The sequence below is a fragment of the Triticum dicoccoides genome, chromosome 1A, assembly GCF_002162155.2.
Source record: "Triticum dicoccoides isolate Atlit2015 ecotype Zavitan chromosome 1A, WEW_v2.0, whole genome shotgun sequence".
Lineage (NCBI taxonomy): Eukaryota > Viridiplantae > Streptophyta > Magnoliopsida > Poales > Poaceae > Triticum > Triticum dicoccoides.
Genome location: NC_041380.1, coordinates 320,640,588 through 320,712,676, shown reverse-complemented (window position 1 = coordinate 320,712,676; position 72,089 = coordinate 320,640,588).

The window sequence follows — 72,089 nt, the reverse complement described above, 5'->3', positions numbered from 1 at the left end:
GAGGATTGCTCACCACTCGGTAGGGTTTTCTTTCGAACTTAGGCAAAACGGATTCGCGACTAAGCCCACCCACTGGGGGATTTCATAGGTAAATAAGAACAACAACAATAGTACGAGAGGACTGTAAAGCTCTTTTCTTTGGTAAACAAATTACAAAGGTGTTTCTTATTACAGTTTATCCGAACGAGTGCTTAAGTATAAAAGGGGCGGAGCAGCTCCGCATTCCAAGCCTGTGGCTCGTCTTTCTGATGCTCAACACTGTAAAGATGGTATGCTCCATTGTGGAAAAAATTGGTGATGATGAAGGGGCCTTCCCAATCCGGGGCGAGCTTGTGTGGTTTCTGTTGATCCACTCGAAGAACTAGGTCCCCTTCTTGAAAGGTTCGGCCCCTCATGTTCTTGGCATGGAATCGAAGCAAGTCTTGCTGATAAATGGTCGACCGAATCAAGGCCATATCTCTTTCCTCCTTTAAGAGATCGACTGAATCCTGTCGGGCCTGCTCTGCTTCTTCTTCGGAGAAGAGCTCGACTTGGGGCGCATTGTGGAGCAGGTCACTCGGCAGAACAACTTCGGCTCCATAGACCAAGAAGAAAGGAGTTCGTCCAGTCGACCGATTGGGAGTTGTCCTCAAACCCCACAAAACTGACGGAAGCTCATTGACCCAAGTGCCCGCTACGTGTTTGAGATCACGCATCAGTCGGGGTTTTAATCCTTTGAGAATCAGACCATTAGCTCTTTCTGCTTGTCCGTTCGACTACGGGTGAGCGACTGAAGCATAGTCGACTCGCGTGCCTTGAGAAGCGCAGAAAGCTCTAAACTCATTAGAATCAAAGTTCGACCCGTTGTCTGTGATGATGCTGTGTGGAACTCCATATCTGAATGTCAATTCTCTGATAAAACTGACAGCGGTGCTGGCCTCGAGACTCTTGACAGGTTTAGCTTCGATCCATTTGGTAAACTTGTCGACTACCACAAGCACATGAGTGAAGCCACTCTTACCAGTTCTCGGTGGTCCAACCATATCCAAACCCCAAACAGCAAAGGGCCAGACGAGAGGAATGGTCTTCAGGGCTGACGCTGGCTTGTGAGACATGTCCGAGTAAAATTGGCAGCCTTCACATCTGTCGACTATATCTTTCGCCATTTCATTTGCTCGTGGCCAATAGAACCCGGCTCGGTATGCTTTAGCCACGATGGCCCAAGAGGACGCATGGTGGCCACAGGTCCCCGAGTGGATGTCCTTGAGGATCATTCGACCTTCTTCTGGTGTTATGCATCTCTGACCGACTCCAGTGATGCTTTCCCTGAACCATTGTCCTCTTATCACAGTAAAGGCCTTGGATCAACGGACGATCTGCCGAGCCTCTTCTTCGTCTTCTGGGAGTTCTTTTCTGAGTATGAACGCAATGTACGGCACTGTCCAGTCGGGTGTGATGACCAGAATCTCCATGATTAGGTCGACCACTGCCGGAACCTCGACTTCAAACGGATCTGTGGCGCTCTTAGGCTGTGGGGGCTCTTCAGAAAAAGGATCTTCCTGAATTGTCGGCGTGTGAATATGTTCCAAAAACACATTGCTGGGAATGGCTTCTCTCTTGGATCCTATCTTTGCCAGGTCATCGGCTGCTTATTTTTCAGTCGGGGTATGTGATGAAGCTCTGATCCCTCAAACTTCTTTTCCAACTTCCTCACCGCGTTGCAGTAGCCAGTCATGGCTGGGCTTCTGACGTCCCACTCCTTCATCACTTGATTGACTACCAAATCTGAGTTGCCATAGACCATGAGGCGACGGACACCGAGTGAGATGGCCATGCGTGACCCATACAGGAGTGCTTCATATTCTGCTTCATTGTTTGAGGAATCAAAGTGAATCTAGAGGACATATCTGAGCTTGTCTCCTCGGGGGGGATACCAATACTACCCCAGCACCAGAACCATTCAGCATTTTTGATCCATCAAAGAACATGGTCTAGTGCTCCGAGTGAACTTGAGTCGGCAATTGCTGTTCGATCCACTCGGCAAGGAAATCTGCTATTGCTTGGGACTTGATAGCTTTCTTTGCCTCAAACTTGATATCCAAGGGAAGGAGTTCAATCGCCCATTTTGCCACTCGACCAGTTGCATCTCTGTTGTGCAGAATCTCTGACAATGGAGCATCGCTGACGACTGTAACAGAGTGATCAGAGAAATAGTGTGCAACCTTCTTCGTTGTCATGTAAATCCCATAGACGAGCTTCTGATAGTGCGGATATCTCTGCTTTGACGGAGTCAGGACTTCAAAAATATAATAAACTGGGTGCTGAACTTTATAGGCGTTTCCCCCTTCTTCTCGCTCGACCGTAAGTACTGTACTGACGACTTGTCCAGTGGCTTCTATATAAAGCAGCAAAGGCTCTTTGCTGATTGGAGCAGCAAGCACCCGCTGGGTGGAAAGCAGGGATTTTAGCTTTGCAAATGCTGCATCAGCTTCAGGAGTCCACTCAAACTTATCTGATTTCTTCATCAGTCGGTAAAGAGGCAGCGCCTTTTCACCGAGGCGAGAAATGAATCGACTTAGGGCGGCCAAGCAACCAGTAAGCTTCTGGACATCATGCACACGCACAGGGCGTTTCATTCGGAGTATAGCACCCACTTTCTTTGGGTTAGCATCGATCCCTCGTTCGAAAAACGAGGAAACCGAGTAATTTTCTGCCTGGAACTCCAAACGTGCACTTTGATGGATTGAGCTTGATATCATACCTTCTAAGGTTGGCAAAGGTTTCAGCAAGGTCAGTTAGTAGGTCAGAACCTTTACGAGACTTGACCACAATGTCATCCATGTATGCTTCCACATTCCGACTGATCTGAGTGAGCAGGCACTTCTGAATCATCTGCATGAATGTGGCTCCAGCGTTTTTCAAACCGAATGGCATAGTGACATAACAGAAGCACCCAAATGGGGTGATGAAAGCTGTTTTTATCTCGTCGGGTCCGTACAGACGGATCTGGTGGTACCCGGAGTAGGCGTCCAAAAAGGACAAATGCTCGCACCCCGCAGTCGAGTCGACTATCTGGTCGATGCGAGGGAGAGGAAAGTGATCTTTCGGGTAGGCTCGATTGATATGCTTGAAGTCAATGCACATGCGAAGTGAGTTGTCCTTCTTTGGGACCATGACAACATTGGCTAACCACTCGGAGTGGTAAATCTCTCAGATAAACTCAGCTGCCAAAAGCCGGGCCACCTCTTCACCGATTTCCTTTCTCTTTTGTACGACGGACCGTTGAAGATGTTCTTTAACTGGTTTCACTTTTGGGTTGACTCGCAAACGATGCTCAGCCAGTCCCCTAGGAACACCCGGCATGTCGGAAGGCTTCCATGCAAAGATGTCCCAGTTCTCACGGAGGAACTGGATGAGCACTTCTTCCTATTTGGAGTCAAGTGTGGTTGAAATGTGAGTCGGAGCAGCATTGGGGTCTGTCGGGTGAATGTGAATCGACTTCGTTTCACCAGACGACTAGAATGCTGAATCTGTGGCTGGCTTCTTGGCTCGCAACAAATCAATCGGATCTGCGTTTTCCTGATATTCTTGCAATTCTGCCACAGCCATCTGTGCATCGGCGATCTTTGAACCCTTATGGAAGCACTCTTCTGCCTTCTTCCGATTACCAGTGATAGTGATCACCCCTTCGGGACCAGGCATCTTCAATTTGAGGTACACGTAACATGGTCGAGCCATAAAACATGCATAAGCCGGCCTGCCCAGAATGGCATGATAGGCACTCTGGAAATCCACAACTTCAAATGTCAACTTTTCTTTGCTGTAATTCTTGGAATCACCGAAAACCACGTCGAGAGCAATCTGGCCGAGTGAGGCAGCCTTCTTGCCTGGAATGCCTCCATGGAAACTCATATTACTTTCACTGAGTCTGGACATCGGAATGCCCATTCCCTTCAACGTCTCTGCATACAGTATGTTCAAGCCACTGCCACCATCCATCAGACCTTTGTCAGTCGAGTGCCTTCGACCACCGGGTCAACCACCAGCGCTTGCCTCCCAGGGGTGGCTATGTGCGCTGGATGATCGGACTGGTCGAATGTAAAGGTAGTATGTGACCACTTCAAATAACTGGGTGTCACCGGAGCGACCATGTTCACTTCTCTGTTGATGACTTTCAATCGACTTTTGCTCTCAACGTCAGCAAAAATCATCAAAGTGGAATTCACGTGGGGATAATCATCATCATCCTCTTCCTCGTCCTCAGCCTTGTCTGCTTCCTTCTCCTTTTCCTTAGGCTGTTTCTCTCGGAATTGCTGGATTAGGAGTCGACACTGCTGAGTGGTGTGCTTCGGGTAAATGAAATTGCCCTCTTCATCTTTTTTGATGTGGATGTGGCACGACAGATCCAACACGTCATTTCCATCTTGATCTTTTACTTTCTTGGGGTTCCACGGCCCTTTGGGCTTCCCCTTGAACTTTCCTTGAACCACAGCTAAGGCTTCACCAGGAGCAGCAGGCTCGGCCTTGCGCTTCTGTTTCCGACTGGAGTTTCCTCCTCCGGCTTCGTGGGCGACTGCTTTGTGCTTGCCACTCCGGAGTCGTTCTTCTTCTTCACCATTGGCATACTTGGTGGCAATCTCCATCATCCGAGTCAGAGTCATATTTCCTGTCCGACCGAATTTCAGATTCAACTCCCGATACCTGACACCTTCCTTAAAGGCACAAATTGCCTGATGATCAGACACATCCTCCACTGTGTGGTGCAGGGTGATCCATCTCTGGATATAATCCCTCAAAGTTTCATTCGGTTTCTGAACACAACACTGTAATTCTGTCAAACCTGCCGGCCGTTTGCAAGTGCCCTCGAATGTTCTGACAAACACTCGAGCGAGATCTTCCCAAGTATAAATACTGCTAGGTGCCAACTAATTCAACCATGCTCTAGCCGAGCCCTCCAACATCAGAGGAAGGTGTTTCATGGCCACTTCATCATTGGCGCAACCAATCTGGATAGCCACTCGATAGTCTTCAAGCCAAGTGTTAGGCTTGGACTCACCAGTGAACTTACTGACTCCAGTCGCCAACCTAAAGTTGGGGGGAATCACTACAACCCTGATAGCTCTGTTGAAGCATTCTGGACCTAAGACATGCACACTGCGGCTGGTTTGCGGATCCCTGTCATGTCCCTCTTGGTGAGCTCTGTTTCTGTCGACCAAGCCCTGAACGAGAATAGATCTCACATCAAAGCCTGGCTCCCTGGGGTCGACTGGAACCCCTCGCCCAACACTGTGAGGGTGTCTGTCTTCATGTTGCTGAGGCACGTACGACCCACTCCTTGGGGGAGGCGTGGGCACTCGACGATGATCATCGCGATCGACTCAGTGATCATACTACTCACGGTTTCTATACTGATCTCGCCGATCTCCACGTCCCTCACGCCTCGGGGGTGATCTTGGGCTATGGGCCGACTGAACTGTGTCTGCAACCACGGATCTTCTATGGATCCTATTCCGTGACTAAGATACGACCGTATTTTGTTCTCCTGCCGCCCGGAGCATAGCTCGGATCTGCACCAGACCTCGGCCAGCTTATAACTAGGAAGGTTTCGACTCCGCTATCCAGGCAGTAGCTGCTAGATTCTAGATTGGGGTTCGGTATACCTGAGTCGGAGGTGGAAAAAGTTGGCATCGACTGGATTCGGGAGAACGCTGCCGAGCACGATCGTCGAGTGCACGCTGGAGGTTCTCCATTTGAGTGCGCTCAGCCAAGTTGGCCAAGCGCGCCTGCTCCAAGGCCTGGGCCTTTGGGGTTTCTCCAACTATAGGAGTATGTAGTGCATCCATGTTCCGGCAGCGAAGTTCCTCCCTCTACTACGAAGAGAGGGGTTCGGGGCGGTACTCTTCATGAACGCGCGATGGATCGCTGTTCCCGTCGCCTCCGTCTTCATGGGCGAAGCCAGGAGGACTGCGTGGTCCATTGACCATCAGAACTTCAGCCGCTGGGTCACTGCTGTCGCACCCGGATGCGGTCTCTACGGAGCCAGTCGACAGATCAAACAGGCTGTAGAGAGTTTCGTCGGGCTCGATTGCCGCGACTTGAGGGGTGGCCGACTGGCGAGCCACCTCATGCCTCATCCACCGCTGAATCCTCGGCCGACCAGAACGTTTGCTCCGGCAGGCCGCAGGGAGGTGGAAAGCTGCTGGAGCCGACTGATACTGGGTCAACGGCTGCCACAGGAGGACACCGCGGACGCACGCGCGAAAGTGCGTCACCCCGCGGGCGGGGAGTGCGCTGACGTCGAGTGGAGCCTCCTGAAGCCAAGCGGATTCGTCGGCGACAAACACGAGCGCGCCGAGACGGATCTCGCGGCCCTCAGCCAAACCTCCGCCTGGAACCATGATGAAGGGGATCGGAAAAATTGCAACTTCTCCAACAATTCACTAAGACACCTGCCCCAAGGTGGGCGCCAACTGTCGTGGTTCTAAGCCTGACAGTAGAATAGGGGGGTAGTGATGTAGAGGCAAGATCCTAGCTATGGAGGAGTTGTACACGCGAGGTTTACGAGTTCAGGCCCTTTTCGGAGGAAGTAACGGCCCTACGTCTCGGAGCCCTGAGGCGGTCGACTAGATATATGCGTGTGAATTACAAAAGGTGTGAACCCTTGTCCCAGAGGAGGGGGTGGCTTATATAGAGTGCGCCAGGACCCCAGCTCCCCTCCGTTACACAAGGTTCAATGTTCATAAAGGAAGAGCGTTACTGGTAACGTCCGGAGTAAAGTGCTATAAGTGATTATTAAAGCTATGACTTAAATCCCGAACGTTGCGGAATGAGTGGCCTCACATCTTGTGGTGGTCGAGTGGTTGCTCGCATGGTCGAGTGTCTTCAAAGCTGTCGAGTGGAACATAGCTTCATGGTCGAGTGGATGCTGACTTCTCTTCGACTGCTTCTGGCTCTTTTAGAGATGTCCTTAGGGAGGGTATCTTTGGACAGATCCATGACCCTACCCTAGGTACATAGCTTCGTCAGCTAGCAATGGTGGAAGGGTGAGAGTGCGTATAATCCATGGATTCAACATTAGTCATAAAGAACTCACATACTTATTGCAAAAATCTATTAGTTATCGAAACAAAGTATTACGCCCATGCTCCTAGGGGGATAGATTGGTAGGAAAAGACCAACGCTCATCCCCGACCGCCACTCATAAGGAAGACAATCAATAAATAAATCATGCTCCAACTTCATCACATAGCGGTTCACCATACGTGCATGCTACGGGAATTACAAACTTCAACACAAGTATTTCTCAAATTCACAACTACTCAACTAGCATGACTCTAATATCACCATCTCCATATCTCAAAACAATTATCAAGTATCAAATTTCTCATAGTATTCAATGCACTTCTATGAAAGTTTTCATATTATAGCAAATTTCCATTTTGTTCTAAAGGACTCTCAAAATAATATAAGTGAAGCATGAGAGAACAATAGTTTCTATAAAACAAATCCACCACCGTGCTCTAAAAGTAGAAGTGAAGCATTAGAGCAAAAACTATATAGCTCAAAAGATATAAGTGAAGCACATAGAGTATTCTAATAAATTTCAAATCATGCGAGTCTCTCTCAAAAGGTGTGTACAGCAAGGATGATTGTGGTAAAGTAAAAATCAAATACTCAAATCATACAATACACTCCAAGCAAAACACATATCATGTGCTGAATAAAAATATAGCTCCAAGTAAAGTTACCGATAGACGAAGACGAAAGAGGAGATGCCTTCCGGGGCATCCCCAAGCTTAAGATTTTTGGTGTCCTTGAATTTTACCTTGGGGTGCCATGGGCATCCCCAAGCTTAGGCTATTGCCACTCTTTGTTCCATAATCCATCAAATCTTTACCCAAAACTTGAAAACTTCACAACACAAAACTCAAGATAGAAAATCTCGTGAGCTCCTTTAGCGAAAGAAAACAAAACACCACTTCCAGGTACTGTAATGAACTCATTCTTTATTTATATTGGTGTTAAACATACTGTATTTCAAATTCTCTATGGTTTATAAACTCTTTTACTAGCCATAGATTCATCAAAATAAGCAAACAACACAAGAAAAACAGAATCTGTCAAAAACAGAACAGTCTGTAGTAATATGTAGCTAACACAACTTCTGGAACCCCAAAAATTATAAAATAAATTGCTTGACGTGAGGAATTTATCTATTAATCATATGAAAACATAATTAACTAAATAGCACCTTCCAAATAAAAATGGCAGCGGTTCTCGTGAGTGCTAAAGTTTCTGTTTTTTACAGCAAGATCAAAAAGACTTTTCCCAAGTCTTCCCAACGGTTCTGCTTGGCACAAACACTAATTAAGCATAAAAAAACAATCAAAACAGAGGCTAGATAAATTATTTATTACTAAACAGGAGCAAAAAGCAAGGAATAAAAATAAAATTGGATTGCCTCCCAACAAGCGCTATCGTTTAACGCCCCTAGCTAGGCATAAAAGCAAGGATAGATCTAGGTATTGCCATCTTTGGTAGGCAATCCATAAGTGGCTCTCATAATAGATTCATATGGTAATTTAGTTTTATTTCTATGAAAGTTTTCCATGCCCTTCCTTAATGGAAATTTTAATTTAATATTCCCTTCCTTCATATCAATAATTGCACCAAACGTTCTAAGGAAAGATCTACCAAGAATAATAGGACATGTAGGATTGCAATCTATATCAAGAACAATGAAATATACGGGCACATAGTTCCTATTTGCAACAATAAGAACATCATTAATTATTCCCATAGGTTTCTTTATAGTGGAATCCGCAAGGTGCACGTTTAAAGAACAATCATCAAAATCATGGAAACCTAGCAAATCACACAAAGTTTTTGGAATCATGAAAACACTAGCACCCAAATCACACAAAGCATAGCACTCATGATCTTTAATTTTAATTTTTATTGTAGGTTCCCACTAATCATAAAGTTTTCTAGGGATAGAAACTTCCAACTCAAGTTTTTCTTCATAAGATTTCATCAAAGCATCAACGATATGTTTAGTAAAAGCTTTATTTTGACTATAAGCATGAGGAGAATTTAGCACGGATTGCAACAAGGAAATACAATCTATAAAAGAGCAATTATCATAATTAAATTCCTTGAAATCAAAAATAGTGGGTTCATTGCTATTTAAAGTTTTAACCTCTTCAATCCCACTTTTAACAATTTTTGCATCAAGATCTAAAAACTCCGAATGTTTGGAATGCCTTCTAGGTAAAGGTGGCTCATCTTCAGTCCCATAATTATCAAGATTCATATTGCAAAACAAAGATTTAATAGGATACATATCATAACTTTTAGATCTTCATCTTTATTATCATAAAAACTAGAAGAACATGCTTTCACAAAGCAATCTTTCTTAGCACGCATCCTAGCGGTTCTTTTTTTGCACTCATCAATGGAAATTCTCATGGCTTTGAGAGACTCATTGATATCATGCTTAGGTGGAATAGATCTAAGTTTCAAAGTATCAACATCAAGAGAAATTCTATCAACATTCCTAGCCAATTCATCAATCTTAAGCATTATTTCTTCAAGCAAAGCATTGAAATTCTTTTGCGATCGAATTCATAAACTCCTTAACACTAGTATCAAATTTAGAGGGCATCTTATTAAAATTTCCATAAGAATTGTTGTAGGAATTACCATGATTATTAGAGGAATTACTAGGAATGGCCTAGAATTAAAATTACCTCTATAGGCGTTGTTACCAAAATTGTTCCTACCAACAAAATTCACATCCATAGATTCATTATTATTCTCAATCAAAGTAGACAAAGGCACATCATTAGGATAAGAGGAAACACTCTTATTAGCAAACAATTTCATAAGTTCATCCATCTTTCCACTCAAAACATTAATCTCTTCAATTGCATGCACTTTTTTATTAGTAGATCTTTTGGTGTGCCATTGAGAATAATTAACCATAATATTATCTAGGAGTTTAGTAGCTTCTCCTAAAGTGATTTGCATAAAAGTGACTCCCGCGGCCAAATCTAAAAGGTTTCTAGAAGCAAAAATCAATCCGGCATAATTTTTTTTATAATCATCCAAAGATTCAAACCATGTGTAGGGCAATTACGTATCATTAATTTCATCCTCTCCCAAGATTGTGCAACATGTTCATGATCAATTTGCATAAAATTCATCATATCGTTTCTAAGAGAGATGATCTTAGCGGGAGGAAAATACTTAGAGATAAAAGCATCTTTGCACTTATTCCATGAATCAATACTATTTTTAGGCAAAGACGAAAACCAAGCTTTAGCATGATCTCTAACCGAAAACGGAAATAGCTTAAGTTTAACAATATCATTATCCACATCTTTCTTCTTTCGCATATCACAAAAATCAACAAAGTTGTTTAGATGGGTAGCGACATCTTCACTAGGAAGGCCGGCAAATTGATCTTTCATGACAAGATTCAACAAAGCAGCATTAATTTCACAAGATTCAGCATCGGTAAGAGGAGCAATCGGAGTGCTAAGAAAATCATTGTTGTTGGTATTGGCAAATTCACACAATTTAGTATTATATTGAGCCATCATGACAAGCAAGCAATCCAACACACAAGCAAACAAGAAACAGGCAAAAGGGGAAAATAGGGAAAGAGAAGGGGAACGGAGGGAGAGGGCGAATAAAATGGCAAGGGTGAAGTGGGGGAGAGGAAAACGAGAGGCAAATGGCAAATAATGTAATGCAAGGGATAAGAGTTTGTGATGGGTACTTGGTATGTCTTGACTTGGCAACGACACTAGAAATGACTCGTTGACGGGAGTCAGATCTTGACTTGACTTGGCATGAATTTCCCCGGCAATGGCGCCAGAAATCCTTCTTGCTACCTCTTGAGCACTGCGTTGGTTTTCCCTTGAAGAGGAAAGGGTGATGCAGCAAAGTAGCATAAGTATTTCCCTTAGTTTTTGAGAACCAAGGTATCAATCTAGTAGGAGATCACGCTCAAGTCCCACGCACCTACACAAACAAATAAGAACCTCACAACCAACGTGATAAAGGGGTTGTCAAGCCCTTCACGGTCACTTACGAGAGTGAGATTTGATAGATATGATAAGATAATTATTTTGGTATTTTTATGATAAAGAGAAATAAAGATGCAAAGTAAAATAAACAGCAAAGGAAATAACTAAGTGTTGGAAGATTAATATGACGGAAGATAGACCCGGGGCCATAGGTTTCACTTATGGCTTCTCTCAAGAGCATAAGTATTACGGTGGGTAAACGAATTACTGTCAAGCAATTGATAGAATTGAGCATAGTTATGAGAATATCTAGGTATGATCATGTATATAGGCATCACGTTTGCGACAAGTAGACCGAAACGATTCCGCGTCTACTACTATTACTCCACACATCGACCGCTATTCAGCATGCATCTAGAGTATTAAGTTCATAAGAATAGAGTAATGCTTTAAGGAAGATGACATGATGTAGAGGGATAAAATCATGCAATATGATATAAACCCCATCTTTTTATCCTCGATGGCAACAATACAATACAATACAATACGTGTCATTTCCCTTTCTGTCAGTGGGATCGAGCACCGCAAGATTGAACCCAAAGCTAAGCAGTTCTCCCATTACAAGTAAGATCAATCTAGTAGGCCAAACCAAACTAATAATTTGAAGAGACTTGCAAAGATAAACCAATCATACATAAAATAATTCAGAGGAGATTCAAATATTGTTCATAGATAAACTTGATCATAAACCACAATTCATCGGATCTCGACATACACACCACAAAAGAAGATTACATCGAATAGATCTCCAAGAAGATCGAGGAGAACTTTGTATTGAGATCCAAAGAGAGACAAGAAGCCATCTAGCTAATAACTATGGATCCGTAGGTCTGAAGCAAACTACTCACACATCACCGGAGATGCCATGGAGTTGATGTAGAGGCCCTCCGTGATCAATTCCCCCTCCGGCGGAGCTCCGGAAAAGGCCCCGAGATGGGATCTCTCGGGGACAGAAGGTTGCGGCGGTGGAATTAGGTTTTCGTGGTGCTCCTGGATGTTTGGGGGGTACGTGGATATATATAGGAGGAAGAAGTACGTCGGTGGAGCAACGAGGGGCCCACGAGGGTGGAGGGCACGCCCTGGGGGGGTAAGTGCGCCCCCCTGCCTCGTGGCTTCCTCGTTTGTTTCTTGACGCCCACTCCAAGTCTCCTGGATCGCGTTTGTTGAGAAAATCATGTTCCCAAAGGTTTCATTCCGTTTGGACTCCGTTTGATATTCCTTTTCGACGAAACCCTAAAATAGGCAAAAAATAGCAATTTGGGTTGGGCCTCTGGTTAGTAGGTTAGTCCCAAAAACGATATAAAAGTGTAAAATAAAGCCCATTGACATCCAAAATAGATAATATAATAGCATGGAGCAATCAAAAATTATAGATACGTTGGAGACGTATCAGAAGCATTTGAACTTTCAGGTGAGGAATTAGCAAATTCACGTTCAATGCACTTCAAACATGGAGGAATAAATTGTTCCTGAGTAGCGCTAATTTGTTGAGCAAGTAATGAATCACGCTCCTTCTGAAGATCTTCATAACTCACTCTTAACTTCTCAAGATCTTGCTTTCTTTGAAGAAATTCATAAGAAAGCTTCTCATGATCAGATAAGAGAGTGTTATGATGACTCTAATGATTATCAGACTTAGTCTGAAGTCCCTGAAGACTTTCAGCCAAAGCTTTCGACTGATTCATTTCTTCACCCAACATATCATCACTCTCATCCAACATGTTTTGAACTTTTTCCAAAACTCTTTGTTGTTTAGTGGCAAGGGAAGCAAGTTTGGTATAGCTGGGTCCAAATTCATCACCAGATTCATCATCACTAGACTTAGATAGATAGCATTCAGTTACCTTGGCACCTTTTGCCATAAGGCATGGTGAAGAGGATGATGATTCTGGATTGAAAGTCATAGCCTTGTGCGATTCCATGAATTCCCCAAACCAGGGATCATGATGATTTCGATGGCCTTCATAGACCTCAGATAGACAGTCCCAGATGAGCTTCGCATGGCAGAGATGCATAACGTTCCTGAACTGATTTTGCGACAAGCCAGAGCAGATGATGTCTTTCGCCGTGAGGTTAAGTAGAGTGTACTTGCGAATATCATCAGCCTCCGCCATCTTGCATAGGTCAGTAAGACCAATCTTAGTGACGGTTCAAAGTTCGTTGTTCATCGCCATGAGGCGCTTCTTCATCATGGCCTTCCACTTGGGATAATCATGACCGTCAAAGATGGGGCTTGTCACTGTCTTCATTCTTGCGGTTGACATAACTAAAACTCCAGGCGTTTAAACCAAAATCACACAGAACAAGGGAGTACCTTGCTCTGATACAAATTGGAAGTGCGTTAAGTCGACTAGAGGGGGTGAATAGGCGATTTTTAAGAATTCTTCACTGAGGAATTTCAGGGTGAGGAAATCCCTACGCGAAGAACTACTTGCAGCAGAAAAAGTACTCAGATGCATACATGACATAACATAGGCATGGACATCATGATGAATAGGAAACAAACACAGAGTACATAAAGCGTAAGCACAGGATAAAATAGAATGAAGACAAACGGACTGAAGAAATTGAACTGAGGAAATTGAGAATGTCTTCAGTCAAAGTCTTCGAACAGATATGAACAGGTACACAACACAGTAATGAAGAAATAAAACGGTTGAGGAAATAGGACCAGTTAGCTCGGTGAAGACAATGATTTGGTAGATGAGTTCCAACTGCTGTGACAGTTGTACGTCTGGTTAGAGCGGCTAGGCATTTAAACCTGAGGACACACAGTCCCGGACACACAGTCCTCACCCTATTCTCCTTGAACTACGGTCACACAGACCTCGTCCAATCACTCGTGGTAAGTCTTTAGGTGACTTCCAAACCTTCACAGACTCGGTCACTCAGCGATCCACAATTTCCTCTTGGATGCTCTAGACCATGACACCTAACCGTATGGAGGATGCACAGTCCTCAAAGGTAACAAGCCTCGGTTCCACACAGGAACAATCTCTTTAGTGATGCTCATTCACTTTGGGTTTGTAGGTGTTTAGTTTGGGGTTTTGGGTTTTTCCTCACTTGATGATTTCACTCAAAGTCCTCGAAGGATGGGATGCTCTCAATGACAAGTGTCAGTTTCTCACGAAGCAGCCAACCAGCTAGTGGTTGTAGGGGGCGGCTATTTATAGCCTAGGGAGCAGCTTGACATGATAAGACATAAATGCCCTTAAATGATATGACTGTTAGGTGAGTAGACATTTTGGGACAGCTGGCACATAGCACAGCAACGGTCGAAAATTTGAGGTTCAAATTCCTCAGGGCTATCATGTTCCTCACTTGTAGGCAATCCGCACTGGTGAATTCCTAACTCCTCAGTCAGGACAAATTCCTCAGAGGCCAGAAGAACTTTGTCTCTGTCACTGAAGAAATTGACTGAACTGTATGAGATTTCCAATGGCTTCACTCGAAGGTATTGGTAGGTGTAGGATTTTGAGTTGAGCATCACCTGGAAACTTTTCCTTAGTTTTACCTCGACCCCCTTTAACAGTACGGTGTTTCCTATGACTCAAGAAAGAGAAAGTGAAACTATGAAAACAAAAGTCAGCACACTTCATGTTCCTCGCATGAATATCAAGTCTTCATGGTCACACCAATTTCTTCACTTTCAAAGTCTTTGGAAAGTCTTCGGAGATCCAAAGTCTTCAATGAAGACATTCATTTTTAGGGGTCGACTTTCTCTGTAAGTATCAAACTCCTCATGGACTTATAGACCCATGTATACTCACAAACGCATTAGCCCCTTAACCTATAAGTCTTCAATACACCAAAATCACTATGGGACACTAGATGCACTTACACTAATAGCTTGGCCAACCAAGATCCTGGACTGAGGCATTGTTATGATCTTGTAAGTGTCTCTCTCTCTTGTATTGTTGTGTGCCTGCCAGCGTGCTTTGCTAGGATTTTCGACCAGTAATCCCTTTGTGCAGACAATGATTTCTACTATTGGCTGCTAAATTAGATATGTAGAGGTCATACATGATACTACCTCGTACCTCTGTTGCTAAATATAAGTCTTTCTGGAGATTCCACTATAGGCTACATACGGAGCAAAATGAGTGAATGCACACTCGGAAATGCATCTATATACATCTGTATGTGGTCCATATTGGAATATCTACAAAGACATATATTTAGGAACAGAGGTAGTACATTACACAAAATCGTAGGTGGCATGTAGGAATTCCAGTGCACTACATTAGGCTCCGTTAGAGTGCCTGCTAGTCCAGCACACAGAGTCATGGCTAGTTTATGCTGCGCACACAATCGTTAATTGGTGGTTTAAATATATGCAAGGGATATGCAATGTATTATCATGTAGAGATGCCTGAAATTAGCCGTGTCAACTTGCAGATAGGGTTACACAATGAAAAAGTACAAGATGTATGTGGCAATTTCACGGAACATCGCAAAAAAAGGAGAGGTGGCGGTGAGCCTATACAGTGTGCTATGGTAGGTCACTCCTCCATTGCAATCATCATGACATCTTATTTGTATGTTAGTTCTATTGGCCAAGTTTCTTAGGGACAGTTATTACGAGTTATCCTAAGAAAATAACCACATGCGAATATAAGCTCCAGTCATATACCAGCAGCAGCTCATAGCAATTCATCATATAGCAGCAGCAGGAGCAGCTCATAGCAATTCATCATATAGCAGCAGTAGAAGCAGCTCATAGCAATTCATCGTATAGCAGCGGCAGGAGCAGCTTATAGCAACTCATCATATAGCAGCATCAGCAGCTCATCACAATTCATCATATAGAAGCAACAACTCATAGCAATTCATCATTTAGCAGCAGCAGGAGCAGCTCATAGCAATGCATCATATAGCAGCAACAGCAGAAGCAGCTCATAACAATTCATCGTATAGTGGATCAGAATGAAAAATTGGCAAAAAAATCAGAGGAGATCCTCACCTTGTTGGATGAGCTCATCCTTCAATAGCACCTCAAGGCCATGGCCTGGGAGGAGGGGAGGGGGAATAAGGTGCCAGTGGCGACGGCTAGTTGGAGGAACCCTATCGCTGCAGGCAGGGGATCGAGGTAGAGGGAAAGGGGAGAGGAGATGCAAGCGGGTAGGGCAATTTCATTTTGAGTGTAATATAGGCAGACAATAGGGTCATTTCACTATTCCCCTTCCCTTCAATTTTTAGTGAGCTTCTACCCGAAACACCCCCCTCCAAAGCGAAATAAGTTAAGCCCAAGCCCATAACTCAAAAAATGACTTCTTTACATATTTTATGGCTTATTTTGACAATAAGCTCTGAAAAGGCGGAATAGAACTGGCCCTTAACCTGCAATTCAATTGTGCGTGCAATAATGAATCACTCATGCCTGCTATAGTGTACATTTAGGCATCATCATACATGGCATAACCTAATACATGTGCATTCCATTGTAGAATCTGAAATATGCAATGTTTATGTTAGTTCATACGTTGCACATGATGTTTAAATGCCCCTTAAATATCGTCAGTCAAGTGATGGTCTTTAAGCCTCCTTCTTTGCTTATTTTCTTGATACATCTATTCAATTGCTTGTTTGCATCAGCCAGCCATACCAGAATTGTTTGCTTTGATTACTTGATGCTCTTTACCTAACACTCTAACATAGCTTGTCAACGATTTAAACACTAAGGGCTGCTGTAGTGGGGGCTTGTCTAACTCACAGGTGACATAAAGGTTTGGCTGTACACTAAAGTAGGCTCTCCAAGAGTACATGGAGATCCAGCTCGAAGGTATGCCTAGTTTTTACATAGTGCCCACATAGTAAATGCTCATTTCATTGTGTCACTACAAAAAAAGACACATCCATGACATTTTGGGCCGAACGAATTTTTTTGTCATAGTTATGACACTTCTATGACGATAATTGTGACAAAACCGGGTATCATCATAGATCTGGTGGGCTCCTACTTCTATGACAAAAAATCATGACAGAAAATGGTCTTTTCGTCCTAGGCGGGCCGAAGACGCAGCTGCATGACATTCTTTGGGCCGTCCATGACGGAAAAAACCATCGTAGAAGCGAGGGCGAGGAAAATATCGGGATGTTCCCGGTTACGGTGGGTGGTCAGGGCCGAGCATTGCACGGAGGTTTACGCGTTTCTCTCATACACGCACATGCGTGGGTGCGAGGCGTTGGGCTCTGACTGAACCTGAGCGAGGCATTCTCCTATTGAACCCGAGCGATTGCACTGTAGGCTACGCGTTACTGAACCCGAGCGATCGATCGATGGCTGTTAACTGAACCCGATCGAGCGATTCCTTCGCTACTGCTGCTAACTAAAGCCGATCGATGCTGCCTCTGGATGAACAATGAGCATTGCTGGGGGGTTTGGATGAACAGTTCCCGGTGGGGGTGGATGAGCAGGACCCCGTGGTGTTGCCTCTGGATGAACAGGACCCCGATTGATCGAGCCGGTTGGGGCTGGATGAACAGTACCCCGTGGAGGGCTGGATGAACAATAGACGATGGAGGGCTAGATGACCAGTAGAACATGGAGGGATGGTTGAACAGGAGCCCGTGGAGAGGGCTGGTTGAACAGTAGCTGATGGAGTAGCGCGTGGTGGAGGCTGGATGAATAGGAGCCCGTGGATGAACAGTCGCAGGTGGAGGCTAGAGGAGGTCGACGGTGGATGAACAGTAGCCCGTGGAGGCTGGAGGGGTCAACGGTGGAGATGAACAGTATCCCGTGGAGTCCCGTTTTGCGGTATGCCACACCCCTCCCAATGAACAGGACCCCTGTTTCGACCGTAGCGCTCCAACACAAGTCCGTTTCCTCCGTTTTGCGGTACGCCACACCCGTCCCGATCAACAGGACCCCGTTTCAACCGTAGGAGGTCTGTTTCCTCCGTGCGGTACGCCAACCCCTCCCGATGAACATGATCCCGTTTCGAACATGGCCGATCGAACACAAGGCCGTTTCCTCCGTTGTGCGGTACACCAGGCCTCGTTTCCATCGGCTGTTCCATCCAAACCGGCAGGCTCCCACACGTTCCGTTGCCTCCTAATGAACACGACACATTTCGTTGCCTCCCCATGAACACGATGACGATGTAGTTTCTCTGTTCCGACCCAACCATGTACACGAGCCCTGGCCATACGTATGCGCGAGTAGGCGTTCCAGACCCCGCCCGTATGTACGTACGTGGCCGTATTTTCTTTCTTGCACACTGGCCGCTGTACGTACGTGTACATGCTGCGTGTGTGCCTCTACTACGACAGGTGCGTGCCTCTACATCGACCAGTATGTACGTACACGTTCGCGACCAGAATGACAATGCTACATACGCTTCGACCAGGTGGGTCCCGACTGTCAGGAACTTCCTTGCACATGAAGATGTAGCTGGTGGGTCCCAGCAGTTAGGGGGCGAATCATTTTTTTTGCCCGAACACACTTCTTTGCGTGGGAAAATGTAGCTGGTGGGTCACAACAGTCAGGGGGAAACATTTTTTTCGCGAAATACGGTGGCCCTTCCGGTGGGTCCCCAGTGTCAGGTGGAGGAATAATTATTTTGCGCGTATAAGGATGCACTTCCTTGCTGCGGCCGTGGACCCAGTTGTCAGCCTCTCCATGTACAGTCCACGTCCGATGGAAGCCATTCCTTGACCATGTTGACCACGCCGCGCCGAGAGCACCAGGGGACGACGCGGAGCCGGGGAAGACATGACAGTGGATGCCCACGTGTAGAGGAGTATGAGGGTTCACTGGTTCGCTGCGGTGTGAGGTTGCCGTCACCGCAGAATAACAGGTGGTGTGGGTGAGTAGAGGGATGGCCTGGCCAGCGGTGGGAGTAGTAGGGGGGCGGTGAGGCCTCCGCCGCATCGCAGCCGGCCACGGGAGGCAGGAGCACGAGGCACGACTGGCGCTGGTTTGGGCGGCTGGAGCAAGAAGACCAGAGGTTGAAGAAGCACTATGGCCGTTGGATGGACATCGCACGGTCACTGGAGCTAGAATCGTGCATATTGACTAAGTTGGCAAAGCCCTCTGTCCCCGTCAACTTAGTAGGCCCACAAGTCATCCTGCCACTATACTGGGTCCCAGCTAGTAGGGGGAGTATTCATTTTTTTGTGCGTAATAAGGAGGCACTTCCTTGCGTGCGAAGATGTAGTTGGTGGGTCCCAACAGTCAGGGGGAAATGTTTTTTCGCTAAATATGGTGGCCCGTCCGGTGCGTGTCCGTGTCAAAACCGGGGGATCTCGGGTAGGGGGTCCTGAACTGTGCGTCTAAGGTCGATGGTAACAGGAGACAAGGGACACGATGTTTACCCATGTTCGGGCCCTCTCTAAGGAGGTAATACCCTACGTCATGCTTGATTGATATTGATGAATATGAGTATTACAAGAGTTGATCTACCTCGAGATCGTAATGGCTAAACCCTAGAGGTCTAGCTTGGATGGCTATGATAATGAATCTCCTATCTGAACTAAGTCCTCCGGTTTATATAGACACCAGGAGGATCTAGGATTACACAAGGTCGGTTGAAAGAAGGGAATCTACATATTCGGTCGCCAAGCTTGTCTTCCACGCCAAGGAGAGTCCTAACCGGATGCGGGTACAGTCTTCGGTCTTTGTATCTTCACAACACATCAGTCTGGCCCATGGCCAACAGGTCGGATGCCCGAGGACCCCTTAGTCTAGGACTCCCTCAGTAGCCCCTGAATGTGGCTTCAATGATAAGGTATCCGGCGCGTAGTGCTGTCTTCGGCATTGCAAGGCGGTTTCCTCCTTCCGAACTCCAAAATAGTCTTTGGACAAATTGATCATGTCCGGACCTGTAACACACACCACACACAATTGTGGAGAGAATATAATACTACATGAGTCCAATCCGCTGACAACTTTTACAACATGACATCATGTCCATCCGGTCATAATTCCGAACCATTTTTTACCTGCCGCTCCATGTTTCGAGACGCGGTTGCCATTGGCACATCTTGTCAAAGCAGAGATTGTGTCCCCTTATAATGGGATTCTCATCAATATGGGCGTGGGTAACCCAACCGTGCCGTTTACACAGCCCTTGGGAATAGGCGAGTTTTAGGGAGGTGTTTGATATTCGCAGCCTTTATAAGGGGATAAGGATTCGTCCTCACTAACCCATGCCTTCTCCTTCCTCTGCCGATCCATTCTAGAGCTTCAGCGCCCAAGCCCTAGCTTCCCTCGCTGGAGAAAACACTCCAACCATGTCCGGATCCGGAGCAGGTGGCAAGTGGATGGCTTCTTCTGTTAAGAAGAAAGACACCAAGGAGCTTCAAGAGGCCGGATACCTGGCCAAGGAGATCGTTCACCGTCTCCCGGCCGAAGGATAGATCGTCCCTACCCCAGAGCCCCATGAGAGGGTTGTGTTTCTCGCACGTTTTGTCCATGGGCTGGGATTCCCTCTCCACTTGTTTGTCCGTGGGATGATGTTTTACTACGGGATAGACTTACATGATCTAGCCCCCAACTTTGTCCTCAACATTCGTCATTTATAGTCGTTTGCGAGGCCTTCCTCCATATCCCGCCTCACTTCAGCCTATGGTTGATGACTTTCAATGTAAATCCAAAGGTGGTGAGAGGCCAACAGGCAGAGTGCGGAGGTGCCATGGTAGGCAAGATGCCCAATGTTACATGGCCCGAAGGCTCCTTTGTGGATACGGTGAAGGGGTGGCAATCAGGGTGGTTCTACATCACCGAGCCGCGTGACACCAACTTGGCGGCGGCCCCTGAATTTTGATCTGGAGCTCCGCTACGGCTCACCTCCTGGCAAGAGAAGGGCCTCGCCTGGGGCTCTTCGAGCGAGCTGACTGGGCTCCAGACGTGCGTTCAGAAAATGATAACCAAGAGGATAAAACTCGTCAACGTGATCCAGGTTATGCTCATTCGCCAGATCCTTCCGTGCCAACCCCGGACTTGCTATTTGTGGGAGTTTGATCCGGCCAAGCACCAGACGCTACTAGAGCTCCTCGGCACAACGCACGAAGATATCTGGAAAGTGCTCTTCAAGGCCGGCGAGACACCATCGCCCACGACCGAAGATCGTGGGCTCAGCTTAAAGCGCCAGGCCAATTCAGTAATTTCTTTCATGTATTCAAGGTATAGCCTTTACTGGCATATTTTGGGAAGGAGTCTAAGCCTTCCTATAAATTTTCAGGCCTGGATCAACATAGTGGGGCGGATTAATTGTCCAGCTCCACTTCCCGAAGATGAGGAAACCCCACTCCTAACGAAGATGCTATTTCCGGTGCCTTATGATGTGCCGGAGAAGAAGGTCAAGAAGACGGCCAAAGGGAGCAGGAGTGGCCTTCGCTGAAAGGGTGCTTCGGACATGTCATCCGAAGACGATACTGACTCTTCGGTCGCCGAAGATGATGGCGAGGAGGAAGAAGAAGGCGGCTTCCCCCCAGTGGGGGGAAAGAAGAAAAGAGAGGCCTCCACGAATCTGGAGGCGAAGGCGCCCAAGAGGGGGAAGGGCTCCCTTGCGGATAACTCCGCATGGGATGTTGAAAGCAGTCCAGAGAGAATGCCCCGGACCAAGCCTTGGGTTGCCTCGTAAGTACCAAAACCCTATGCACCTCCCAATACCTGGCCTTTCTAGTTTATAATATTAATATGTAAACTATGCCATTACAGCCCGGCCTGTGATGGCTCCCCGCGATCCTCGACAGATGATTCGCTAGACTCAAAGGAGATGGCTAGCATGTCTCCGCCGCCCACTCATTCTGCCTCACCTAAGGGTGATGACGAGGCGGCGCCCCAAAGGATCTTCCTGGACCCGGGGGAGATTCCATAAATCATTAAGGTGGCGCCGCAGAATGACTCCTCGGCTGCCGGACACATGGGGGAAAAAGCCCCCATGGGGACCGGCTGTGGGGGCCAAGTTCTCTTCGGCCCTTAGCCGGATACCATTCCGGAGAACTACACAGCTCCGGAGTCCAGCGAACGGCCTTCCCCGAAAGGAGGAGGTGTGCCTATTCCACCGATGACCTCTGTCCAACCAAAGGCACCAGCCAATCTGCTAGAAGCACTGTGAGGCGCCTCCATTGTGGATGAGAACTGTCGTGGATTTGTCACGGCAGATGTCCTCGTGTAAGGACTTAGTCGCGAGGCCAATGCATCTATATGGTAGCTTGAGAGGGGTTGAGTGGGATGAGAGACGCAGGGCGGATCAACACACAAGACGAGGATTTAGACAGCTTCGGGCCCCGGGAAACATCATCCGGTAAAACCCTACATGCTGTTTGAGGCTAGGTCTCATTATCATCACGAGGGAGTCGCCGTAAACCGGCTCTCCTCTTTGTGTCTAGCCCTACGATTGCTTCTTCTTGCTTGTAGCTTGTCCCTCTTTGGGGAGCCCTGCCCCTCCTTATATATGTTGAAGGGGCGGTTTACATGTGGAGTCCTATTAGGATTAGGACTAGTCTATCTCTAATACAAACCGGATACAAGTCCTGGTCGTAACTCTTTGTAAGGTAAATATTCCTTTCCTCTTAAACCGGCCCACCATAGCATGATCCGGCTTTCCATAACCCGCCCGTTGGGCCACCGGGTCTTGTCGCTCCTCTGACCCGCCTGCCGGATTACCAATGAACCGTAAACCGCCATGTCCAAGTGGGTTGCCAGTGAATCGCCAAACTCTAGCCGGGTCATACATCCGGCGGTTTATACCGCGGGGTATATCCCCGACATTAGCCCCCAGTTTAATTTGGATTCATCCATGTTAAACTGATCTGCAACAAGAACAAATTTGTCGGGTTGTGCTCCGGTTTAAATATACTTGTAAGACGGCACTTGATCATCCTTAAATCCTTGTCATTTCTTCCTTCCAAGTTAATAACCATCTTCATAATCAATTTGCTTGCAGAAGATATTTGTAAATAAAGAATCCATTTGAATCGGCCTTCAATACTTTGACTTGACAAAAATATTAGTCTCTGAAATATTCAACTGATATCCAACCGGCTTGAAGATGTAAAACTTACTGGTTTATGATTACCACCATTGTCTGGTTATAAAAACTGATAATTCCGGGTCATGATTGTTTCCAACACCGGTTCATGATTGTTGCTAATGCCGGTTCATGATTATTGATGACGCCGGGTTATAGACACAGGGTCATAATGATTGGTGACGCCGGGTTAATCCAGTTTTCTCAAAACAGAGAATTTGAAAATAGTTCTTCAATAATAATATAATACCTGTAGCCCCCAAGTCTTGAGCAGAACAAAGTGATGGCTTAAGACTTGCTTCAATATAAATACTGCCACTTAAGAAGAAATCCATGTTGTTCATCCCAGCGACTAGTAAAAACTGAATACTCCATACTATGTAGCCCCCAAGTGCCGGGTTATCATGCTTACAGCAACCTGGGACTTGCAATTGTCTTATACTCATAAAAACTTCAACCAGTGTAGCCCCCAAGAGCCGGGTCATTATGCAATAATGAGCAGGGACTTTGTAGGTATAATCATGTAGATTTGAGCAATGATGTGTAGCCCCTAAGGGCCGGCTCAGTAAGATAATATTGAGCTGGGACTTTAATATATACTTTAATGAAAATAACATCATATGATGTAACCCTCATCATGGGACTTGAATCCACGTGCACAAGGTTAAGAGCCTTGTGCTTTACCAACTGAGCAGTGGACTCTTCAATATAATGAATAAAAAGCTTTGTACCTTCAACTGTTGACAGGAGCAATTGGTAGCCCCCAAGGGCCGACTCATTATAATGTGATGAGTCGGGTCTTCAATAATATGAGCAGAAAATTACTTTGCATTAGCCCCCAAGTGTCATGGTGCATGCTTGCAGCGACATGAGACTTGCATGTAATCTCAATTTGAATAATGTAGCCCCCAAGTGCCGGGTCGTGAGCCTGCAGCGACTCGGGACTATTCCTTCCATTGTAGAATAAATCATATCCTTTGATAAAATAATAACTGTTGCGCTAAAGCGACTTTGAAAACTCAATAATACCGGTTACTAATAACCATAAAAATCCAGCCATGTTGGCTATTCAAGATAATATAATCCGGTATGAAAAATTCATCCAATATCATAATGAAAATTCAGCCAAATTTGGCTATTTGAATAATATAACCCAATCATTTATAAGCGCATGATTCCAATGGCGCAATCCAAATATATACTGGCGACGTATAGTCCAAAGCCAGGCCGGTTTAATAAACTCTGGATAATTTCCCATCATATACTGGCGACTTATCGTCTTAAAGCCAGGCCGGTTTAATAAACACCGGATAATTTATCATCATGCTTTATTCAACCTATCTCTGCATACAACAAGTTTAAAATATCCTGGCGGTTTACCGCCGGATGGGTCATAATGCCCAACATATAACCCAGGTTTATAACCAAGGCTGCACTTACGAATAATCAAATATGAAATATATCATACCTGTGACATTGAATCACATTGTTGGCTTTACCAACTTGTTGTAGTAAGGATGATAATCCCAATCTTGAGTAATGATAACTCCTTTCATACTGTGCCGGTTTATGATAAACCGTACCGGGTTGTGATAAACACCAGTTTAACCATATATAATACTGGCGACTCATAGTCAAACCAGACCGGGCTGATAGTCTCCGGATTATAACTTGATCATGTACTGACAACTTGTAATTTGAAAGTCAAACCGGGTTAATGAACACCGGTTTGCTCTATAATAAGATGGTAACATAAAATCAAAAAATCAAACCGGGCAAATAGTCTCCGGATTAAAGATTGACCGTGTTCTGTCAATTGACAGTCGAACCGGTCTGCGAATTTTGTCGGTTTAAAAACGCAACAAAGAAGGAAAATTTATTAAAGAAAATTTCAAGCAAAGGCAATGATAAAACCATTTGCAAAAGACATGCTATACTGAGCTGATCAGATGGTATTACCGTGGTCGAACAGGACCAAGCCCCCAATAGGTGTGACAATGGTTCAAGTCAGCTAGGTCCCCAAATGATTCGTGGCATATATGCCAGATCAAGAGGCGTGGCAATGGTTCGGGTTCGACCATGCCCCCAAGTGATTTTGTGGCCTTAGGCCGACCAAGAGGCGTGACTGGTTCAGACTTGACCATGTCCCCAAATGATCTGGTGGCTGTCGCCTATCAAAGGGTGTCGCGTTGGTTCGGACACGACCAAGGCCCCCAGTGATATATAAAAAGCAAATGTCAAGGGGTAAACCGGAGGCCGCTTTAAGACAGAACCTCCGTGTAACCACGCATGATGTAAAAAAGAACAGAGACCCCGCTTTATGAAGAAGAAGCCCCCATGTGATCAATAATATGTCAGGCCAATAAAGGCATGATACCCATGTTTGAACCGCGCGTCATGGCAACAGGTCCTCTTTGGCACCCTTTAACTTTTTGCAAGAGATAACTCCTTCTTGAACCGGATGTTAAACCGGATATTGAGAGCTTCAAAGCTTTGTGGGAGACATCTTTCCCTTGAACCGGATTTTAAACCGGAATCTTCATTTTCAGCCGGAAATTTTTTGACGGCCTTCAAATAACAGTAGCCTCCGGGACCGGGTTATCTTTCCCTCCATTGTCCTGGGGTTTTTAAATTTGCTGAAACTGGCAAGACTTGTTGCGTCATATCATTGTAGCCCCCGAGTCTCAAGGTAACTCGAAGAGTTGGCTTGAGATTCTCCATATTTGACCGTGATATAAACCGGCATAACTTGTATATCATTGGTGTTGATAGCACGATGTTAATCCACAGAAGGTTGAGGTGACTGCGGCGGGTTATAAATGATCTCGTATGAGCCGTGTCAGCAACTCGGCCAATGGTTCCTTCCATCTGGCGATTTGAAGTTAACCAAAACTATAGTGGCGGCGACTTGTGCGCCTGCCCATTGAGCCATCCAGTGCAAACGGCGGTTGATGATAATTTGCCTCCAATTTGAAAGAAAACCGGGCTACCCAAGCTGTGACTTGCTCATACTCAATAAACAGCTTCATGCGAACAGGTGCAGCCCGGTATGTTGATGTAGACTAGGCCGCGAGAGACGGACAACAAAGGCGACCGCAGCATCAGAGGCAGCTCGGACAGATGAATCGGCCGCGGCAATGTAAACCAGCGCGGACGGGCAAGTTGTCCTCCGCGTTGTAAACAGGCGTGGACACGAGAGACAGCCACGGCGTTGTAAGCCGGTGCGAGAGTCCATTGAGTAACAACGACCACCTGTGCCGAATGATGTTTGGCATGTCTCCATCTCCGCGGTATAATACCACTTTGTAATGGATAATTCTCCTGCATGTAAAATACAACAGGGCAAAGTAGTTTTGCTCGGATGAATTAATATGTGCTTAAAAATAAGGTAAATAGCACCTGGTATTTGTCGGACGTCGATCCAGTTGTGATAACAAAGCGACCATAAAAACCAGCCGGTAGGTGCAGTCAGCTGCGGCATTGCAAACGGCGCAGACGGAAGAATGAGTCACAAGCGCAGTAAGCCATGCGAACAACGAGTCAACCGCGAGCACGGTCCCAGCTAGTTGATGTAAACCGGACTGCGGGGGACGGCGGCCTGTGCGCATTTATTGGGCAATTCGCGCGGTCCTGAGGAGTGGATGCAGACCGGACCACGGGAACGGCGGCTTGCTCGCATGCCTGTCGAGCAGCGTGGCATGGACGAATGCTAGTGCGTGCACTCCGTATCCATGGTATAATGGCATAAAAAATTTATCCTGTGTAAAAACATTATAGGGCAAAGTAATTGTTCTTTGACAAAAACAATAAGTGTTAATAAGATAAACTTAGATGGATATCACCTGATTTGTTCAGAAGACCAATAACGTTACTCCAGTATGTTGCGGTCATGCAAATGTTGACTTGCCCGCTCCATTTCAATATCAAATCCAAATATCTTATCCATCAGCAGTATGTTATAATCAATTGTTCTTGGGAGACTAGTAACCGAACTCTCACTTTTTCTCTTCTTGTACTTTGGCACGTATTGCCTAAACAGCAGCAATAGTAGATACTATCTCCGGCTTGACTCAAATTGTCCGTATAACAGCTGTTGTTTCTGCTCATTCTTATTACTGATAGGGAGTAGAAGCAAATGGCGGTTCAACGACGTCGTAAGTAGGAGCCTGAGTCCGCGCGAATCATGATGGCTCATGCAGCACAATAAGTCAATGACAGTGTTGACATGCGGTAGGGCCACGTGCGTAGCACCCTTGGTCCAACAGGGATCCGACTGATGTTTTACGTATTCAACGTCTAATTTGCCTCTGACCAAGCTTAATTGACACTGCGTATTTAGCTTGTTCCATAAAATTCAAATGGCACTCATTGCCCGTTTGTTATGACCTGGTCCAGAAATCTCTCCTGGAGTTATTGGGCATCAAAACGGCATCCAGACCTCAGCTCGGCTGTACTCTGCCTTCAGTATACCTTAACTCCAATGTGAGCAACACCATCTTGAAATCATCAGGAGGAAAAAAAACCCACAATCAGTAATTGAATCCTCAGCCGAACCCTTTCCCCTGTCAACAACCTTTAGTAGCAACGGCATCATGAACACGCGGGCAAAGAATCGCAGCGGATGTCAGAAACAGGGCCGTGTGACACGACATTCTGCAAAAGCGGAAACAGGGCTGGCTTGAAGTAAGGCCGCGGCGGCAAAGTAAGCTGTAGCGGCGACTTGAGGCAGGACGCGACAGCGGTTCGAAGCGCCGGTAGCTCGTAGCAGGCAAAGCGCATGAGTACAGAGGTAATTTTCAAATTTGCAGCAATAGCACAGCCGATGTTTGCGTCCATCTTGGCAGATTGCAGAGGAGCCGATCTTCATCTGTACGTACAAATTGAATCAGTAGCAGGAAACTTGTCAGTCTTGGCAGGCTTGTGGAGGCGGAGACGAAGCACAGCGCGAGCAGCCGGGCGGCTCGAAACGGAGGAGGCCGGCCACGGTAGTGACTTTGAGGGGCGGGACAACTCCTGCACGGTAGCTCGGGAAGGCCCCTGGCGAGGCGGAGCAGTGAACCGGCAAAGGGCTGAGAGGCGCTGCAAGCCGGCGGCGGGTGAAGATGCGGCAAGACGGCCCGTGGCGCGCCGGGCGGAGCTGGCGAGGCGACCAAGGTGAGGCACGGCAGTTTGCGGCAGAGGCAAGGCTGGCTCAACGCACGGACGGGCCAAGGCCATGACGGCGGCACAGACAGAACCCCAACGTGGGCGGAGATAACGCGTAAGACCCGGACGGTGGCTTCGGTTTCGAGACCCGGCGCCCGGAGACGCGCTGTGCGGATGTGGATGCAACATAGCGCGATGGCATGACGGCGACTCGGACCGGAGACGAGGCGCAAGGGTGACTCGGACCGGAGATGGGGCGTGACCCGTGGTGGCCGAGGAGTCCGGGTCGCGGTCGTTTTGTGGTGCTGGCTTGATCATGAACTAGCAGTAATCCAACGGTCTTGATACTCGACGAAATACGAGACTTTGAAGTAACCCTGTAGAACAGCTATCATTGGGCGGAGAACCTGTCCGCGTACTTCAAATCATGGCGGCTCCTGATGGAAAAAATAGTCAGTCTTGCCAACGTGCGAGAGCTCCCAAAAAAAACTTGATCTGGCTTTGAATTGGATCATCCGTTGGTCTCGTTAACTCTGCAACCTTTTGGCAGCACACCTGACACAACCCTAATTACTAGAATTTGTCTTCATCCGATGAATTGCAAACTTCTTGATCCCTGAGAAATATCCCTCCAAGAACTCAACACCACCGTGCGTCAGGCCCCACGGTGGGCGCCAACTGTCGTGGATTTGTCACGGCAGATGTCCTCGTGTAAGGACTTAGTCGCGAGGCCAACGCATCTATATGGTAGCTTGAGAGGGGTTGAGTGGGATGAGAGACGCAGGGCGGATCAACACACAAGACGAGGATTTAGACAGCTTCGGGCCCCGGGAAACATCATCCGGTAAACCCCTACATGCTGTTTGAGGCTAGGTCTCATTATCATCACGAGGGAGTCGCCGTAAACCGGCTCTCCTCTTTGTGTCTAGCCCTACGATTGCTTCTTCTTGCTTGTAGCTTGTCCCTCTTTGGGGAGCCCTGCCCCTCCTTATATATGTTGAAGGGGCGGTTTACATGTGGAGTCCTATTAGGATTAGGACTAGTCTATCTCTAATACAAACCGGATACAAGTCCTGGTCTTAACTCTTTGTAAGGTAAATATTCCTTTCCTCTTAAACCGGCCCACCATAGCATGATCCGGCTTTCCATAACCCGCCCGTTGGGCCACCGGGTCTTGTCGCTCCTCTGACCCGCCTGCCGGATTACCAATGAATCGTAAACCGCCATGTCCAAGTGGGTTGCCAGTGAATCGCCAAACTCTAGCCGGGTCATACATCCGGCGATTTATACCGCGGGGTATATCCCCGACAAGAACCATGTCCTTATGGGTACGGTGACCAAAAAGGTGATGTCCGCCAAAAGCGGACTGACCGAGGCCTCCACTAGCCTTCTAACAGGCTTTGAGGTAACAATTGTAGAAAAAATATCACAATGTGGACAGTATCCCCTGATGCTCTGTTCGGTGTCCGGAAAGGAAAAGCTGAACATGGGAACAAAATAATTTTCGCAGGAGTCTAACATAATATGTCTATGTGAATAAGCAGGCGTCGCTGCTGGCTGCTGCCGCTCACACTGCAGAGGTCTCCGGACTGAAGCAGAACCTGGAGCGGGCCGAGAAAGAGCTCGGCCTCGTGAGGAAGCAGCTGCAGGACAACAAAGGTATGCAGTAACCTGCGTGTATGTTTAGGAACGATGAATGGTTCGTGCTGACTAAAGTGCCATGAAGTTTATTAGGGGCCACGACCGAGGTGGCGGCCCTCAAGAAGCCATTAGAGAAGGCCGAGGACAAAGCGGCCAAGGAACGCACCGTGCGCGAGAAGCACGAGGCCAGGGTCGGCGAGGTTCAGCAAGAGCTCCAGGACGCCGTCAAGAAGTGTGAGTCCTTGGAGCGTGATTCTAAGACGCAAGCGTCCGAACTTGCGAAGGCCCTCCAGAGCACGCAGGAGGCTTGAGCCGAAGCCAAGAGCGCCCTTCAGGAAATCCAGGCGGCCCGGAAGATTGCAGCGGGTAAGGCTTTCATTATGCAAAGCAAGTCTGTGAAGAAAGTGTTCCTTTTACATGCCCGAATTTGGAGCTCTCCAGGGGTGTTTATAGATTTGCCGCGCAGCGTATTAGACGTTGTCGAGTTCTATCGAGCCGAGGAAGGGAGTTCTACGGAGAAGCTATTTTGGTCTCAATTTCTTGGACCCGAACATCCGGTGTCCTTCAGCGACCAGCTGAAACAGCTGGTCATGCTGCACAAGGCGGCCGAGCTAGCCATGAAGGAGGTGATAGTCCGATTATGGTCTACCGCGTCGATACCTAGCAGCTACTTCGGACTTGTGAAGCGGCTTGTTGATGCCTGCCCTCGGCTTGAGGTTATAAAGCGGTCGGTCTATATTGAACGTGCACGGATGGCCTTTGCCCACGTCAAAACGCACTGGGTGAAGATGGATGCCAAGAAGCTAATGACCGAGGGGCCGCCTGAGGGCAAGGAGCACCACTGACCCGAGTTGTATTTTGATGGTATCCTGGAGGGATCCCGCATTGTTGCGGATCACTGTGCGGAAGACATTAACTTTTAATGAATGTATGCGACCTCCGTCTGCCTTGTATGATGAAACAAAGAGTTTATGCAATAAAATGCTTATTATGTTTTTATATTTTTACTTCCTGTGCGGCCGTGTTGTATGAAATCTGAGGGTTAACCATTCGTCGACTTCTGCCCCCACGTAGGTAGTACGGGGGTGTTCGGGATGGAATCTAAACAATCTTGATCCAATTAGATTGTCCTTGAAGGAGTTGTTTAGCACAACGAACCAGGCAACCAGACTGTGCGGCTGTAACGCCCTCACTTAGCCATAGGAGTGCGACAATAAAAACATGGGCGCGGCCCCTAGTATCCGAACTATAGTGCTATAGGCGTCTGATCGGGAAGTACCAATCCTTCGCGTAATGCAGAAAAATCTCCAACGATTTGTAACCTCCGAATAGATGATCAGCTCTCGCCACATCATGACAGTCAGCTTTCGAGTTTCTCTATTAAGGTGTTCCTTTGGATAAACCAAGGCACAATCGCAGTAGTTCTCCCTTTACTACCTTAGCTGATATATCGGAACGTAAGGTAGCAAGAACAGGAGCCGGGCAACCCAACTATAGACCAAAGACATGATTCGGAGCCAATGCATATAATGCTAATTTCGGGGTGCCGAACTGTACTTATAAAAAGTGTTCGGAATTTTGTTGCCGTAATGTGGGGTGCTATGAAGCCCCTGGAAGACATCAAGCGTACCAAAGTGTACGGGTGCTGCGTGATAGGATTATCCACAGGGGAGCTGAAAAAGGAAAAAAAATAAAATAAAACAGAAAAGGTACGAAGGTAAACATCTGGAGTCCTACAGCTCCAGCCGCAAACTGTTCTCATTGTAATTTAATTAGTACATGAAGTGCGATAAGCAACAGGCTATTTTCCATGCTGAAACCAAGGGAGAGCTACATGTGGGTCCTGAAAAATAGGTAGAGTTATCGTTAATGGAATCACCTAAAAAGTCCCCCATATGTCTGCGTTTCTCGTCATCTTAGTGTGTTTATCCTTCAATAGGACCGATGACCAGACCACCAGTTGGTGCCTGTGGGATTGAGACCTGAAAAGGAAACAAGTAAAAGTGAAAGTATGTGTGTATTCGATGTCGGTTGAGCCGTACTATGGACAACAAGCTAGCTATGCCGCCGTCGATGCCCATGGGATTTTGAGTGCGTAGTTATGTACGCACAGCATGAATGCCACTACTTGATCGGAACTGCGACGGAGGCTGGATTGCTAGTCAAGCTCCTAACGAGCCGAGCTCTCCTGCTGCAGAGTAGTTTGGACCCTCTTAACGGTGTCCGTGGGCTCGGCAGCGGAATTAAGGTTCTGCTTGAGAAGGTTGCTCTGTACTTCTACTGCTAAGGTAGATGTGTGCTCTTCTGTATGGAGGGAGCGTTCCGTGTTTCCGTTGACTGTTATGACGCCACATGGACCGGGCATCTTGAGCTTGAGATAAGCATAGTGTGGCACTGCGTTGAATCGAGCGAACGCAGTTCGGCCGAGCAGTGCGTGATAGCCGCTGCGGAAAGGAATGATATAGAAGATTAACTCCTCGCTTCGGAAGTTGTCCGGAGATCCGAAGACAACCTCTAGTGTGATTGAGCCCGTACAGCGGGCCTCTACACCTGGTATGACTCCTTTGAAGGTAGTCCTGGTGGGCTTGATCCGAGATGGGTTAATGCCCATTTTTCGCATTGTATCCTGATAGAGCAGATTAAGGCTTCTACCTCCGTCCATGAGGACGCGAGTCAAGTGGAACCCATCAATTATTAGGTCTAGGACAAGTGCGGTTGAGCCACCGTGACGGATACTGGTCGGATGATCCTAGCGATCAAACGTGATCGGGCATGATGACCATGGATTAAATTTTGGGGCGACTGGCTCTATCGTGTAGACGTCCCTGAGCGCACGCTTGCGCTCCCTCTTGGGGATGTGGGTAGCGTATATCATGTTCACCGTTTTGACCTGAGGGGGAAACTTCTTATGTCCCCCTGTGTTCGGTTGCTGGGGCTCTTCGTCATCATCCTCGCTTTGCGATCCCTTTTCCCTATTCTTGGCGTTTAATTTGCCGGCCTATTGAAAAACCCAGCAATCTCTATTTGTATGATTGGGTGGTTTGTCTGGGGAGCCATGAATCTGGCATGGATGATCAAGTATGTGGTCCAAGCTAGATGGGCCTGAATTATTCTTTTGGAACGGCTTCTTCCGCTAACCGGACTTAGAGCCCCTGAATCTGGCATTGAATGTCGTGTCCTTGGTGTTATCATTGTTGCTTCGACGTTTGTATCTGTTGCGTCGAGACTTGTCTTTGCTAGTTTTAGCTTCAGGGGTGCCGGCGTCGCTTGCATTGCTTTTGCTACGAGCCAACCAACTGTCCTCGCCTGCACAAAAGTGGGTCATGAGTGCCATGAGGGCTGCCATGGATTTTGGCATTTCTTGGCCGAGGTGGCGAGTGAGCCATTCGTCGCGGATGATGTGTTTAAAGGTTGCTAGGGCTTCGGCATCCGGAAAATCGACGATTTGGTTCTTTTTAGTTAAGAACCTAGTCCAGAATTTCCTGGCGGATTCTCCGGGTTGTTGAACTATATGGCTTAAGTCATCAGCATTCGGAGGTCGAACATATGTACCTTGGAAGTTATCGAGGAAAGCCTCTTCCAAGTCCTCCCAGCTGCCAATGGAATTTGCAGGCAGACTCTTGAGCCAGTGCCGAGCTGGCCCCTTGAATTTTAAAGGGAGGTATTTGATGGCGTGGAGGTCATCGCCGCGAGCCATATGAATGTGGAGAATGAAGTCTTCGGTCCACACCGCGGGGTCCGTGGTTCCATCGTATGATTGTTTATTCACGGGTTTGAACCCTTCTGGGAATTCATGATCCAGGACCTCATCGGTGAAGGAATGAGGGTCTGCGGCGCCTCTATATCGGGCTATATCGCGAAATAGCTCTGATGGAGTTCATCTGCGGTTTTCAGCCCGCGCATGACTAAATTTTTCACGTCCGAATAGGTGGCCATCGTCGCGTGTCGAGGCACGTCCTCGTGATCCATAGATTGATCTAGTATGTCCTGCTTTATTGTTCAGGTTTTGCCGGAGGTCATATGTATGACCGTGGGCTAATTTGCCTCTAACTGTGCGCTGAGGCAGGGCTGGCTGGTGTTCGGCGTGAGTTATCGTTTTGTCTCGACCACGTGGTGGTCGGTCAGCCTCATTGTACGATGGAGGTATGTATTTCGGCGCCTCCTCATCAAACTGAGGTAGCAATTTGCGCTTTGGGTAGCTTTTGGTTGGGCGCTTGAGGCCGTATTCTTCGGCTGCTAGGACATCAGTCCATTTATCATTGAGCAGATCTTGGTCATCTTGAAGCTGCTGCTGCTTCTTTTTTAGGCTCCTTGTAGTGGCAATTAGCTGGCGCTTGAAGCACTCCTGCTCAAGAGGTTCCTCAGGCATGATGAAATCCTCGGTGCCGAGGCTCACCTCGTCCTCGGAGAGCGGAAGGTAATTATCGTCCGCCGAATCTTTGTGCGTGGCCTGTTTACCAGGGCTAACCTGCCCGCCCTCCTGTTCATCTTGTTCATTAGCTGTATCGACGGGGTCTTCATTGTCTTCGACACCTGCTGGAGTGTTATTTTCTCCTGTGCCGGTGTTGTTGTCTTTACTGCGGTGTGACTTAGAACAGCGCCGCTGACGCCGACGCTTGGACTATACTTTAGAAGGTTTATCCTCAGCTGGATCTTCCTTGCCCTTGTCGCTGTTCTCCTTTGGTGCGTCCACCATGTATACATCATACGAGGAAGTGGCCGTCCAGCGTCCAGTGAACGGCAGGTTCTGGGCCTCTTCTTCTCCGGCATCGTCGTCCATACCGTCGATTTCTTCGGAGTCGTAATCAAGTTCATCGGTCAAATCCTCGACCGTGATTATGAAGTGGGTGGCGGGTGGGAAGAAAAATTCTCCACCGTTAGCCCCTAGTTCGAGCCAGATATAGTTCGGCTGTGAGTCCTCCGCCAAGGACAGGTTTTTTAATGAGTTTAGCACATCGCCCAAAGGCGAGTGCTGGAAAATGTCTACGGCGCTGAATTCGAAGATCGACAAACGATCAAGCTCGGCAGCCGCGGGCTCACGTGGTTCGGAACTTACGACCAGAGACGAGTCCGAAGTTCTGCTGACAAAAATGTCGTGAGAGGTTAAGTCTATGTGCGGCTCCAACACCGTGGAATTTGTGGCCTCCGTAGTGGAGTTGATCCTCCCGTCCTTGGATGGCGAGCTTGCTCCGGATCTAGGGCCAGAGGGGTTACAGGAGCAATCTCCTGGATGCGGCCAGATGATAGATTTAGGTCATGATCATCGGGGTGACCAGGAGCGGCTACCGCGGTCTCGAATCCGGTGAAGATCAAGTCTCCATGGATGTCTGCAACGTAGTTCAAGCTCCCAAATTTGACTTGATGGCCAGGGGCGTAGCTTTTGATCTGCTCCAGATGGCCAACGAGTTGGCCCGCAGTGCGAAGCCGCCGAACATGAAGATCTGTCCAGGGAGGAAAGTTTCTCCTTGGACAGCGTCATTATTGATGATCGAAGGGGCCATCAAACCTTTTGGCGACAGCATAGTGGAACTCTCAATGAAAGCACCAATGTCGGTGTCAACACCGGCGGATCTCGGGTAGGGGGTCCCGGACTAAGTGTCTAAGGTCGATGTTAACAGGAGACAAGGGACACGATGTTTACCCAGGTTCAGGCCCTCTCTATGGAGGTAATACCCTACGTCCAGCTTGATTGATATTGATGAATATGAGTATTACAAGAGTTGATCTACCTCGAGATCGTAATGGCTAAACCCTAGAGGTCTAGCTTGTATGGCTATGATAATGAATCTCCAATCCGAACTAAGTCCTCCGATTTATATAGACACCAGGAGGATCTAGGGTTACACAAGGTCGGTTACAAAGAAGGGAATCTACATATTCGGTCGCCAAGCTTGTCTTCCACGCCAAGGAGAGTCCTATCCGGACACGGGTACAGTCTTCGGTCTTCGTATCTTCACAGCCCATCAGTCCGGCCCATGGCCAACAGGCCGGACGCCCGAGGACCCCTTAATCCAGGACTCCCTTAGTGGGTCCCTGCTGTCAGGTGGAGGAATAATTATTTTGCGTGTAATAAGGAGGCACTTCCTTGCGGTCGCCGTGGACACAGCTGTCATCCTCTCCACGTACATTACTCTTCCGATGAAAGTTGTTCCTTGACCACGTTGACGCCGCGCCGAGAGCACCAGGGCGGTCGATGATGGCGAGGCCTAGGAAGGGGAAGACGCGGAGCTGGGGAAGATGCGGCAGTGGAGTATGAGGGTTCACTGGTTTGGCTGCGGTGTGAGGTTGTCGTCGCTGCAGAATAATAGGGGGTGTGGGTGAGTGGAGGGATGGCCTGGCTAGCGGTGGGAGTAGTAGGGCGGTGAGGCCTCCACGGCAACACAGCCGGCCATGGGAGGCAGGAGCAGGCGGCACGACCGGCGCTGCTTTGGGCGGGTGGGGCAAGAAGACCAGAGGTTGAAGAAGCACTATGGTCGTTGGATGGACATCGTACTGTCACTGCAGCTAGAATCATTTATATTGACTAAGTTGACAAAGCCCTTGGTACGCGTGAACTTAGTAGGCCCACAGGTCAGCCTCCGAAATGGTGCGCCCCAGATGTCAGGGGGAGTCTCGGTGTCAAAACTGGTGGATCTCGGGTAGGGGGTCCCGAACTGTGCGTCTAAGGCGGATGGTAACAGGAGGCGGGGAACACGATGTTTTACCCAGGTTCGGGCCCTCTTGATGGAGGTAAAACCCTACGTCCTGCTCGATTTATTCTTGATGATATGAGTATTACAAGAATTGATCTACCACGAGATCGGAGAGGCTAAACCCTAGAGGCTAGCCTATGGTATGATTGTTGTTATCCTACGGACCTAAACCCTCCGGTTTATATAGACACCGGAGGGGGCTAGGGTTACATAAGGTCGGTTACAAAGGAGGAGATATACATATCCGTATTGCCTAGCTTGCCTTCCACACCAAGTAGAGTCCCATCCGGACACGGGACGAAGTCTTCAATCTTGTATCTTCACAATCCAACAGTCCAGCCGAAGGATATAATCCGGCTGTCCGGATACCCCCTAATCCCGGACTCCCTCAGTAGCCCCCGAACCAGGCTTCAATGACGATGAGTCCGGCGCACAGTATTGTCTTCGGCATTGCAAGGAGGGTTCTTCTCCAATTTCCAAGTGTTTGTAAGCAGTGTCCGACCCCATAAATGTTGAACCTCTTGGCTTCTGTGCCCAATAAGGGCTATCTCCCATGCGTCGAATGAATACGAGGCGCCAGGGCATTTTTACATTTGCCCCCCTAGCCAGATAAATAAATTGTCTATTAAAGGGATAGGGATTCTTAGATCCGGTCCACACCATCCTCCCCTCAGCGAGAATCCATCAAAGTGCGTTTCAGAAAGATCCATTCCAGCATGGCCGACCTCCGCAGCTCCTCCTCCCACCCCCGTAGCCCTAAGCCCGGTGATTGGGAGAGGTGTTCAGTCCCACACAGTCGATTGGTCGAACTGCAGACCAAGGGATTTCTCCCTCCAGCGTATATGGTGCCCGTTCGAGCCGGGCTTGCCACCTACAATAGCGGGGAGCAAGCGGAGAGCTTTCCTTGTCCCTCCATGGGGGAACGGGTCTGCCTTGTTCCTTATTTACTAAGGGGACTCGGATTTCCAATTCATCCGTTCCTCCGCGGGCTCCTAGAGTTCTACGGCCTCCAATTACACAATTTCACCCATGCCTCCATTCTACATATCGCCGGCTGTGTTGCTCTCTGCGAGTTGTCCTGGGCTACGAGGCTCACTTCGAGCTGTGGAAAGGGCTATTTTGCCTCGTCCCTCGCACACAGAGGGGATCACTTTATCAAGTGGGCGGAGCCGAAATATGGCACATCGCCGATACTGGATACCTGTCCGGTACCCGGAAGAAGTCGTCCGAAGACTGGCCTTCAGAGTGGTTTTATATGGAGGACGTTCCCCTTCCGGACCCTGTTCGGCGGGGTCTTCCTGAGTTCAACAATGCTCCTCTGAAGAAGCACCGAAGTTGGCACCCACGGAGCCCCCAGGTGGAAGACAACAGAGAAGTGCTCTATCTGATGAATTGGATCAAAGCACTGGCTCAATCAGGATTGAAAATAATCGAAGTTATGTCGATTTGCATAACGCGGGGAGTGCAACCACTTCAACCGTGGGCACCCCTTGTGGTGTTTCAACGGGGCGGATGACGCCACCCTCTACGGGTGTAAGGGTCCAGGTGATGCTGCCGCTTTAGCAAAAATTTTGTCCGAATTGCTCAAGGCAGAGGAGCAGGAGTTCACCCGCATCAAGCCACGGGATGGATTCTCCATGTACAATCCTCCAAGATGGGTAAGCTATATCCCCTTACTTCCATTTTCCCGCATTCTTTGTCGTAAGTATCCACCTTGCCAGTTTGCGGCAGGAACTGCGAAAAGCCATAAAGGAGGTCAGCAGCCCCTCTCCACAACCAGAGGACCGTGACAGGGCCCTTGACTCCGGACTTGAAGAAGATCTGGTTATCTCCGTGGAGCTGATAGACCGGCAGTTCTATCAGTTAAGCTGCGACGACGCCATGGTGGCCATTACGGCCGACTATCCCGGACTGCTCCCTGCATCGCACGTAAGAAAAACCAAAAATCCCAACTCCAAAATCTAGGATCCCATTTTAGACACTTCACCCACCATATACACATGGCATTTTTTACAGGGAAGGCATTCGGGACGCCCTGCCGAACCCGCAGCAACTCGCCAATAAGAGGCGCCGAGGTCGGGTAGGCCAAAAAGGAAGGCGGTCAGGACGGAGACGCCGGCGCAAAGGTATAAAATCCCCGCTCCATGGTTGTCGTCTTTATCAAAATGTAATGACGCCCTTGTTTCTTTAATAGAAAAAACGCTCGCCGGAATATGTCCGGCAATGTTGCTGATCACGCCTCCACCAGTCGGGCGCAAGGACCGGACATAGAGGCGGATGCCGATATGGGGCAGGCGCCGGATAATCCCCCTACAGAGGATGCGGATAGATTATCCGCTACTAACTCAGAAGTGGAAAGCTCCATGAATCATAGGCGCCGCCGGGCCGTACTTCGTGACGCTTGTTTCTCACCAGAGGCATTTGATGCCTTTAATTTTAGAGAGGCGTACCTCCGTGCTGCTCAAGATGGTCTAGCCAGAGCCACGGATCAGTATGTAAAGGATGTACGGGTAAGTAAATCTGGCGATTTATATGTATCAGTAGCCCCTGAGACTTGAAACAGTTAGCAGAACCGATTTAAGGATCATCTTTATTGTGTAGGTTCTTACAGAGAAGAATACTAGGCTGTCCCAGGAGCTGGAGGAATGCAAGACCCAACTGCGGGCTGCTGTTGCCGCATTTCAGGAACCGAAAAAGCCTCCCGCTGGTAACATTTACTTTAAAGAATGATGGTTACCATATAGTGTGCGGCGTGGCTGCAGATCTAACAATAGATTTTGCAGATGAATCCGGAGAAAATCCGGAGGACCAGCATGTCGTGCGACAGCTAGAGGCTGGAAAACGCATGCTGACTAAGGTTAGGCGGGAGAAAAACAATCTCCAAGACGCCAATGTCAAGCTGAACGTGGAACTAAAAGACGTTCGAGCCCAGCTTGCAGACTCCAAGAAGGAGAAAAAGCGGCTTCGGCGCGGCATTTTCAGTAAGTGCTTGAACGAATCCTTTTGAAGGAGTTCGGCGAAGAAGCCGACTAACAACGTTATGTATGTAGGTATGCTGACGGGTCGTCCTGCGGAGGAAATGCTCGGGTCTGCAGGTGATCTTCTATCCGAGCTCTCACATCTGCACGAACAAGTTCGGCAGGTGATGTAAGGTGTTGCCCAGGCCTTGTGGCCACCCGCCTCCCCGCCAGAAGGCGTTGCAGAGCTTACGGAGAAGCTCAAGGGAGCACGATGGTGCTTCCGATTATGGAAGATATTGGCCTACCGAAAAGGTGCCCGAGAAGCCTGGGCCATGGTGAAGACGCGGTACACCAAGGCTGACCCAAATCACATGGCCGAGGTCGAACCTGTGGGGCCCGATGGAAAAGAGATCCCTGTTAGCTTAGTTTATAGGCAAGTAGAATTAGCCACAAAGTATTCCCAACAGGATTGTAGGCTAGACCGCCTATTGGATGGTATAGAGGAAGAATTTAGTCAGTCTGCATGACTATGTAATTAAAGTGACATGTATAATGCCTTCTAGCCGGATTGTAGATCATTTGTCATGGCAGACCTTTTCGCTTCAACCTCGGGACCCGATAGTCCGGAGTGTATCCGAATACCCGCTCAGTTATATAAGAACCGGGGTATGCGTGGAGACCAGGCGTAAGGGTCATTGGTGCTTGAACAGACAAGTGCCCAACTAGTTATGTTATATTACATGGGTAGTAAGAAACATCTTCCAGGGAGAATAGTTCCGTTTAGGGTTCCTTTCCCTGGGTAAGCATGCCCTAAGGTGCATGTCCGGACTGCGATAGGAAGCGTGGGAAAAAACATCTGGGGGCAGACATGGAAAATAAATAAAAAACATCTTTTGTTCGCCAACCGAATATTTCCTTAAGAACGCTAGCTTTCGGCTTCACCCAGTCTGAGGTACACATCCGGCTGACCCGGCAGTAACAATCGCAGAGGTGCTCCCCTTATGCCCTAGCCAAATTAACGGGAACGTAGGGCATAAATACAAGAGCCAGGCAACCCAGCTTGGCCAAAACTTAAGTCATATCAATGCATATAATGGCAAAAAAAGGTACATGTGGAAGCATAACACATGTGCGGGGCACGAGGCCCAAATAAATAATCAAGCTTCTGTGAAAGAAGCCCCCAGGTATGATGAGTGCGGCTAGCGCATCTGTAATGTGCAAACGAGGCACAAGTTGGCCTTTGAAGGCCTGGAGAAAGAATAAAAGAAAGAAAGAAAAACAAGACAGATAATGTATATGCAAAAAATGGACAGGGGAAGGGGACGAACATAAAGTCCGGTGCTAGGCGTAGAATCTTTGGAGCCTGGCCGCGGTCCATGGGTTCGGCTCGAGTCGATTAGTCGATGCATCCCGCAGTCGGTACGCTCCTCCGATCAGAACTTGGTCAATAATGAAGGGACCTTCCCGTTTGGGGTCGAGCTTGTTCTTTTTCTTATCCGGCAGGCGTAGAACTAGTTCACCAATGTTATAAGTTTTGGCTCGTACTTCTTTGCTTTGGTATCTGCGAGCCTGTTGCTGATAAAATGCGGAACGGGCTTTTGCTATGTCGCGCTCCTCCTCCAGGGTGTCCAGACTATCCTGCCGATCGATCTCGGCTTCTCTTTCTTCATACATGGGCACTCGAGGTGAGTCATGAATTATGTCATAGGGCAAAACTGCCTCTGCGCCGTACACCATAAAGAAGGGTGTATATCCGGTACTACGATTCGGCGTGGTCCGCAGCCCCAGAGTACGGAGTCGAGCTCCTCTACCCAGTGCGTGTTAGACTCCGTTAAGGAACGCACTAATCTGGATTTAATGCCGCTCATTATAAGACCGTTTGCTCGCTCAACTTGGTCGTTGGTTTGTGGGTGATAGACTGAGGCATAATCGAGCTTGATGCCCATTTTGCTGCACCAGAATTTTACCTCATCGGCCGTGAAGTTCATGCCGTTGTCGGTGATGATGCTGTGGGGGACGCCATAACGGTCTACGACCCCGGATATGAAGTCTATCACCGGTCCGGATTCGGCTGTTTTAACAGGTTTGGCCTCTATCCATTTGGTGAATTTATCCACCATGACCAGTAAGTATTTTTTCTTGTGGGTTCCCCCTTTAAGGGGTCCAACCATGTCAAGCCCCCAGACCGCAAAGGGCCACGCAATGGGGATTGTTTGGAGGGCGGTGGGTGGCATGTGGCTTTGATTTGCAAAGAGCTGGCAACCGGCACAACGTTGGACCAAGTCATGTGCATCTGCCCGGGCCGTTGGCCAATAGAATCCTATACGGAAGGCCTTGCTTACAAGATCCCGGGCTGCGGCGTGGTGACCGGCGAGTCCAGCGTGAATTTCTGCCAAAAGGTTCCGCCCTTCCTCTTCGGAGATGCACCTTTGAAGGACTCCAGTAGTGCTTTTTTTGTACAATTCTCCCTCATGGACCCTGTAGGCCTTGGATCGCCGCACTATGCAGCGTGCCTCATTTTGGTCCTCCGGAAGTTCCTGTCTAGTTAGGTAGGCCAGGAATGGTTCTGTCCACGGGGCAATGATGGCCATTATTACGTGGGCTGAAGGTGTTATTTCGGTGGCGGAGCCTCCGATTGTGTCAGAGTGTTCGGTATCGGGTGTTTTGGCCGGGTCCGGGCTGTTGTTACCAGTGTCCCCTTCCCATACTACGGATGGCTTGAACAACCTCTCCAAAAATATGTTGGGGGGACCGCATCGCGTTTGGCGCCGATGCGGGCGAGGATATCCGCCGCCTGATTGTTTTCCTGAGCCACATGGTGAAATTCGAGCCCCTCGAACCGAGCTGACATTTTTAGGATGGCGTTTCGATAGGCTGCCATTTTCGGATCCTTGGCATCAAAGTCTCCATTTATTTGGGATATTGCGAGGTTTGAATCCCCACGCACCTCCAGGCGTTGAATGCCCATGGAGACTGCCATCCGAAGACCATGCAACAGAGCTTCATATTTGGCTGCATTGTTGGAGTCTGTGTACAGTATTTGTAGTATGTACTGAACGGTATCTCCGGTTGGGGACGTCAGGATGACACCAGCCCCTAGACCAGCCAGCGTTTTAGAACCGTCGAAGTGCATGATCTAATTGGAGTATGCGCCATACTCTTGGGAGTTCGGCCTCCATCCATTCGGCGACGAAGTCGGCCAATACTTGCGACTTAATGGCTCGTCGAGGTTTGTATGTTATGTCGAACGGGGGGAGCTCGATGGACCATTTGGCAATCCGGCCCGTAGCGTCGCGGTTGTTTATAATATCATTAAGTGGCACTTCCGAGGCTACTGTAATCGAACACTCTTGAAAGTAGTGTCGCAGCTTCCGGGATGCCATGAATACCGCATAGGCTATCTTTTGATAATGTGGGTACTGTGATTTGCATGGAGCGAGGACAGTGGATACAAAGTATACCGGCTTTTGAAGAGGGAATTTATGTCCGTCCGCTTCCCGTTCGACAACGAGCACTGCGTTGACAACTTGATGAGTTGTCGCAATGTACAACAGCATTGGTTCGCCGATGTTTGGCGTGGCTAGGATTGGGTTGGTTGCCAAAATGACCTTTATTTCTTCTAATCCGGCTGTGGCCGCATCCGTCCACTCGAAGTGTTCGGTGCGCCGAAGGATACGATAAAGGGGAAAAGCCTTTTCTCCTAAGCAGGAGATAAAGCGGCTTAGAGCCGCCACGCATCCAGTTAACTTCTGGATTTGTTTGAGGTCCGTTGGGGTAGCCAACTGTGACAAAGCTCGGATTTTGGCCGGATTAGCTTCAATACCTCTACTGGAGACATTGAAACCCAGGAGCTTTCCGGCTGGTACGCCGAAAACACATTTTTCTGGATTGAGCTTGATGTCGTATGTTCGGAGGTTGTCGAATGTGAGCCTCAAGTCGTCTATCAAAGAGTCGACGTGTTTGGTTTTGATGACCACATAGTCTACGTATGCCTCTACTATTTTGCCGATTTGTTTCTCTAGACATGTCTGAATCATGCATTGATGTGTTGCGTCGGCGTTTTTGAGCCCAAAAGGCATTGTGTTAAAACAGAAGGGATTGTATGGTGTGATGAATGCCGTTGGGGCTTGGTCGGACTCCGCCATCTTGATTTGGTGGTAACCGGAGTATGCATCGAGGAAACACAATGACTCGTGTCCTGCGGTAGCATCAATAATTTGATCGATGCGGGGGAGGGGGAAGGGATCCTTTGGGCAAGCTTTATTGAGGTCCTTGAAATCTACACAAAGGCGTCAGGATTTACCCTTCTTTGGTACCATCACCAAGTTTGCTAGCCAGTCCGGGTGTTTTATTTCTCTGATGAATCCGGCCTCCAATAACTTGGCTAGTTCCCCTCCCCTGGCCTGTCTCTTAGGTTCGGAGAAATGCTGAAGAGCTTGCTTGACCGGCTTGAATCCCTTTAGGATATTGAGGCTATGCTCGGCCAGCCTGCGTGGGATTCCTGGCATGTCTGAGGGATGCCAGGCGAATATGTCCCAATTCTTGTGCAGTAACTCTCGTAGTGCGGCGTCCACGACGGGGTTTAACAGCGCCCTGATGGAGGCTGTTTTTGTAGGGTCCGTTGGGTGGACTTGGAATTTGACTATTTCATCCGCTGGTTTAAAAGAGGTGGACTTGGATCTCTTGTCGAGTATCACGTCGTCCTTATCCACTGTGGAGCGTACCGAGGTTAATTCCTCGGCCGAGAGGGCTTCGGATAATGCCTCGAGGGCCAATGCGGTTGTTTTGTTTTCGGCGCGAAGTGCTGTGTCCGGATCACTGGCGAGAGTGATGATTCCATTGGGCCTGGGCATTTTAAGCTTCATGTACCCGTAATGGGGTACTGCTTGGAAGATTGTAAACGCCTCCCGTCCTAAAAGAGTGTGAACCACTGCTGAACGGGGCCACTTGGAATGTTATTTCTTCAGACCTGTAGTTATCTAGCGTGCCGAATACCACGTCTAGTGTGATTTTCCCAGCACAGCGTGCTTCCCGGCTGGGGATAATTCCTCTAAAGGTTGTGCTACTTTGCTCGATGCGGTTCCAGTCTATTTCCATCTTTTGAAGAGTTTCCTCATAGATGAGATTTAATCCGCTGCCGCCGTCCATGAGTACTTTGGTGAGTCGAAAGCCGTCCACAATTGGACTGAGGACCAGTACGGCTAGTGCTCGGGCTGTTCGGAATTTAGGTTCGTCACTGGCATTGAAGGTAATAGTCGTGTCACTCCATGGATTTATTGCTGCTACGTGGCAGATTTCGGCCATGCTGCGGAGTGTTCGCTTGCGCCTATTATTTGACGCGAAGGTCTCAAAGACTGTTAACACCGTATTGTTATCCACGGGATGGTGCTCTGTGGTATTTGGTATTGTATCCGCTTACTATGAATTTTGGCCACCTGCCGGAGTATCCAACATGCTCTAAGGCTGTGCGTTGGTATTGTATCCGCTGTATTATGAATTTTGCAGGGTCCGTTGAGCCATCCCTCCAGTACGGTTCCATGCCCTATAGAGGGTTTTTGTTTCTTTACAACTAGCTCAGGTGTCTTATGATAGTGCACCCTTTTACTTCGGACTGGGTGTATATTCAGAGCCGGATTATCCCAAAATTTCGTTTCGGTTTTCCAGGCGCTTTCCATCGCACAGTACTTTCATACTATGGACGCCAAGTCAGTGAAGTGTGATATGTCACGGCGACTTAAGGCGTTAAGGATTCCCTTGTCCGTGCAATTATTGCAGAGAAGTGAGACTGCGTCTTCCTCGTGACAGTCCTTAACCTTGTTCGATACAAGGAGGAATCTGGCCCAATAATGATGTACTGTTTCATGGGGCTCTTGCCTGATGTGGGAAAGATCATTTATGTTTGGGTGGGTGGGTGGATTTAAGTCCGAACCCCCACCCAATCTGAGACCCAGGGGCCGAGGGGTTTCCGATCTTGGAAGTTCAGATTCCGGTATGTTGCCCGATGGGTCTGGCCTGCTGCCTGACTCTAGGTTCAGGGTTTGGGTGATGTTCTCCCGTGAACGGGTATCCGGCTCGGAGAGCTCAGATATTCGGACATAGTTGGTCCTCAAGATAGAGGAAGGGTTGCCGCATTGTTCCTTCACAACCGCAACATGATGGGTGACCGGTAGAGAGTTAATCTCCCTTTGATCGGGTTTAAGCCCAATCCAATCATAGTCCGTAGCGACTCCCTGGGCAGCGATGCGATGCAAGAGTTTGTTTAGGGAGGCGAGCTCCATTGGATCCATTTGCTTGGCAAATTCCGAGCCGACGTGGAGGCTGTTTTCGATGACCCGAGAAGTCATCATCGGCGCAGTAGCCGAACAGGCGGTCACGATGAAACTGCCTAGCCGGAGAGTTTGACCGACAGCTAGGGCTCCTCCGGCGATAATGTTGTTTTTAACAACGAGATGAGGCATCCTACCTTATGGCGACGTCACAGAGGAACTCTCAATGAAAGCACCAATGTCGGTGTCAAAACCGGCGGATCTCGGGTAGGGGGTCCCAAACTGTGCGTCTAAGGTGGATGGTAATAGGAGGCAGGGAACACGATGTTTTACCCAGGTTCGGTCCCTCTTGATGGAGGTAAAACCCTACGTCCTGCTCAATTTATTCTTGATGATATGAGTATTACAACAGTTGATCTACCACGAAATCGGAGAGGCTAAACCCTAGAAGCTAGCCTATGGTATGATTGTTGTTGTCCTAGGGACCTAAACCCTCTGGTTTATATAGACACCGGAGGGGGCTAGGGTTACACAAGGTCGGTTACAAAGGAGGAGATATACATATCCATATTGCCTAGCTTGCCTTCCACGCCAAGTAGAGTCCCATCTGGACACGGGGCGAAGTCTTCAATCTTGTATCTTCATAATCCAATAGTCCAGCCGAAGGATATAATCCGGCTGTCCGGATACCCCCCTAATCCTAGACTCCCTCAGGGAGGAATCATTTTTTGGGCGGCTGAAGCTAGAATATCTGAGATTGAAGAAGAAGCACGACATCCGTTGGATAGACATCCAACCGCCACTGCTGCTAGAACCGTGTGTTAACTATAATAAGTTGACAAAGCCTTGCATACGCGTCAACTTCTTTTTTTAGGGGACACGTCAACTTAGTAGGCCCACAAGTGTGTGGTAGAGAACTTATAGCCCATTTGCGATTTGTAAGAATGTACAGCCCATTTTTGAATTCTAATGGAATTTACTACAGCCCATTTACAATTTGTTAAAAGTACAACCCATTTTCTAGCTAGGACAATGATTAATAATTTCAACCAACCGTTCAAGATTTATTCAGAAAAAACAACCGTTCAAGACAGAATTCAATAAAATTTCCCACATTTTTATGGGATCCGAAATATTTTTATCCCGAAATTTCTAGTCAGCTTAAATATAAATTTGTATTACGTAAAAATCCAATGAAACATCGCGCGCACAACAATTAAAAATTAAGATTTTCAAAATCCATAAATAATATTTTATAAACTAATTTCGTGTTTGGTGCATATTTTTATAGTTACTGTCCAGTTTTTATAATTACATCCCATTTATTATTTTTAAAAGCTCATTTTCCTGTTAAGCCTAATGCATACCTCCTAGGAAAGATTTGCAGCCCAGCGGGGCGGAGAATAACAAGTTGACCTTGCCTGGGTATTCCTCAAAAAACCTATAGCTTGGCTAGCAATTTTCATCTTGAAAAAAAATAATATCTGGGCTGGATATCTTTCCTGGGCTAGACGGCCCACGGCCTGCCCAGTTAATACCCTGCTCTCCTCTAAACAACAACGAAAACATCGCCAAGAAAAACTCTACAGTGCTCACGCCTCAAAAACACAAATACTGCTCGAGCTGCTTGGTCCCAGTTGTCGGCCGCACCTTGTGCAATTCTCCCGTTTATATTGACTATCTAGGTTGACAATGGTGTGGGATTGTGATGTCAGGAAACCAGGAGGAAGCAAAAAAAATATAGTTGTACATAATAAGGAGGCACTTGCGTACGTACGGCTATGGCCCTAGTGGGTCCCTACTGTCATCCAGCCAAAATAAAGTCATCTCCTGAATCCTCATGTTCATTGACCATGTTAACAATGCTCAGTGCCACGGCGAGCGCAACAACTAGAAGGACGATGGAGAGGGCCTGGCGGGCTCTACGGATTGTCTGATACAGCGCCTGCTGCTCATTTAGGAAACCAGGATCATCATCCACCTATGAGCACCTTCGAGAGACTGAGACGGCATGAAACGGTAAGGCCGCGCTTGGGAGCTCTGGTTTATTTCACACATGTATTAAGATACAAGTGTAATTTACTCGTCATCGGAAACAACACGTAAAATACATGCGTAATGAAATCGAGGGCCCGAGGTCTGTAAGTAAAACTAGTGGGTTACGCGTGTAATTTGAGAGACCAGTGTATATTTTACTTGTCAAAATCGACCAACCAAGCGCTTCGCCCGAGACCATCTGCTTTTATTTACAAGCGTCAGTTTTACAAGCGGTTTTGGTTGGAAAACGATGATCCAATCACGGCCTAAGATGATGAGTTGGTCGGAAGATCATATGGTTTCACGTCTAACCTACCCGACTTGTCGTATAGGCTATGAATGAAACATAAGACGATGAACTTCTTAAGCACAGAAACAATAGAAGAGGATGATCTTCTTAACAAGCAAATCACTGGCATTAGATCGACGTGCAAAACAACATGAAGCATTATTCTCAGGAGGCACGGTGAACAGCTCGTGATGCCGCATGCCACAACATTCCAAGCTCAACTTTGCAATCAAACACAAGGCCTGGCATTACATAGACAATATTCAGAACAAACTCTTAAAATATCTTACATAAGTCAACATTCATGTGACTATGCATCTCAGGAGAGTAAATATTTACTTCTGAAGTGAAGACAGGAATAGGAAAAACCGATCGATGTTGCTCACAGCAAAGGGCGTCCCACTCAAAAATATCAAATGCATGTCTTCTCGCTAACATCAATGAGCAAAAATTGACAAGGTTTTCCAATTCCAATATATTAAACTAATGTCAACTTTGAAAAGCTTTTCCCATTCAAAATATGTAATGCCTATGATTGTGGAACGGGCAGGGTTTGTCATCAATTTATCATCTGATAGTCCGGTGGCTCAAGGTGACGACGAATGATTAGAGAACCATTCGATGTATTGTGCATGATGAAGTACTATGGAGGACACGAACCATCTGGACATTTTGTGCAGTTCCACTAAAATCAAGCTGAGCATCCCTGTGGATTTCGTATTTATATGCTGCCAGAAAACAAAGACACATCAGCACGCACATGAATATTGGCCCTGATGTCTACTACACAACCTTCTTCTTGTAGACGTTGTTGGGCCTCCAAGTGCAGAGGTTTGTAGGACAGTAGCAATTTCCCTCAAGTGGATGACCTAAGGTTTATCAATCCGTAGGAGGCATAGGATGAAGATGGTCTCTCTCAAGCAACCCTGCGACCAAATAACAAAGAGTCTCTTGTGTCCCCAACACACCCAATACAATGGTAAATTGTATAGGTGCACTAGTTCGGCGAAGAGATAGTGAAACAAGTGGTATATGGATAGTAGATAAAGGTATTTGTAATCTGAAATAATAAAAATAGCAAGGTAGCAAGTGATAAAAGTGAGCGTAAACGGTATTGCAATGTGTGGAAATAAGGCCTAGGGTTCATACTTTCGCTAGTGTAAGTTCCCTCAACAATAACATCATAATTGGATCACATAACTATCCCTCAACATGCAACAAAGAGTCACTCCAAAGTCACTAATAGCGGAGAACGAACGAAGAGATTATGGTAGGGTACGAAACCACCTCAAAGTTATTCATTCCAATCAATCTGTTGGGCCACGAGGGTTATATATGGAGTTATATATGCAGAAGAAGCACGTCAGGGGAGCCACGGGGGCCCCACGAGGCAGGGGGCGCGCCCCCCACCCTCGTGGGCAGCTCCCGTATCTTCTGACGTGAGGTCCAAGTCCATCAGGTGTGTTTCCTTCCAAAAATAACTTCTCCAGTTGATTTCATTCCGTTTCGACTCCGTCTGATATTCCTTTTCTCCAAAACACTGAAATAGGCATAAAACCGCAAATCTGGGCTGGGCCTCCGGTTAATAGGTTAGTCCCAAAAATAATATAAAAGTGGATAATAAAGCCCAATATTGCCCAAAACAGTAGATAATATAGCATGGAGCCATCAAAATTTATAGATACGTTGGAGACGTATCAAGCATCCCCAAGCTTAATTACTGCTCGTCCTCGAGTAGGTAAATGATTAAAAAAAATTGATGTGGAATGCTAGTTGGCATAATTTCAATGTAATTTTTCTTACTTGTGATATGAATATTCAGATCTGAAAGATTCAAGACAAAAGTTCATATTGACATAAAAATAATAATACTTCAAGCATAACTAAGCAATTATGTCTTCTCAAAATAACATGGCCAAAGAAAGTTATCCCTACAAAATCATATAGTCTGGCTATGCTCCATCTTCACCACACAAAATATTTAAATCATGCACAACCCCAATGACAAGCCAAGAAATTGTTTCATACTTTTGATGTTCTCAAACTTTTTCAATCTTCACGCAATACATGAGCGTGAGCCATGGACATGGCAGTATAGGTGGAATAGAATGGTGGTTGTGGAGGAGACAAAAAGGAGAAGATAGTCTCACATCGACTAGGCGTATCATCAGACTATGGAGATGCCCATCGATAGATATCAATGTGAGTGAGTAGGGACTGCCATGCAACAGATGCACTAGAGCTATAAATTTATGAAAGCTCAAAAGAAACTAAGTGGGTGTGCATCCAACTTGCTTGCTCATGAAGACCTAGGGCATTTTGAGGAAGCCCATCATTGGAATATACAAGCTAAGTTCTATAATGAAAGATTCCCACTAGTATATGAAAGTGACAACATAGGAGACTCTCTATCATGAAGATCATGGAGCTACTTTGAAGCACAAGTGTGGTAAAAGGATAGTAGCATTGTCCCTTCTCTCTTTTTCTCTCATTTTTCATTTTTTATTTTTTATTTGGGCCTTTTCTCTTTTTTTATGGCCTCTTTTATTTATTTATTTTCGTCCGGAGTCTCATCCCGACTTGTGGGGGAATCATAGTCTCCATCATCCTTTCCTCACTGGGACAATGCTCTAATAATGATGATCATCACACTTTTATTTTTCTTACAACTCAACAATTACAACTCGATACTTAGAACAAGATATGACTCTATATGAATGCCTCCGGCGGTGTACTGGGATGTGCAATGACTCATGAGTGACATGTATGAAAGAATTATGAATGGTGGCTTTCCCACAAATACGATGTCAACTACATGATCATGCAAAGCAATATGACAATGATGAAGCGTGTCATAATAAACGGAACGGTGGAAAGTTGCATGGAAATATATCTCGGAATGGCTATGGAAATGCCATAATAGGTAGGTATAGTGGCTGTTTTGAGGAAGGTGAATGGTGGGTTTATGGTACCGGCGAAAGTTGTGCGGTACTAGAGAGGCTAGCAATGGTGGAAGGGTGAGAGTGCGTATAATCCATGGACTCAACATTAGTCAGAAAGAACTGACATACTTATTGCAAAAATCTATTAGTTATCGAAATAAAGTACTACGCGCATGCTCCTAGGGGGATATATTGGTAGGAAAAGACCATCGCTCATCCCCGACCTCTACTCATAAGGAAGACAATCAATAAATAAATCATGCTCCGACTTCATCACATAACGGTTCACCATACGTGCATGCTACGGGAATCACAAACTTCAAAACAAGTATTTCTCAAATTCATAACCACTCAACTAGCATGACTCTAATATCACCATCTCCATATCTCAAAACAATTATCAAGTATCAAACTTCTCATAGTATTCAACACACTCATAAGAGAATTTTATTATTCTTGAATACCTAGCATATTAGGATTTTAAGCAAATTACCATGCTATTTAACACTCTCAAAATAATCTAAGTGAAGCATGAGATTTCATCTATTTCTTCAAAATAAAACTACCACCATGCTCTAAAAGGATATAAGTGAAGCACTAGAGCAAATGACAAACTACTCCGAAAGATATAAGTGAAGACCAATGAGTAGTCGAATAATTATGCAACTATGTGAAGACTCTCTAACATTTAATAATTTCAGATCTTGGTATTTTATTCAAACATCAAGAAAAGGAAAATAAAATGACATGACGCTCCAAGCAAAAGACATATCATGTGGTGAATAAAAATATAGCTCCAAGTAAAGTTACCGATGAACGAAGACGAAAGAGGGGATGCCTTCCGGGGCATCCCCAAGCTTGGGCTCTTGGTTGTCCTTGAATATTACCTTGGGGTTCCTTGGGCATCCCCAATCTTAGGCTCTTGCCACTCCTTATTCCATAGTCCATCGAATCCTTACCCAAAACTTGAAAACTTCACAACACAAAACTTAACAGAAAACTCGTAAGCTCCGTTAGTATAAGAAAATAAATCACCACTTCAAGGTACTGTAATGAACTCATTATTTATTTATATTGGTGTTAAACCTACTGTATTCCAACTTCTATATGGTTTATAAACTATTTTGCTAGCCATAGATTCATCAAAATAAGCAAACAACACACGAAAAATAGAATCTGTCAAAACAGAACAGTCTGTAGTAATCTGAATCAAACGTATACTTCTGGAACTCATAAAATTCTCAAACAAATATCTGGACCTGAGGAATTTATCTATTAATCATCTTCAAAAAGAATTAACTAAATATCACTCTCCAAATAAAAATGGCAGCAGTTCTCGTGAGCGCTAAAGTTTCTGTTTTTACAGCATGATCATAAAGACTTCACCCAAGTCTTCCCAAAGGTTCTACTTGGCACAAGTACTAATTAAACGCATAAAACCACATCTAAACAGAAGCTAGATGAATTATTTATTACTAAACAGGAACAAAAAGCAAGGAATAAAAATAAAGTTGGGTTGCCTCCCAACAAGCGCTATCGTTTAACGCCCCTAGCTAGGCATGATGATTTCAATGATGCTCATATAATAGATAAGAATTGAAACAAAAAGAGAGCATAATGAAGAATATGACTAGCACATTTAAGTCTAACGTACTTCCTATGCATAGGGATTTTGTGAGCAAACAACTTATGGGAACAATAATCAACTAGCATAGGAGGGCAAAACAAGCATAACTTCAAAACTTTAAGCACATAGAGAGGAAACTTGATATTATTGCAAGTCCTACAAGCATATGTTCCTCCCTCATAATAATTTTCAGTAGCATCATGAATGAATTCAACAATATAACCAGCACCTAAAGCATTATTTTCATGATATACAAGCATAGAAAATTTACTACTCTCCATATAAGCAAAATTCTTCTCATTCGGGATGGTGGGAGTATCATAAGAGACTTGGATACTATAAATTGTTTCCACATTAAAAGAGTAATGTTAAGAAAATGGGTAACCATAATCATGAAATTTTTTATAAATATAATCACTACTTTCTATAGCATACGTATCATCACAATAATTATCATAAGTAGGAGGCATGCTATCATCATTATAAATTTGCATATCAAAACTTGGTAGACTAAAAATATCATCTTCATAAATCATAGCTTCCCCAAGCTTGGGCCAAACATTAATTGAAGCAAATATATTCTCAAATATGTCATCCTCATCAAACATAGCATCCCCAAGCTTGGGCCTTTTCATATCATAAGCATAATCTCTCTCATCATTAATAGTATGGATAGCACCAATACTATAGCAATTATCATATTCTTCCAAGCAAGTGCCAAAAAGATTTTCAAGATCATAAGAAGTATCATTATCTTCCATAGTTATATTTTCATGAGGCACAATAGTAATAGGAGCAGCATTATTTGGGAGATATATCCTTTTACCTCTCTTACTTTTTCTTTTCTTCTTCTTCACCACATCATGTGTGGGTTCAATCCTCTTTTTGGAGCTCCTTATTAATGAGATTGGTTGAATAGGAGGCTCCTCCTCGTTACCTGATTCATCATAAGAAATAATAGGAGGATATTGGGAAGTCTCTTACCTTTCATTAGTATTCTCTTCATCTTCTATTTGTTTTGTTTTCTTTATGTAGTTGGCAATATAAGGATTTTCAATACAATTCACCGCACAATACATGTAAATATTCTCTAGATCAAATGAAGAACTTTATCAAGATTAAACTTTGGAATACCCTCAGATATACGTTTCATTTCTTCATATCCCAAAAGAAGGCTAAGCTCTTTATGATGCTCAAGGGTAATCAAATTATCACAATGTTTGGATACAATTCGGTCATGAAACAATTTGCATTGGAGATTTAAATGACCATGTTCATTGCAAAGTTCACAAGGAGCGCGAAAAATGTTGAATTTTTCAGCACATTCATCTAGCTCTTCTTGCAACAATTTGGTTTCTAAGTACTTATGCCTCTTGCAATATCTATCTTCCCTATTTGGTGTGTACTTGCAAACCCAGTCTGCTCCACAAAAATTGACATGTTTATAGGAGACATTTTCATCATAACTAGTGCAATCATCATTAGTATCATGGATATTCGAAGAACTCGTACTAACAACATTGCAATCATGCTCATCATTCAAATATTTAGTGCCAAATATTTTATAGATTTCTTCTTCTAGCACTTGAGCACAGTTTTCCTTTCCATCATACTCAAGAAAGATATTAAAAAGGTGAAGCGTATGAGACAAACTCAATTCCATTTTTTATAGTTTTCTTTTATAAACTAAACTAGTGATAAAACAAGAAACTAAAAGACTCGATTGCAAGATCTAAAGATATACCTTCAAGCGCTAACCTCCCCGGCAATGACATTGACAGATTTGGAGTCCTGTCCTGGCTTCCTATACTTGTTTGGGCACTTTTTTCCTAGTGCACTCCACGTGTTGTAGAGTTTCCTATGCTCTCTACGGACTAGTCATGTCACCAGCGTCTACTAATACTCTGTAAAGCTTCTCGATCATTCCTTGTGTAATGTAGCACAAACAGTGATTGCTTCTTTCTGCAAAGTGGTAAGACCAACTGGACCCACTATGTAACACCCACGATGCGGCTATATCTCCCACGTGTCGGAGCACGACTTAGAGGCATAACCGCATGGTAGGCATGTCGCAAGAGGGGTAATCTTTACACATCCCATGTACTGAATAAGGAAGGGATAAAGAGTTGGCTTACATCATCCAACATACCATCAAGGTCCGACTACGGAACCAACATAAATAAAGACAACCCCGAATGCTAAATCCCTGATCGCCCCAACTGGGCTCCACTACTAATCAACTGGAGACGAAACAACACAACGAACACGATCTTCATCACGCTCCTCCTTGAGCTTGGTTGCGTCACCTGCACGGGTATCATCGGCACCTGCAATTGTTTGGAAGTATCTGTGAGTCACGAGGACTCAGCAATCTCACACCCGCGAGATCAAGACTATTTAAGCTTATGGGTAGGAAAAGGTAATGAGGTGGAGCTGCAGCACTAAGCATATAAGGTGGCTAACTTATGCAAAAGAGAGCGAGAAGAGAAGCAAAGCATGGTCGAGAAGCTAATGATGATCAAGAAGTGATCCTGAAGCTACTTACATTCAAGCATAACACGAGAACCGTGTTCACTTCCCGGACTCCGCCGAGAAGAGACCATCACGGCTACACACGCGGTTGATGCATTTTAATTAAGTTAAGTGCCAAGTTCTCTACAACCGGATATTAACAAATTCCCATCTGCCCATAACCGCGGGCACGGCTTTCAGAAGTTCAAAACACTGCAGGGGTATCCCAACTTAGCCCATCACAAGCTCTCACGGTCAACGAAGGATATTCCTTCTCCCAGGAAGACCCGATTAGACTCGGAATCCCGGTTATAAGACATTTCGACAATGGTAAAACAAGACCAGCAAGACCACCCGATGTGCCGACATCCCGATAGGAGCTGCACATATCTCGTTCGTAGGGCAACACCGGATGAGACATCCTACGAGTAAAACCAAACCTCAAGTTTCACCGAGGTGGCCCTGTAGTCTACTCAGTTCAGACCAACACTTAGACAAGCACTGGCCTGAGGGGGCTTAAAATAAAGATGACCCTTGGGTTGGCCGACCCAAGGGAAGGGTAGGTGGTGGTGAGGCAAATGGTAAAACCAAGCTTGGGCCTTGTTGGAGGAGTTTTATTCAAAGCGAATTGTCAAGGGGTCCCCATAACACCCAACCGTGTAAGGAACGCAAAATCAAGGAACATAACACCGGTATGACAAAAACTATGGTGGCAAGAGTGGAACAAAACACCAGGCATAAGGCCAAGCCTTCCACCCTTTACCAAGTATATAGGTGCATTAAGTAAACAAGATATAATAATGATATCCCAACAATATCCGTGATCCAACATGGAACAAACTTCAAATTCACCTACAACTAGCAACTCTATAAGAGGGGCTGAGCAAAGCGGTAACATAGCCAAACAATGGTTTGCTAGGAAAGGTGGGTTAGAGGCTTGACATGGCAATATGGGAGGCCTGACATAGCAAGTAGGTATCGCGGCATAGCAATAGAGCGAGCAACTATCAAGCAAAGATAGAAGTTATTTCGAGGGTACGGTCATCTTGCCTGAAATCCCGCAAGGAAGAAGAACGAGTCCATGAAGAAGACAAACGGATGTAGTCGAATGGATCCTCACAAACGCAACGTTATCGAAACCAACCCGAAGAAGCAACACCGAAAAGAAGCAAACAATCATGGTAAACAACCATCACATAATCATGACATGATGCGCAACCAAGTATGATGCATGTCCGGTTTAAGAGGCATGGCATGCCAAAGTGCACAAAGAATACTACGAATTAAGTGGAGCTCAATATGCAACGAGTTGCATATTGACGAAACACCACATGACTTATTTAGTTCACTCTCGTTTATGTACTCATCAATATTAAATGTTGATTAGCATGGCAAGAGGTGAAGCATATGAAAACTACCTATCTAGGCAAGTTTAAAATGAGGCCGGAACAACAAGCAACAAGTCCGGAGAAATCCTCATGAGCATATATTAGATTTGGTACTGATCTGCCCTAAACACAATTTTAGAGTTATTAAGCATGCAAATCAAGTACACCATGTTAAACTAGGCATTTTTCTACCCCATTTACATATAAAGTTTGTTAGGTTTGGAGCTACGATTATTTAGTTATGAATTAAAGCATTTTAGCATGGCATAGGAGCAAATTTAAACAAACAACATTTTAAACATTTCAAACATGGATGAAAGTTGGATATTATTAATCTAGACAAAATTTTAGACATTTTTCATATATAAATCATTTTAATCTAATGCACGGATAATGAGTTATAATATGCATGAAGTCTAGGGGGCTTCCTGCAAATCTGTTTAACACTGGAAAATAGCTAAATTCATTCTAAGGTAAAAAAACACTATATGGGCCGAAACTAGCTAGCCCAACAATGCAAAGTGGAGGCTTGGCGGATGCTCACATCGGGCCATTGAGCCGAAAGTGGAGAAAGCAGTTGGGCCGGTTGTGGTGATGAGAAGACGTTGCTGGGCCTCGGCGCCCTCGTGGCCCAGGCGCGGGGACGATGCAGGGGCGTGGTCAATGCGCAGGGGATCGAACCGGACTTGGCGCTAGGTCGACGTGGCTGTGCTGGATCGGTCAACGCGGCTTGGCATCGCCCATGCTCTGACGAAGCAGGGGGACGCAGTGGTCCGGCGTGGCAGGGCTTGCAGCGGCAGGCCTTGGCGAGGAAGCGGGCTTGCAGGCGAAGCAGAGGAGGCAGCAGGCGGCAGGGCGCGCCGACTCCAGGCAATGCAGCGGCTGCTCAATCCGGTGAAGTGCAGACGAGGAAGGCAAGCGACTGGGTGGAGCTGGAGGCCAAGGCGGCGGCGTCCTGGTTCAGAGAGAGAGAGGGATGTGAGGCAGGTAAGGTGCAGGGGAAAACGCAGGAGCAGTAGGGCATCTCACCGGCGACAAGGGGAAGCCCCGGCGGTGGTCAAATCCGTGGCGAGGACGGGGCTCCTCCTGTTCGGAAAACAACAAAATGGAGTGGCTGCTGCTGCCGGTGGCGGAGCTGACGAGGCGGGGGCACGAGGTGGAGGAGCGCTCGGGCACTGCTGCTCGAGGGCACGATGTCCATGGCGTCGGCGCAGAGTTCCTTTGGTTCCTGCGAAGTAGGAGAAGGAGAGAGAGGGATTAGAGCAGAGGAGGGAGTAGACGGCAGGGAAGGAGAAGAAGGGGCGCAGGAGGGGCTTGGGTTGGCCGGCCAATGATCCCAAGGTGGGAGGAGGCTGCAGGCTTCGGTGGTTGGCTGGGATGGATTGGTCCGATGGGGAAATGAGGTGGAGAGATGGTTGGCTCATGGTGGATCCCGAGGAAGATGGATTAGGTGGAGTTGCGGCGGCGACAGGGGACAAACCTCCTAGCAATTAGGGTGGCTTGATTTGGTAGGGGTTGGTCTATATATATGAAAATGGATTGAGGTTGGACCCTCCGATCAAAATCGGGCGGTCAAGAAAAATAGGCTAGGGAGTCCAAATAATAAAACGGAGATGTTTTATAGACGTTTGGGGATGATCTGGATCCAACGGTGACGACTTCCCGGGTCGGGTCCGGGACAGCTTTCGGACGCGCGCACGAGGAGGGCCGCGGGCATAACCGAGAGAGGTTAGGTTGGGCCCGGCGGTAGGTAGCGGACTGTGTAGACGAACTAGAGAGGAAAGAGAGGGAAATCCCTGCAACAGTTTTCGGAGACCGAAAACGTCCGACGTTAGACCGGCCATACTGCCGCTATAGTTATCCGTTGGAGTGTCAAACGGACTTCGAATGCGATGAAACTTGGCAGGCGACCTACTAACAACATAACAACACTGCATGCTAACTTCCATCCCATTCTGAGAACATTTCCCAGCCACTTATAAAATACTATTTTGGACGTGCCACGGGTGCATGCAAGTGTGTCTGGACTCAGAATGGACAACGGAGAGAACGAGGAGACCGGGACGGATGCAAGTTTTGAAAACATGATGATGCCATGCACATGATGACATAATGAAATGCAACACACAAGAAAATGACATGGCAACAAACAGCGAATAACCGGAAGACACCTGGCGCATTGGTCTCGGGGCATCACACACTAATGCAGCAGTTTGCCTTAGACACATTGGCTCCTTTTGTGCAGTTCAACTAAAATCAAAGTCGGAATAAAACTGAGCTTTAATTTTGATATCCTTGTAAGCAACAATAGGTGTAAGGGAAACAATGACTGAGAAATAACGGTTGATGACTTGTACTCCTAGAAGAAAAATATCTAGTGATCTACCTTATCTTAATGGGAAACAAAGCAGGAGAGTAGCAATTCTCAATCGGTGTGATTCATTCATATTAACTGAGACATTATCTTAACAATGCCTTGTTTCAACACGTATAAAGAACGACAAAGCAGAAAAGTATCATTCCTAAAACAATGCAACTGATTCATTTTAACAGAGACATTATCTTAACAATACCTTGGTTAAACATGTAGAAAGAACTACAAAGCAGGATAGTACCATTTGTAAAACACTGTAACTGATATATAATAACAGAGACATTATCTGAACAATACATTTCTTAAACATGTACTCCGGCCGATCCCTAACAGAAATGGTACTCCCGCTGATCCCTAACAAGTGTTGCAGTTTTGAACTAAGATTCAGTAGTTAATTCTGAGGAAAGTAGGTACTGACCTTTCAAGACCAAGATTTGAAACAACTCCTGAGGAAGATCTAAAAGAGATCTCAACACATATATGGAAATCCGGTCTCATTTTGTGGAGTTCCACCAAAATTAAGCGAAGCAAAATGTCACAATAGCAACAAGTTGACTAGATATCCCTGTTTTAATAGAGGAAAAAAGGAATCAATTATTGGCCAATAAAGGAGGATGAAACATGCGGCCACAAAAATGGTAATCCCGCCAATCCCTAACAAGTGTTGCAGTTTTGAAATAAGATTCAGTAGTTGTCGTGGGTTTGTCACGGCAGTTGTCCTCGTGAACGGACTTAGTCGTGGAGCCATCGCAACGGGTTAGCTTAAAGGGGTTAAACCGGACAAGGGGACACGGGGAGTTTATAGAAGTTTGGCCCCTTCGATGAAGGTAAAAGCCTACATCTAGTTGTGATTGGTATTGCTAGGTTTTCGATGACCAGGGAGCGAATCCACTTTGACTGGCCCTCGAGTTGTTGTTTGCTCTCTCCAAACCGTGGTCGGGTCGTCCCTTTATATACACAGGTTGACGCCCACCAGTTTACAGAGTCCTGAGGCCGGATCATAGAGGTGTCCGGCTTGGTCTCTATTCCTCTAACTTACAATACAAGTTTACATGATAAAGTCGGTTCACAACTACAGGCTTTAATCCGTCTTTGGGCCTTGGGCCTTCTTAAAGCGCCAGTATCTTGCCATCTTCATGGGCTTCAATCTTCATGGAGCTAATCCGGCCATGCCTAGCCGGTTTAACTCCAGTAACTATATCCCAAACATTAGGCCCCAGATTGATTTGAACCTATTCATGTCAATCTCCAATACTTAGAAAAATTCTTGCTCTGGCATCTTTGTATAAATCTGGTAAATCGCCGTGACATCATCCTTTAAATCCGCAGCCAATCGGTATGATGTCATCTACCCATTGAAGATGAAGATGCCCTTCATTAATGATCATTTCAACCCTCGAGGCGTCATCTTTAATACATATCCATTTCCAGCTCCTCAATTTCTGCACTTGTCACTTTATCGCTTCACCTTATAAGTAGGACCATAGGTCCTTCTCCTTTTTCCCCTTCATCTCCTTAACTTCTTCTTCCTCCTCGCGACATCTCTACTCCTGAGCGCCGCCGCCATCACCGAGCTTCACCTCTGCTTTGACAAAGGCCGTTGCATCAACCTGACCGTTACCAGAGACACGCGGTGATCCTCCGCTGCTTCTTCCTACACCAGTAAGTTCCTCTTCTCCTCACCCTAGATCCGCCATTAGGGTTCGGTGTTCTTCATAACCTAACGTTGTTCCTCCTTTAGTAACACCAATGGCCAGTTAGATCTGATTGTTTTCAGGGCCCTTTGTAACTTAAACTCCTTTCTTCTTGTTAAAGCATCTGCTTGATATCAAAACTCATCTAAACTTACTGAACCTTTTGAGCACTTGAGATTAGAACAGAATATATTTTGATTATCCAACGCATGGCAGATCTGAAATTCCCATGCCAAACTGTGAAATCTGTTTTACCTTACTTAGCCTTTTTCGCCTTAGATCTGTATCCTCTTTACCATGTAGGCGGTTTACCCATGTAAAACAATCTATCTCATACCATTAGTCACTTGGTAAACTGGCAAACCCCCTTTACATTCATTGTAACAGTCCGGTTTAACAACACATGTATGCCCTTGATATGACCTTGTCATTCATTATTGTATCAGTCTCCGGTTTACACAATTTCACACATATGTATATCTTTATTCCATTGCATCCTGCGCACCACCATGAATGATTTGTAAACCAGCATTTCTTTTTCAGCTTTTCGTTTCACAATGGCCAAACAGTTTGCTGCCTGCAACTGAGCTCCTTCCCGGATCACCGAAAAATAGTTGAACGGAATGGTCAGTATCGGCACCTTGTCCAAGAAAACGGAAATTCGATGGCGAGTTCCAGGAACAGAGAATGCTCCTACCCCGAGGCAGGGTGAGGTAGTGGTCTTTGTCGACCACATAGGCCGTGGTTTCAAACCACCCGGGTCGAAGTTTTTCCGAGATGTTCTTGCCAGTTTCCAACTCCATCCTCAAGATATCGGACCCAACTCAGTGTCCAATCTATGCAACTTCCAGGTCTTCTGTGAAGTGTACTTACAAGAAGAACCAACTGCTGAGCTGTTTCGGGACTTTTTTCATCTGAACCGGCGTACATAATTTGTAAATGGTCCCAACACTGAACTTGGTGGTGTCTCTATTCAAAAGCGGAAGGAAGTTGAATTCCCTCATGTCAAACTGCACAGTCACCCTAAGGAATGGAACCAGACTTGGTTCTACTCCATAGATACCTCTCTTGAAGATGAGAACCCTCTTCCAGGCTACCGTGATCACCGGCTTTCCAACATTCATCCAATGCCGCAACGTTTAAGTTCTGCATAACGGGCCAAATATGCCCCTCAACTCACCAAGCTCCGGGCCTTTATGGCCAACGGTTTATCAGGCGTTGATTTTGTGCGCTGCTGGATATCTTAGAGCATCTTGGCACTAAGCCGCTGCCCTAGTTTAATGTGTGAGTATACCGGTGAGTTAGAAGACCCCCAACGCCACATCAACATTCAGGTAACCGATGAAGAGGTCACTTAAGGCATTAAGAAAATTTTGAATGAATCGGAATCAGTCTGTCGCCAAACCGGCTTGAACCCCTTCTACACTCAAAATAAATCGCCTGTTGTAAGCACTATGCTTCCTTTTTATCTTTGATATCTTTAAATTGTTCAACTTGTAAACTTTCCTCTGTTTGTGTATGAACAGGGTGATGATCCCTTCTGGAAGTGGAAATCCGCAGATAAAGCGGCAAAGCCATCCCGCCCCAAAACCAAAGTCGTCAAGCGTACCTTAAAATGGAAAACAGCTGACCGGATCAACATGGAACTTGATGAAGATGCAGATCATCCGGAAGTTGAGGTAGAACTTGACTCACTTGGCTCCCTTTTCACGCACCTCATTAACAATGATCTTTATCAGGAGGACGTAGAAGGAAGCCAGGCTAATGATGTAGTGGTAATTACCCTTTCCTCTGGTTCAGACTCTATGCCAACACAAAAAACCCATCAAGCGATCCGGAAAGTAAGATTTTCTCATCCTCTTGCTTACTTGGATCCAACATTTATTTTGAAGACGCAGCAGCATGAAGCTCGCCGAAAAACCCGGCACAGCAGCCAACAGATCACTTCGGCCGGTTTACCTAACACCCCGGTTCGGAAGCGCCACTCTGAGGTCTCCCCCACTTCTGAAAATTCTTATCCCAAGGCAGGTTATTTCAGACAACCTCTTAATCCGTCCGATTCAAATTATCAGGTGACACCTCCCTCATCTTCTGGCGAGTCAATAGCAAGCCAACTCCCTGCTCTTAAAACTGTAGTTGGGTAAGCATTCAAACCCTTTCTTCAAATGAGTTGCAAATCTTGAATAAGATGCTAAACTTCTTTTAATTTGTTTGCAGAGCCAAAGCCAGACCCAGCAAGAAAGCTCGGGTCAACAATCCGTCAGAAGACCAGGCGGTTTTTGAGGAAGAGCAAATAGGGGAACCGGACCAAACTCGTGAACCGGAGGGTCCTCATCCTGAAGCTACCTTTGATTAACCGCCCCTTCAAGACCAGAATATTGATGAACAACCAGAACTGATCCTGCTGTGCGTGACACTGAACCGGCAGCTCCAAACCGGGCTAGTCCAGTGAGAGGTACCGATACTCCCTCATCACCCACAAAAACTACTGAAGGCCAAGGAGATGATGTTATCATTACTGGCATGGGCCACAGCTCTCCTGGCCATCCTGTAATCTTGGCCCAACATAGTGCCAAGGAAGAGCGTGCTGCCAGGGAAAAGGGTAAATGGAGCGCTCACTTATCAAGCTATGCTCATCTCAGTGCTGAAGAACTTCACTTCGGTTTTTTAAACCGTCTGCACTCAAACCGTGACTATGAAGCCGGTTTGGTGAACCTGATGAAGGAATGCTATGAGGTATTTTCATCTCCCTTTATTTATTGATTCCAAAGTTGAAACACTAACCCAAGTAGCCCCCAAGGGCCGATTTATGATGTTAATCTTAAACCAGGACTTTTGTAATACTTTAATCCTCTCCTGTTGATCCTCAAAATGTCAGGTCCTTAGTGAAAACAAAACCGATACTTTACCAATGTAATTATATAGCTTTCCTCAGTGTAGCCCCCAAAGGCCGGTTTAGCTTTACGAGGTAATCGGGGTCTTGAATCCATGCGTCCGTTTTGAACAGATGTACATTAGCCCCCAAGTGTCAAGGATAATGCTTGCATTGTTCTGGAAACTTATAAAGGATGTATTGGTAATAGAGCACATAGGCATTAGCCCCCATGTACGAAGTGCATAACTTGTTATACGCTTATTACTTAGAAAAAACATATCCTGTTGTTGACATATCTTCGTTGTTACAGGCCGAGCTAAGCAATAGAGACGCCCGAACCGCAGATTTGCAAGAGAATGTGAAGTCCCAACAAGCAGAGGCTGTGAAAGCCAAGGAGGAGCTGACCAAAGCCCTGACAGCTGTGGAAAAACTAAAGGAGTCTTTTAATAAAGAACGTGCTGACTGGGAAACCGAGAAGGCCGGTTTAACCAAAAGAGCTGAGGATGCCGAAGCAGCCCTGAAGCCAGTTGTAGATGAACTAACTTGTTTGAAGCGGCAAATCAACGCTATGACGTCTGCTGTATTTGGTAAGTATCTCCTTATGTTGTTTGTCCAATTCATGAGACCTTATTCTTTACCAGTCTGGCTGATATTAAACCATGACAGGCACTCGCATCACTCATCTGGGTGCTAATATGCGGATGAAGCTTAAAGCGGCTTATACCTTAATAGAAGAGCTTTACTCGGGATCCCAGTGTGCTATATGCACTGCAACCTACAATAAACCGGCACCAACACTAATAAAAGAAACCCTTGAGAAGCTGGCCATCCTACCAGCCCGGATTACTGAACTGAAGAAGGCAGCCGCAAGAGCAGGAGCACTGACCGCACTAATCCAGGCCAAAGCATGGATTCCGGATCTTGAAGCGGATGACATCATTAAAGGATATCCAGGTGTGAAGGAGGACGGTTCAAACTTTGACAACGATGATCTCCGAAGGCTGACAAAGGAGATGCGGCCCATAGCCAGCAAACTGGCAGAAGACATAGACTTATCTCATTTCCAGCCGGCTTACGACACTGAAGGGAAGAGATAGCCTGCCGAAATCCATGAAGTCGAAGAACTTGTGCCTCCAATCCGTAAGCGTACTTACGCTCCTGACATTAACCCCTCCAGCCTTATCCATGAACAAGCCATGTTTCAAGCTTTAACCGGAATCGATTGGTCAACGGTTGATTTCCAGTGTCTGGGGAGGGATGAATAAGAAGTGATTGCACCAAATGATCCTCAACCGTCAAACCGTCCAGACGAAGAATCTTAAACCAGTCGCTGGATTACCAACTATTGTGTGCCACTGCTTAGAAACAGTTATTCAATTGGAGCCGTTTTGAAGCTTTTTGTAATAGGATAGCAAAAAACCCTTTATTTGTCATGCCATTGAGCATGTTTTGTGGTGCTTTGACATTGTGACAACTTTCTCCACTTTTGGAATTCATGTATGCATAATCCTTTATGTTCCTGCATATGAAAACTAAAAAGCATCCTAGTGGTTTACCACTAGACGGGTTATGATGCCCAAAAGCCATACACAACTTGGATGGATAACCAATGTTTGTAATATTCCGATAAGTAATATCTGTGACATACCTTGTTGGTTGACCTACTACTTGTATGGTAGGGTAAAAACACCAATCCGGAGCATTGATAACCCCATCCTTAATTTGTCGGATTATGATAATAAACCGTACCAGAATATAAGAAACACCGGGTTTTCCTTATAACACTAGCGACTTGTTAGTCAAAACCAGACCGGAGCAGTTTGCTACCGGTTTAGAATCTGATCATGTACTGACAACTAAGCATTGAAAGTCAAGCCGGGTTTGGAACAAACACCGGTTTATCAAAAAATATTCATAAATCCTTTACCAAAAGATGTTAAAACAACAAATACAAAAGAAATATGCAAGGCTTTTCATGGGCTGCCAGGCCCTAAATCGAGCTTTTCATGGGCTACCAGGCTGCTGAGTTAAACCATTTTGCAAAGCCTTATAAGATGGACCTCAATCTTTAACAATCACCGTTTTAACTTTGACAAGTTCAGGGTCCATGGGATTTACTTGTCAAACGTTCGATGGGTCATACCAGGTTTACCTGGATGGAGTGTCTTACTTAAAAGAGGCAGGATAACCCGGGGTTTTAGGTGAATACACCTGGCTTCCAAGCCTGGCTTGATAGCCTATTACAAGGGTTCAAAACTCATTGTTCTTTTAGAAGCAAAGAGCCCCCAGGTAACATGTGAGCTGTGATCGGTGGTTACCTATGTTTGAGATGTGCTTAATGCAACAGACCCTCTTTGGCTCCACATAATTTTCTTTTGGCTTAATGCCTATCAAGAGGTGTAGCTATGGTGTGATAAAAACCAAGCCCCCTAGTGATATCCCTTTGTGGTGTTAAACCGATCAAGAGGTGTAGCTATGGTGTGACAACAACCAATCCCCCTAGTGATATCCCTTTGTGGTTTCAAACCGATCAAGAGGTGTAGCTATGGTTCAGATATGACCAAGCCGCCTAGTGATTATCTTTATATCTGTGCGGCTGCAGAGACCGGTTTACCAAAACTCCGCTTTGTCAGTAGAAACTCTTGTAAGCACACACATGATGTAAAAAGAACAAAGACCCCGCTTTACTCGAGGCTCTGGTTTATTATATAATATATACATTGTCATAAATATGTACATATGAAGAGCTTGTGGCTCAAGTATAGTAAGGCCGAAGAAGAGCTATATTCCACGGCCGCTTGGTCTCCTCCTCCGATTTACGTGAGTCTTTGTGCTCTCGAACATCAATGAGGTAGTATGACCCGTTGTGCAGATTCTTGCTGACCACAAAAGGTCCTTCCCAAGGTGGGGATAACTTGTGCATATCAGTCTGATCCTGGATGAGCCGGAGCACCAGATCTCCCTCTTGAAAAGTTCTGGTCTTAACCCGGCGGCTGTGATAACGTCGGAGATCTTGTTGATAAATCACCGAACGTGCTGCTGCATGATCACGCTCCTCATCTAACAGGTCCAGAGAATCCTGACATGCCTTCTCATTATCAGCTTCAACATAAGTTGCCACACGGGGCGAGTGGTGACGGATGTCACTAGGAAGAACTGCCTCCGCTCCATAAACCATGAAGAAAGGTGTGTAACCCGTAGATCTGTTGGGTGTGGTGTTGATGCTCCATAACACAGAAGGTAACTCCTAAACCCAACAACCCGGTGTACGTTTCAAAGGAACCATAAGCTGGGGTTTAATACCTCGAAAAATTTCTTGATTTGCCCTCTTCGCTTGACCATTAGATTGGGGGTGAGCCACCGATGCTATATCAAGCCGGATGTGCTCACGTTGGCAAAATTCCTCCATCTCTCCCTTTGACAGATTTGTACCATTATCAGTTATAATACTGTGTGGAAAGCCAAACCGGAATATCACCTTTTTGATGAACTGAACCGCCGTGGCCGCATCACACTTACTGACTGGCTCTGCTTCCACCCATTTGGTGAATTTGTCAACTGCCACTAACAAGTGGGTCTTTTTGTCCTTGGATCGCTTGAAGGGTCCAACCATATCAAGCCCCCAAGTCGCAAATGGCCAAGTTATTGGAATCATCCTCAACTCCTGAGCTAGAATATGAGCACGGCGTGCAAATTTTTGACAACTGTCACATCTTTTGACTAAATCCTCCGCATCAGCGTGAGCTGTTAACCAATAAAAACCATGGCGAAAAGCTTTAGCTACCAAAGACTTTGAACCGGCATGGTGACCACAATCCCCTTCATGGATTTCTCGCAAAATCTCACAACCCTCTTGAGGAGAGACACATTGCTGAATTGCCCCTGAGACACTGTAACGATGTAACTCTCCTTGAGTATGGTCATTGACTTAGAATGCCGGATTATCTGTCGGGCCGAGGTTTCACCCTCCGGTAACTCGTCCCGGTTCATGTAAGCCAGGTATGGGATTGTCCAATCTGGTATAACATGCAAAGCTGCAACCAATTGAGCCTCTGGATCAGGAATAGCCAACTCCTCCTCCGTTGGTACCTTGACCGACAGATTATGCAGCACGTCAAGAAAGACATTTGGTGGGACCGGTTTACGCTGAGAACCAAGGAGGCTTAAAGCATCCGTCACTTCGTTCTTTCGCCGGTCTATATGGTCCACCTAGTAATCCTTGAAGTGACCAGCCACTGTGTCCACCTCTCGTCGATATGCAGCCATGAGTGGGTCTTTAGAATCCCAAGTGCCAGACACATGTTGAGCCACCAGATCTGAATCCCCAAGGCACTTAACCCGGCTTAAGTTCATCTCCTTAGCCATCCGAAGACCGTGGAGTAAGGCCTCATACTCAGCTGCATTGTTAGTACAAGGGAACATTAAATGGAGGACATAACAAAACTTGTCACCTCATGGGGAAGTTAGTATGACTCCAGCCCCCGAGCCCTCCAACTGTCTGGATCCATCAAAATGAATAGTCCAGTACGTGTTAGCTTGCTTTTCCTCTCGTGCCCGCAACTCCGTCCAATCATTGATGAAGTCCACGAGTGCCTGGGATTTAATCGATGTGCGAGGTATGTATTTGAGCCCGTGAGGTCCAAGCTCAATAGCCCACTTGGCAATCCGACCAGTTGCTTCTCTATTTTGAATGATATCTCCTAGAGGGGCTGAACTGACCACTATGATAGGATGACCTTGAAAATAATGTTTGAGCTTCCGGCTTGCCATAAACACTCCATACACCAGTTTCTGCCAATGTGGATACCTCTGCTTTGATTCAATGAGCACCTCGCTGATATAATAAACCATCCGTTGAACCGGATACTCCTTTCCAACTTCCTTGCGCTCCACCACAATAGCCACGCTAACAGCTCGGGCATTGGCAGCCACATACAGCAATAATGGCTCTTTATCGATCGGAGCTGCAAGCACAGGCGATTCAGCTAACTGCCTCTTCAGATCCTCAAATGCTTTATCAGCCGCCTCACTCCAAACAAAATCATCTGTTTTCTTTAGCATATGATATAGAGGGATAGCCTTCTCCCCAAGACGACTGATAAACTGGCTCAAAGCCACAATCCGGCCGGCCAAACGTTGAACGTCATTGATACATGCCGGTTTAGCCAAAGATGTAATTGCTGAGATTTTTTCCGGAATAGCCTCAATGCCTCTGTTTGACACCAGAAAACCCAAGAGTTTGCCTGCCAGGACACCAAAGACACACTTTTCCGGATTGAGCATCATCTTGTAAACCCGGAGGTTGTCAAAGGTTTCTCTCAAATCATCTATCAATGTTTCCTCCTTCCTGGACTTTACCACAATATCATCTACATATGCATGAACATTGCGCCCAATCTGCTTATGAAGACAATTTTGAACACAGTGTTGATAAGTCACCTGGGCACTCTTGAGCCCAAAAGGCATGGAGACAGAGCAGAAGGCTCCAAAGGGAGTTATAAAAGCCGTCTTCTCCTGGTCCTTAACTGCCATTTTGATCTGATGATAGCCAGAATAGGCGTACAGAAAACACAAACGGTCACAACCCGCCGTAGCATCAATAATCTGATCAATACTAGGGAGGGCAAAGGGATCTGCAGGGCAAGCCTTGTTCAAGTCTGTGTAATCTACACACATACGCCAAGTGTCATTTTTCTTAAGAACCAGCACCGGATTAGCCAACCACTTTGGGTGAAAGACCTCCACGATAAACCCCGCGGCCAACAACCGAGCTACCACTTCACCAATAGCCTTGCGCCTTTCTTCATTAAAGCGGCGGAGAAACTGTCAGACCGGTTTAAACTTAGGATCAATGTTAAGTGTGTGCTCAGCGAGTTCCCTCGGTACACCTGGCATGTCAGAAGGTTTCCATGCAAAGATGTTCCGGTTCTCACGGATGAACTCGATGAGCGCGCTTTCCTATTTGGGATCCAGCTTAGCGCTGATGCTAAACTGCTTGGATGAATCGCCAGGAACAAAATCAACCATCTTATTATCTGCGGCCGATTTAAATTTCAACGCCAAATCGTGTTACGTAGTTGGCTTTTTCAAAGAAGTCATATCTGCCGGATCAACTTGGTCTTTATAAAACTTCAGCTCCTCCGTGGCACAACCGACTCAGCATAAGCCGCATCACCTTCTTCACATTCCAAAGCGATCTTCCTGCTCCCGTGTACTGTGATGGTCCCCTTATGACCTGGCATCTTAAGCTGTAGATAAACATAACACGGCCTCGCCATGAACTTAGCATAAGCCGGCCGCCCAAACAAAGCGTGATATGAACTTTTGATTTTCACCACCTCAAAAGTCAATGTTTCTGATCTTGAATCATGATCATCTCCAAAAGCCACCTCTAAGGCTATCTTGCCCACTGGATATGCAGACTTACCAGGCACCACACCATGAAAAATGGTGTTTGACGGTTTAAGATTCTTATCTGTCAACCCCATACGACGGAAGGTATCATAATACAGAATGTCGATACTACTTCCCCCATCCATGAGTACCTTAGTGAACTTATATCCCCCAACTTGAGGGGCCACCACTAAGGCCAGATGACCCGGATTGTCAACCCGGGGCGGGTGATCCTCTCTACTCCATAAAATGGGTTGCTCAGACCAGCGCAAGTACTGAGGCACCGCCGGTTCAACAGAGGTCACTTCCCTCTTGTGAAGCTTCTGGTCACGCTTACACAAGCTAGTGGTGAAGACATGATATTGCCCACTATTTAACTACTTAGGATTTCTCTGATAACCTGACTGCTGCTGCTGCTGCTGGTTCCCCTGATGGTTGTAACCTCCCAGGTTGCCCTGATTCCTTGACTACTATGTCTGGTTTGATTGCCCTGAAATCCTGAACCGGCGCTGCCGCCTCCGTAACCCGGCCCGTGGAAACCACCTCCTGAACCGACGGGTGGGCCATTATCATACTGAAACATATTGGAGTTCTTGAAATCTCGCATGATATAACAATCCTTCCAAAGGTGCGATGCTGGCTTCTCCTTTGATCCATGCTTTGGACAGGGTTGATTTAACAGGCGCTCCAGATTGGAGCCTGGACCTCCGCCTCTCTCGGGCTGCTTGCCTTTATGGCGCTGACCATTCTCCTGAGCATTGGTGTTAGCCACAAAGTCCAAACTGTTGTCGGCCATGCGCTTACCATTGTTCCCATGGCCTGCCGGATTATGCTACCGACCCTTGGTGTTGCGGTTCTTTTTCCCTTTCCCTGGTTTGTCCTCCTCTGAGTCAGGGTCTTTGGTATTATCTGAATCAGCGTATTTAACCAAAGCGGCCATAAGCGTTGACATATCATTGCAGTGACGTTTGAGCCTTCCTAACTTCTGTTTGAGCGGCAGAAAAGGGCAATTGCCCTCCAATGTTAGCACTGCGGTATCTGCATGGATACTATCCGATGAATGCAAAATAGCTGAGACCCGCTTAAACCAATGGGTCGTGGACTCCCCATCCTCTTGGACACAAGCGGCCAGATCCAAAATTGACATGGGCTACTTACAAGTATCTTTGAAGTTCTGGATAAAACGGTGCTTCAATTCGGCCCATGATCCGACAGAGTTAGTTGGTAAGCTCTTCAGCCAAGTACGAGCTATTCCTTCCAACATCATGGTGAAGTATTTATCACATACCGCTTCATCCACATCTAACATCTCCATTGCCATCTCGTAACTTTCAACCCATGCCTCTGGTTGCAGATCGGCGGTATAATTGGGTACCTTACGAGGTCCTTTGAAATCCTTGGGCAGTCGCACATTTCGCAAAGCGGGGGTGAGACACGGCACCCCTAAGGAACTGAATACCACACCCGGCTCTACTGAAGCGGTAGGGTGAACCGGCATGGGTTGACGGGGTCCGTGCAGAGCTGCTAACTCGGCCTCTCGACGTGCGCGACCATGATCCACCACATCCTGTGCATTAGCACCTCCCCCTGCCGGGTTGTGCCCTCGCGGCGAGTTACGGCGACATGCACTTCTTGACACGGCCGGTTCATCCTCAACGTGCCTGTTGTAGCTCCGGCTTGGACGGGGGTGGAATGAATCCTCTCACAATTGTGCGAATATGCCTGCTGCTGGTTTAGAGCTGTTTGAAGGAGATCTCTGGCCCGTCGTGCCTCAACCGCAACTAGTGATTTGCCATCAGTTGGGAGGGCAGCCAACCATGAAGCGGCGGCCACAATGTTGTCCAACGGGTTGGAGTAATGCCCGAGGGGTGTTGGAACATACGGTGACACAACGTTGTTCTGACGGGGTGGATCCATCATTTGCGGCTGAACGGCGCTCCTATCCCCGGCGCCTCCGTCCGGTTTAATATTGGCTGGTTACTAGTTCCTGCTCCTGGCATATTGAAGAGATTTCTTGGCTCATAACTCGGCGGGAGATGCAAGCAGTATCTTCTTCTCATGACTTCCTCAGAAGCATTCTGATCCAGCCTAAGCCGGTAGGCCCGAGCTTCCAACTCGGCCCGTTCTGTAGCCATCCTAGCGTTCTTGCCGCTAGGTCCGCTTTAGCCTGAGTTATCTGATCTTTCACCCTTGCGATCTCTGTGT